The sequence below is a fragment of the Ruditapes philippinarum genome, unplaced genomic scaffold, assembly GCF_026571515.1.
Source record: "Ruditapes philippinarum isolate M1 unplaced genomic scaffold, ASM2657151v2 ctg5650_1_1_1_1, whole genome shotgun sequence".
NCBI lineage: Eukaryota > Metazoa > Mollusca > Bivalvia > Venerida > Veneridae > Ruditapes > Ruditapes philippinarum.
The window spans coordinates 1-55,654 of record NW_026865028.1 but is presented as its reverse complement, the minus strand read 5'-3'; the positions used below and the strand labels follow the sequence as shown (position 1 = coordinate 55,654).

The 55,654-nt window shown below is 32.9% G+C and overlaps 2 protein-coding genes across 2 annotated transcripts; one reads left to right on the top strand and one right to left on the bottom strand.

Annotated features, from left to right (window-relative positions):
• Positions 1-3,149: 3,149 nt before the first annotated feature.
• LOC132727609 (limbic system-associated membrane protein-like) lies at positions 3,150-30,438 on the bottom strand. The gene is made up of 6 exons (XM_060713168.1): positions 30,114-30,438; positions 15,557-15,689; positions 15,120-15,345; positions 6,719-7,006; positions 4,234-4,521; positions 3,150-3,867 (listed from the first exon to the last, which is right to left on the bottom strand). The coding sequence occupies exons 2-6, from the start codon at positions 15,599-15,601 to the stop codon at positions 3,533-3,535; spliced, it is 1,182 nt and encodes a 393-aa protein (XP_060569151.1). The 5' UTR covers positions 15,602-15,689; positions 30,114-30,438; the 3' UTR covers positions 3,150-3,532.
• A 14,152-nt stretch (positions 30,439-44,590) lies between these two features.
• On the top strand, positions 44,591-55,292 carry LOC132727608 (uncharacterized; the record flags this gene model as incomplete). The annotated part of the gene is made up of 4 exons (XM_060713167.1): positions 44,591-44,692; positions 53,894-54,223; positions 54,617-54,747; positions 55,067-55,292. Coding segments are annotated over exons 1-4 (748 nt in total), but the record flags the coding sequence as incomplete, so codon positions are not given.
• Positions 55,293-55,654: the final 362 nt, after the last annotated feature.

The window sequence follows — 55,654 nt, the reverse complement described above, 5'->3', positions numbered from 1 at the left end:
AAGGAAGATTGTAAGATACATTTTGTAATAGGACTTTTTTATATATTGTTTTTACTTCATGTATTTGGAAATAGATCATATGTCATGTATTGCATTAATTTGACACTTCTAAGTGTGAGAATGAGCATGTTTGGTTCCTCTTTCTCTTTTATTTCTGAGTATGACCTTCCTGTTAGAATCCAACCGAGTTAAGAACACATCAGATACAGAGACTAGAACAGCTCTACGTTTTGGTTGTTTGAAAAGGACCTTGAACCATACAAAAGCAGAGTGTGAGTTATGATCAGAGATCTATCCAGCTGTATGATGTTCTTATAGAGGATATCTCGCTCATGCTGATACAAAGGACAGATTAGATGAAAATGACACACTGTTTCTGTTTGACCAAAAAGCGCACGTGTTTGATTTTGAAATATTTTTTCCGAAAAGATCATCATGTTACAAGGAACAACAGCCAAGTCTTAAGCGATTATGCAGAATTTGAAGTTTGCAATGGCCTGTGTTATAATAATTAGGGGGTTTGTGTGGGTAAGAAAGAAGTCGCTTGAATTGTTGTAAAAAATCTGATGATTTAGTATTCTGAGGGAGTGTGTTCCAAGAACTGATACTCGACGGGATAGGAGAGTTTTGATAAAAGGATGTATTTTTGCTCCGCGTCACCGCCGTTTTATTTCTTAAATCTCGCTACGCGCCCCGCTGGTCGATATTTTTTAAATTTTACTTTGCCCCGCGCCCCCGCAAATTAGCATGTTTTCGCTCTATTCCATGCCGTTTTATTTCTTAAATGTCGCTCCGAACCCTACGGTGGCATAGAGGGGACCTCAGAAATATTTTATCTATCACGTGCGCACGCGATGGGGGCATCAGAAATATTTTATCTATCACGTGAGCACGCGATTGGGGACACCAGAAATATTTTATCTATCACGTGCGCACGCGATGGGGGACATCAGAAATATTTTATCTATCATGTGTGCACGCGATGGAGGACATCAGAAATATTTAATCTGTCACGTGCGCACGGGATGGGGGGATATCGGAAAATATTTAAATACCACGTGCGCACGCGACTATTTATTACGTGCGCGCGCGATAGCTTTTAATTTCAAACAAGTCATGAATAAGCACTTATCTGTCCATTTTAGAAATGGAAGGTATTACGTGCGCACGTAGAAGTTATGGCGTGCGCACGTAGTAGCTGTCGCGTGCGCACGTAGTAGCTGTCGCGTGCGCACGTATTAGTAATAGCGTGCGCACGTAGTAGCTATCGCGTGCGCAAGTAGTAGCGATCGCGTGCGCACGTGATAGATAAAATATGTTTGATGTCCCCATCGCGTGCGCACTTGATAGAGAAAAATATTTCTGATGTCCCCCATCGCGTACACACGTGATAGATAAAATATTTCTGATGTCCCCCATCGCGTGCGCACGTGATAGATAAACTATTTCTGATGTCCCCCATCGCGTGCGCACGTGATAGATAAAATATTTCTGATATCCCCACTATGCCACCGCAGCAACCCCCTGGGGCGACGTTTTATGTATTTGCCCTGCGCTTCCGCTAATAAGCTTGTTTTCGCTCCGTTGCCCCGTCTTTTATCTAGTTAATTCTCGACATTTCGCTTTACGGGGTCTCGGAGCGAAAACACGAAATGGCACAAATCAGCTACCATAGCACACACAACAATAATATTGCGCTGAACAAACCTCTAGGAAAAAAATATAACATCATAAAATGTACTTGGCTACTTTTACCGGCTTTGCAAGTCACTAATAATACTGATGCGAGTTCAATGCAAGAAAAATTTATTTCACCAATTGCTGTCATAATAAGACTTATTTCCTTGCTTGTTCATTTTATATACACGAAGTTCAGATTTGGTACTACATTGACTTCCTAATTTTTTAAAAATGCGTGTTATCATTACTTTAAAACCTGTATGCATTTGCTAACATCATTATTATTTAGTGTAAATAATTGTTAGATTTTTTTGTAATCATATTTGAACTTCCCATTATTATCGCTTTCTACATTTGTATAAAATTTACTGATATATGTTCAAACAAATATTGCTTGTCTTTAAGTTGAACGTTTAACATTAAAGAATCACTTATTTCTACTGTCATCCACCTATTTTTGTTGATGGATACATTTCCGGAATGTGTCACGGTACGCTGATTTTGGTATACTGGTAAGGTATTGTTGTAAGATCCAAGTGATAAACATCTTGTTCAAGCGAGAACGTTTTCAATTTTGGAAAAATAAAACAATCTCGAGGGGCAAGGTGTTTTGGATAAGCAGGGTGCGATAAATTTATTAACTTTCTTCTGTGAAAAGGTCTTATAATGACAGACATATGAGCTTATGACTTATGAGGGACGATATCGTGTAAATGTCGTACATGTTTAAACCTACTTTGATAGTATAATTTCAAATTTCTTCTTTAGAGTACTTCCATGTAACAATTTTGTCTTTCTATCACTGGCACCTGAATTGCACCACTTGTACAACGAAAAAAATGCATACAAAACCTTTTTTTGGTACTCATTGAGTTGTTCAGTTACATTTTCTTTTGCTAGCTTTGGTAGCTCATTTTTGATTGTTTGTTTTTCGTACAGCTCAAAGTTCATTACTAGTTACTACATTTCGGAAAATATTTTGAGAATATCTTTCTGCTGCTTTCATACAATTCTACTCACTGTATTTCTGGCATCTCTTTCAACAATTTCTTTATCTTTTTATATATTTTCGGGACCAGATGCTCACCTCAGCCTTCACATTTTTGGTGTGCGTCCAGTACAATCTATCCCAGATTCATTTTTCCCATATACGAACAGTGCCAAAATGATTGTGTAAATACATAATATTTCGGCAAATTTCGGTTTCAAAGAAATATCAGGCTTATAAGTACGTTATATATGGGCCAATATTTCTTCATTCTTGTCAACGTTTTTAGTATGTTTATTCCAGTCTCAAAGAGTGTATGTATTTGTTTGGTCAATTTTCTTTTGTTCAAGCAAGTATATATCCACCTTTTTACTCCGTTGTAAACAACACGTTACAGGTATGCATTGATTTGTTACCATTCTGATGAAGAACGAAACAATTATAATATATGGCTAATAACCTTCAGCGTTTCATGCTGTGATATTCTTAAAGAAATCTTTATTGGATCATATCTTATCAATTGATCAAGTTTTCATTTCTAAATCAAATGCATATTATACTCCATCCGATGCTTTTTTCTTTCTTTTTTTAGTCCATATCAAAATCTTATTGTACTTATTGGTATTCTTATCGTACACAGCTGCAAAACCTATACCACACGCTGCTAGCGCCTCGTCCAATATAGGTTGGCAGCTGTATGCTCGTCCAAAAGTCTTTAGTATTGTACTCAACAATGTACAGTTACATCAAATTATAAGAAGATGATTTTATTTTATAATGACATTAATCTTCAGTTAATGAGTTAATTTATATATGAAAAAATAATGAAATTTAAGTGTGCAAATATAACATATGAATGAATGCTTAGAAAATTAAAAAGAAGCGACTGGTTATACCTTTTTCTGAAAGAAAAAATATCTGGTCATATGAGCCGACTTTGTTTACAGCAGTAACACGATATTTTCCATAATGCTCCCTAGATGCGTTTGAGATTGTTAAATTAGTCTCAAAACCAGACGATGAAATTTGAAAATCTTCGTTACTTAATAAAGAAATCCAATTAAGCCTGTCTTCAATGAACCATTTAAAGCCTTTAGGTCCCGGTTCAGGATATGCTATCACTTTGAAGGTAAGTAATATTGATGAACCAATGTGACTGGTTATGTTGTGAAGGACTTGTCGTATTGGTCTTGGTGAACCTATCAATATATAAACAATTTCATTTTTTTTCTTCAAAAATATGTTTAACCTAAGAGTTACTAATAAAGTAGTTTGTGCTTGTACCTTCATCAAAACATATATGGTGACATTTTGATGAATTTATTTCGCTCCTTTAAATCTTTAATATTTATATTTCAAAAAGTTGAATTAATATCAATTGCTCATACAATAGCACTGCTTTGGTTTAAACATATGTAAAGTCTGACGTAAAGTTTATTCTGGTTATAATAATTAAGAAAATGTAGGATCAAACATATCCCTTTATATCTTTTATTATACAAACAAATATAAATTTAGGAACCTACGATCAGCAAATAATATACAATAATATTTAACTAACTTACACTCCACAAACAATTCAACCGTTCTGCTTGTAAACATCCCGAAAATATCAAAGCCTTTGCAGATATATACGCCACTTTTAGTGCAAGCAATCTTTCCAAAATTGTATTGTAGCTTATTTGTGTTAGACCCTCTTGCAATAATACCCCCCTTGAAACTAACATAAATTTCGGAGGCAGGCATTCCACTAACAACACAAGTAAGTGGAATGTTCACATCGTGTTCTTCAATGGTAGCTACTGTTTGACTTTCATTTTGACCAATGTAGAACGATTTTACTGTTGCCCGTTCTAAAATAAAGGTTCAAGTTCAAAAATAATGAATTATAACAGTGTATACTATTGACGATATAATATGTGTACATTGCTCATTAACTTCACATAATATCAACATGTTTATACATGCAGGAATAGTGAATAAACTACTATATTTAATTTAGACATTTTTCAGACGTCGATATAAATGTAAAGTATTTTTTTCAATATTTGGCCAAATTCAACTTTAATAAATATAACAGTCTCAAAAGTTTCGTTTATTACAGTCTCATTAAATGATGCTAGGGTAGCATTGTTTTTTCTTAACAGAGCATTTTTCAACATTATTTCTTCCAAGATTTCGTCCACATTTCTGCATATCTATATTAATATATCAATCATTTTTATTATATAATGAATCATTTAAAGCGTGCATAACATGACATTGTTAGCATGAATATAAAATTGAAACGTTTCAAAACTCTTTTGAAAGTGAACGTACGAGGGTTGTTCAAAAAGTAATAGGACTAAGAGTCTTGCATCTTCATATTCAATTCAATTTAGAATATGTTTATATGTACAGCGATCGAAAAATGTTTTCTTCAATTTAAACATAAAAATATTGAATTCTTTTGCTTAACGCGTGTTCTCTGTGTAATTGAATAACCATGGAAACACGCACCCGGCGCAGCACATAAAAAGGTTATTGAAGCTTAGTTGAACTTCTATTTTATTCATAATTTATTTTCTTTTTCCCCCCATTTATTCCACCAATACAGTTTATTATATTTAAGTGACCTTATGCCCAAATTTGACGTCATTCAGACATGAAATGGCTAAATCATCAAGTTTTGAACAGCAGTGGTCATAACGTTAACTGTAGAAATTTGACATTCATTAAAAAACTGAAAATGTGTGTGATCGTTAAACTTTGCCAACAAATTGGCGATACTCCTTCAGATACATATGAAAACATAAAATTAACACAGTACAATTAATCGGCTATCAGGATACTCATTCTCAGCTTGCGCAAACAACTCAAAAACTGCACATACGAAATCACAAACAGGAAAGGATGAGAATGATAGCGGGAAATTGACGGGACGTTAGTGACGTCAAATGAAAAAGCGCTACAAAATGATCGACGGTAAACAGTCCACGAACTGTCCGGCATGTTTGATTTCTGCATTGGGTCTATTGATTCAGTTCTGCCTAAATGATTTGTTTCAAACAAAATTCTATTTCATTTAACTAGATATATGTGTTATCAATAAATTAATGTTATAAATGTTATAAAGATTAACGGTAATTATTAATATTTTCCCCGATTTTCTTTTAAAAATGATACGCTGTTCCTAGTAGGAAAATATACTTTTCAGTTGATAACTATTGTTATTTTACTTACATAATCATATTATTTTAAGAACGTACGATGATATGTGTAAAATAATTCTATTAATCGCTTTTTCATTAACATCATAAGTTCATGCCTGTTTAATCTATATTGATTACTATAAGATACAAGAATACGAGAAAAAGCGGAGAGTGGCCGGCTATCGGGCTTTTTTTCTCTCGGAGAGTGGAACAAGAATGTGATCGTTTTCTTTCTCGCTTCATCTCCACATATGAGGTCTGGTCAAAGTTACATGATTTAGACACCTAGAACACTAGGGAGAATTCTTTCAGAAGGGATGACGCTTGATACATTTTGTTTTTATTTTACGACGTCATAAACGTCATCTATTGTGCTGTTAGCGTGCGCCGGGTCGCGTACCCCTTGTCATTTGAAATTTTCACAGACTCGTTATTTTTAAACATATTTTATTGATTTTTTCACTGTATATAGAGGATATGTTCCGATATTATTATCTTGTAAAATTGTGCACGTAAATTAAAAAATGTGAACAGTAGAACTGCAGTCCTATTACTTTTTGAACAACCCTCGTATTAATAAGTTTAATGCGGAGGAGACATTTTATATAATAAAATGTAATCGTCTTTCTAGCACGCTGTTTTAAGGTTAAATTCTTCTTGCATTAGGCCCAGCTGCTTAAGGCAAACACCTTTTACTGATCAAAAGTATAACACACGGGGACAATTCTACGATTAGTTGTTGTATTCATGAGATGTCTTGTTAAATGAGACTTTCTGTACGGATTCTGCACTATTATAGTGTCACGAATTTCTGTTACATTATTATAGCCATAAAAACACTTCAAGGAAATTATATCACCTTGCACAAAGAGTGTTGATTTGTATGAAATGGCAGCTTGACTCTCAGGTTGTGTGTTAAAGGCTTTACAGTAAACCTGTTTATTATGATCGTTGTTTTGTGGGTTGAATGTAAAGGCTGTAGAGTTTGATCTTTGTTTCTCTTGATTTCCTATATACCATACTATTGTAGCTGCCGGTCTGCTTACACTTGTTTCACATGTCAGAGTTTTACTTACACCACTTACAACTTGTAATTGTCCAGAAACTGTATCAGCTCCATTTTTGAGTGTACTTCCTGTTACCTGAACTAATGAATGTACAAATGAAAGGTCAGTTAATTATATGGTGATTGCTTAGATTTATTTCTAGTGGAGCTGATTTTGATATTTTCAAAAATGTAAAACAAAATAAATTAACGTATACGTCAATAACATAAATAATAATAATTATATTATCAGAATAAAAGACAACAAATATCAACCATACAACGGACTTTAATTTAATTGTCAATTACAGCTACTCTCCAACACAAAACGGGTCTAGAACATCAGCCTATCTGGTTAAAGTTATCAAATATGAATAGAAATAAAATTTCAGTTTCCATGAGAGTGATATACTCCATAAAATACAGACAAGTTATTGCCAGACGGAGAATATGTATTTGTAAATGCAGATAAGATACTGAGCAGTCGAGAATAAAAACAAATATAATCAAAAACACCTTAAGCAACAGAAATTGAGAGAGAGAGAGAGAGAGAGAGAGAGAGAGAGAGAGAGAGAGAGAGAGAGAGTGTTTATCTTTTGACGCACAAAATACAACGCGTGGAATAATAGCTTTAAAGACATGCTTAATACTGATATATAATTGAAAACTTCTTAACGCCCACAGTTTTATTTTTAACGAGATTTAAACACAATGCAATTTAGTTTAAGGGAGTAATATTTCGTAATTACGAATTATTATTTCGTAAAAAACGAATTAAGTTCTGGGAAAAAAGAGTGCAAAATGTTACCTTAGGGGCTCCGTTAATAACAGCCTTTGTTTTGTCAATTTAAATTCGAAATGATATCGATCTTAACATTGTTAATCGGCTATAACACCGATTTTGAACTGAATCGAAATTGCAATTCTATCTAAAATATGAACATGTTGATAAAAAAAATAGCTTTCGGACCATTTTGGACAAAACGCTGCGTATACAGCTCCTTATGAGACAGAATTGTTCTCCAAATAAAACCTACAATATATGAACTTTTGTTTCTTTGAGGATCTCTTTTATATCAGTACCGTCAATACGTGCATAGGTGATATTCAATTTTTATAAATCGTCTAAACAATTTTTGTTTATTAAATTAAGTAAAAAGCCGAACCAAATAAAAGTGTAGTTTATTTCATGAGCAATTATCTTTGAACAATATCAGCAAATGACAGTTTTCAAGAAACCAGCCTGTCAAAATTAAAATTGGATATATTTTATTTGACGCAATTACTTTAGTAAAAGCATTGATAGCTCAAATTGACATTTTTAAACAATGAAAATATGATTCCCTTATAGAAAGGCAACTTTCGATTAATTCATCGGCAATTTTTTCAAATAAACAGTGTGGTTTCCCCTTTTGATTTAATCTCCACTTTTTCCAAAATTATATATTCACAACCTAAAACGGAGTAGCAGTGAAAGACTTTTCTTAATAGTATCCTATTTTTCTTGAATGTTTATTCCGTGATTAATTATTGAAAACTAAAAACTCTAAAACTCTTTTCTTGCTGACAAATGTAATGAATGTTTGAAAGATGTTGCACGTTTATATAACTCATATAAGTAGACTCCATGAAGCCGTGTCTTTTCATCCTGAGTTTAAAAAAGACCTTTAGAACTGTTTTTTTCTTCTCAAAATTCCTTATCGAAATTCATTTTCAAAATGCCATTAGTACTTTTTTTCTTGAAAATAAATCATGAAAACAGTATGATTTTTTTGTTTGAAATTAAAAGACTGAAAATCACATCTTCATGTATGTTATATCGAAGTAGATCTCTTTTTTTGCACAAAGTACAAAATAATGTAGCATTATAAAAGCAGCATGCCTCAAAATCCATGCTGATGTTCATGACAATTTTGAAATGTATTCAGAAGTAAGACATTGTGAATTGAACAAAGAAACTAAACACATACTGCAACCAGCACTTACAACTCATATAAAATACAGAGGTCGAAATATGCAAAATAGTACATACTGCGTAAGTCACGCAGTAGAAATATGGCGATAAATACTTTAAAATCGGTCATTTAATTAACATGAAAAATATGATTTGTATCTTGAGTTGTTATACATCTCTTTAAAATCTCGGTTTTTTTTTCTCAGGTTTGATTATTTTAAAATATTTTGACTCATCTATAGACATGCAGCTTTAAAATTTAGTACTTGATAACATAAGTTTAAAGAAAAGCAATTAGGCTTAACTTGCTGAATACATGTATATTAAGATGTTTAAGGCTATCTTTGTGATATAGTCTTAACGAAAATTGCTCAATTTAAAGGCATCACTGATTTCTTGAAAATATCGTATAATACTAAAGGTTAAAACCAGAACACATATTCACGCTGGCCATAGCTTTTGCAGAAGCGTAGGATCCATAGCAGCGGCGGTGGAGTATTCATCGCAGAAGCAGTGGATAAAAAATAGCCGTTTGCTGTTGTCGGTGAGTTTATGTCTGAATTTATGTTTTTATGTTTTACGGAAAATATCTTGTCAGACTGGAGCCCAAATATGTACTTTTCCGATTTATCACACGCACACGATGCAATTCATTGACATTTATGCAATCACTTCTGGACAGATTAACGAGGGGATGCCACTTTTGCCTAATTTTGATTTAAACACACATAAAGGTGTGCAAATCGACTCCTTATTTCACCGGCATCACTTCGTATGAATAATACTAACACAAAACAATCATATTTTGAAATGTTTTGAAATTGATACTGCCTGTTTATAAAATAAATGACAATAATGAGTACAACGCAGACTATGGTGGTCCGATACCATTATATCAATTTAAGTGTTTTATTTGACATATAACGCACTTTTCCATCGAGTGCAACATTTTCCAATTTGACATCACGTTAAGTCTACGTTCATCAACTATTTTGTTTTATTACTAATTTAAAAGTATTTCTGTATGCGATCAGATATCGGTTTTGAGTTGTTTCATGTGGAGAAGTAATGCACCATTCGAGTTAAATGTGCAGTAAAGTAAAAACATATAAAGTGCCCTTTCTCTTTATATTGATATTGCCTTTAGAGATCATACCTTTAAATATAAACCCGGACCGAACAAGAATCAAGGCCCAGCGGAAACTAGGAGTCATGGCATCTGACCCTGATGCACCACCGAAAGGAAATTTACAGATGTGCAGGGAGTTGCATAGACCAATTGATATTTAAGTGTTTTATTGATAAGCATTTGTTTGTGGTCGTTTTCTGTCTGCATATATTTCAGTGTCAAGCATGATTTAAAGTAGACATTTATAAATACTGCCTATGATACAGCATATATCTGTGCCTGTGGTGTAAATTCTTATAATTTTACAAGGGCAGATAACTTATTCATACGTCTTAAAATCCGTCTTTCTTGTTATGTTTTTCATTATAGTTTTGCACATTAAATTCTCAAAAACAACATTAAATTCTCAAAAATATTTTGTTACCTGTTTTCAAATTTCATTAGAGGTAATTTAAATTCTTAAACATAATGCCATTTTTCTTCGATAAATGTCACAATTTAAGAAAATGATGAAAAAGCTATATCACGAGCAGGTATTAAAAAAAGTAATACATAGAAAACTGTTCCTAAAATGACACTCTGTTGTAGAGATAATTTTTATGCAAATTGGTGTTCTGAGGACAGTGACATTGTTCTCGTAGTCAAGAAGCATGTTTTGTTAATCTTTACCGTGTCTTTAACATGTTTGTTTGACAAGAAAATTGTTGAACCTTGTACTTACGGTCCTTTTTAAGTCTCAGATTGAACGAGGTCTATTCTATGATAAAAGCGGCCAAATGAGTTTTCAATTGAAAATAAATGGAAGCTGAACTCAGATATGTATTTATATATATATATTACTTTATTGTTTTAATCACAAGATTAACACGTTTCTCTGATGTCAAAGTAAGAACAAAGGGTTGAATTCAACTGCAAAGTGGGTTATGTCAAGTTATACCCTTAATATAAACACTAATTGTATCGGGGCAACAGCACTGCGTTGCAATCGAATCCGACGAAATCATTTTTGTCAATTCTTTTATAGACGGGCAATAACAATTTCGAAACATTCCAAAATAAGGTTGTTTTGTGTAAGTGTCACTTAAATTAGGCAAAAGTGGCATCCCCTCTTTAAACTGTAAAGTGTTTGCATAAATGGCAATGAATTGCACCGTGTGCGTGTAATAATTTGGTGGTGTACATATGTGGGCTCTAGTCACACTTGGTGTTTCCCGTAGAATATTAAAACATAAAAAAACTTGCAGTCATTAACTTACCGACCACAGCAAAAGACCATTTGCGACAAATACTCCACCGTCGCTGCGATGGATCCACCGCTTCTGCGAAAGCTATGGCCAGTGTGATATTCTACTTAATAAAACTCATTTAAATCGTTTTAAGAGGACAATAGGCTTTTCTTTGTTTTGGTGATCAAATTTTTATCCCTAAGATAAAATATGCAAAGACTGTGCAATAGAATAAATAGCACTTATTTAACGTTTTGAACAAATATTATTATTAAAGGAAAAAAACAATGCTCACTGCCATTTGATGTATGAATTCCTGATGTAAATATTATTAATAGCACGGTATTAAAAGTAATATTAAATAATACTCAATATCACTATAAAATGAAATGTAACGATAACTCTACAATAAACGTATAGAAATGAGGATAGTTCTTTAACAGTTAGGTGAATTTGTAAATGATTACACATTTTTTAAAGTCAAGCGAGAAACAAGTAAAAATGACACCTTAAATAGAAGTTGTTCTTTTTTGAAAACTCAATATTTTTTTAATTTCAATGTTTACAAAATGGATATTTTCTTAATAGCTACACAAAGTAATTATCAAGTTAATGTTATGCAAGCATTGCTAACATTTGGTTAAAAAGCTCCAATTCACGGTGCATATCTATATCGGTACCCTCTTTGCGAAATCTACTCAAACTGTGCCCTCTTTGCAAATGCACAAGCAATTATCTGCTTAAAACAAACCAGCAATGGATAACAATCCAAAAAAAAACTTTCATTGTAACACGGAAATGACGCATGTAATGCGGTAAAGTAGTATACCACGGAACACTAGAATGTTTAATGTATGTGTTGGTTTGTCATGTGCCCATTTTTCAATTACTGTAACTTCACAATAAGCTGCATAAAATGGACATGTCTTGCCTCGCCCGTCGCTTTGACATACTTTTGGGGTTTAAATGGACCAGTGGCTTGATTATATATGCATCATAGATATTACATATGTTCATTTATATATCTTCTTCAGATAAATTGCATTAAATATTCAAAAATAAATGTAATATTCATAAAAAACACCCTACTTTCGGTCTTGCAGCGGCACGGGCTACCTCTTTCCTTTGAATTTTTATATCACAGGTAACCTCTTCTCAATTTTTTTAACGCACGGGTACCCTTTAAGCACCACATTTGTCTTTACTTTTAATTTCGTTAATCGTTTATGATAGGAATGCAATGATTGTTTAAGATTGCTATCTCATTTATTTTTATTATGTGTGACATTGACTCTTTTGCTTTTTTCAGCTCATATATATAGTACATCTCAATTAATCGAATGCCTGCTTTTTAGCTTACCTGAGCAGCGTGTACTCATTGTAAAATTTTTGTCAACCTGTGTTCGTTGATCGCCGTCAAGTTGCGTCACACATTATTGGATTCCATTTAATGTTCTGGTTGCCATAACGACAAACATGAATTACTTTAAAATCCTATTGTCTGCCAAATTGTTAGGTAACGCCCTGTGCCAGGGCTTTTGTTGATTTGATTATAGTTAAAAAATTGGTTAATCATGTTTACCATGGATTATCGTATAATAGACCACTATACAGTTTATTATTGGGTGGCCTAAGGTAACTGGATTTCAATATATAGCGAAAACTTTATAGAAGCATTTTTTTACAAATTACACAGCCCTGGCATTTAGACTAATAACACAACTCAACACGCCACCATTTATTTTGTTTCACATCTATATAGCCAATGAGCTTTCAGCGTTTGCATTATGTGGTGTTTCAATAAAATATTACTGGTTAAATAATAATATTTAAGCCTCGTTTCCATTTACAGATTCCAATAAGTCCATATGAAATCGTATATCTTACCCAAATAGCCACATAAATATGTAAAGTGAATATATATATCAAGTTCGTCAAGTTGTTCGCCATATAGTCTCCTTTTAATAATTATATAAAATGCATATCGTACTCCATCTAGCCTTGTTCTCGTTTTCAGAGGCCAAACATTCATATCAAACCTTAATTATATTTGAAGATAAAAAGTCAAACAATTGTGGTATGATTAAACAATGTTGGGAATAATAATGATTGTATTGGACTCATACACAGCTGCAAAACCTATATTTGGCTTGACTTGCACCTCGTCCAATACATGTTTGACGGCAGTGTACTCGTCCATTTAAATATAATTCTGTACTATTCTCACAAGTGTATAATAACCTCTCTTAGTATGTCGATATTTGGGCATATCTACTTTGACATATTTTGCGGTGTTCAAGACAAGTTGATTGCCATCGTACTGATTTCGTAATTGGTCAGTACAAGTCGGTTTTTGGGATGGTGTAGCCATAATGCTGAACCCGTTTTACGTAGACCTGCAACTGTTGAAAAGCGTCATTTATTTGTTTCACTGTTTAACTACACTGTGTTCTTCAACAGTCATCATAATTGGAATATTGCGACAATTATGACTATACATGTAAATTTGAATAAAATAATACAGAGGAGTAAAGCACTCCAGTATGCAATGTTTGTTTATTTATTTATTTTACTTACATAAATGAAAACCCGAAACATTGCGGTCGAATTCCTTTTACGTGTAATATAAAATCTTTCCTAGATATTTTTCGTACTTGCGTTCTTTGTTTCTCTGTGCTAAGAGGGTTCCCGTGCATTAAAAGCATTGAAATAGAGGGTACCTGTGACATACAAAATCAATAGCAAAGAGGTAGCCCGTGCCTCTGCAAAACCGAAAGTAGGGTGATTTTATTAATTTTACATTTATGTTTGATTAATAACAGCAATTTGTCTGAAGATGGTTCATTTAAACCCCAAAAATATGTCGAGGCGACGGGCGAGGCAAGACATGTCCATTTTATGCAGCTTATTGTGAAGTTACAGTAATTGAAAAATGGGCACATGAAAAACCAACACAAAAACTTAAACATTCTAGTGTTCCGTGGTATACTACTTTACCACATGACATACGTCATGTCCTCGTTACAATGAAATTTCTTTTGATATCTATCCATCGGTGGTTTGTTTTGAGCAGAGAATGGCCCGTGCATGTGCAAAGAGGGTACCGTTTGAGTAGATTTCACAAAGAGGCCACCGATATGGATATGCACCGAGTAATTGTTAGACAGGAAAAAAAAACTTTTCAAATAGAAACATGATGCATAATTACATAACACTTTGTTTTATGTAACTTTGGTTTACCTCTTATAATTTTACTTAATTTTAGTTTTATGTGTAAATTTTTGAGTAATATATACACAGACCATGTTCGAGAGAAATATTTTCTGTTTTTAACTGTACAATGTATATCGTGTCATTTTGTTATCAAACTATTCCCGCATAGAAAAAAATATGTATGCATAACGGATATTATATACAATAGCTTCAGTATGCATACATATATATATGCATAACGGGAAAAATACAATAGCTACATTAGAAATATGTGTAGCAATGGGATTTTTTGGCTTGAATATTGTTTAGGTTTATTAACATTGAAATATTGAAATATATAACGAAAAGCTAGCAAACAGAGCTAGCGGTAACACAATGTTACCGTTTACAAATGTCGCTTAATCACCCGATGTTTTAAAAAAAGTAACACACAAATTGTTAAGATATCAAATATGCATAACATGTAGGTTTGATTTCAATGTATTCCAGAATTGTTTACAATAAAACAAACGTTATAAGGAAAGGTATATTTCAAACATGAAAGATATCGATGCATTGAGTGAACAGTAATGAGAGTTTGGTTATAAACTATACAGGTTGATATATCATCAAATAAATCATATGAATATGAAAGCTATGTTATTGCTTAAACTGTCATTAAGTTAATAAGAAAATGAAAAAAAAAATATTTACCTGCAAATCTGACGTCTACTGATGCTGGAGTAAAAAGTTGATCTCCTGCACCAGTTATTGATATAGCACCACACTGAAACATCACAGTGGTATCTGTATTGTCAGTAAACGCTGAGTTTCTTGACAATGTTAATTTAGATGTATATATTTTCTCAGAGTCAGAACAAACACCAGTTTTCTCGGTTACAGGTGCTGTTGTTGACCATTCCTGACGTGATCCACCAGTCTGCAATGCAACAAATGTATTACATTCATAGCATAATTGACATAATCTTTAAAGAGATGACTACAAAAGAAATGAATATATTTTTTTATTTGAAGATATTTTACTATGTATTTGGTTTTAGATGGTTAACTACTTTACAACTTTTACATATAATTCGTAAGTGATAACATAACCTTATTATACCACACAATTCATAAGTGATCAAAATTACCTTATTATAATACCAAATAAAGTTTGGTGCAGGATATATGCACATCCTGTACTACAGCTAAATGTCACTGATGTTTGAACTAAGTCTTGATTCTGGCTTCGTGGATAATCATACTGTAGTGAAGGAGTAATTGCTGGAATGGAATAAATAAGTGGTATTTTAAAAGACAATAAAAACATTTAATATTTGTATAAATAATTATTTTGTTTATAAACATAGATATACTGAGAAAATGCTTAAGATATCTAGATTATGCTAAATATTCGTGACAGACAATTCTTACACGCTTCACATTATTTCCCTTTTAAAGAGACAGGGCAATCAAGTGCAATAGCACTTGATATCTAATAAGCAAATATGGAAAAGAATTTAAACATACATGTTCGAAAACGTAGTTTATCTTGAATAATTATTTACGCGTTTCGCTCAATAGCTTCATCGATTTCAAATAAATAACGTAACGCCATGATGCTAAAAAATCAAACGTTTCGATCAGTACTGTAATCATTGCTACCAGGATGCCACATGACAGATTGATCATTTGAGACAGTTATGAAACAAATATTTTCCGTACAAAATCAAGAATTGATCTAGTTATCAAGGCCATAATTCTTTATATAGCCAACTAGAAGTAAAAGTAATTGTACCATAGTTTGGGGACCTTTCCGTTGAAAATGTGTCCGAGTTAAATCGTATACATATACATTTTAGTTTCCCGCACTCCAGAGCATGCCAATTGATTTGTTCATTTTTGCTGGGGTTTACTTATTGTGACGGCAGAAAAATGTCGTATTTAGATGATCGTTCATCGGTTACTTTTCTCCGGGATTTTATATTGTGACAACAGGGAACGTCGTAGTTACAAATCAGATAGCCTCGTGTTTCGATGCTCTTTCTATTACCTAGTATTTAATCCATTATAATTCTTGTGTATTTGTGTATTTTACTTATAGATCAGGAATATCAGTTGAAATTTAATATTCTTTCAAGGTCCGTGAATTATCGGACGGCGACAAGATGGTCATATTCTGGTCGTTACGCAATATTAACGCATACCATTTATATCATCAACAAGTCGACCAAAGAGGCCAACTATGTTTGTATATTATATTTAAATTGATACATTCTTGGAATTTGTTATGCCCCGCCGATTAAATCGGTTATAGTATATAATTAATCAATTCACAACAGAATATCAAATGGTTTGAAAAAATCGAATTCTCTTTAGGACTTTATGTAAGAACTCGCTGTCGTGTGACATTTTTGTAAGTTCCCCTTTAAAAGTCACATGTGAAGGTTTTGACTGTAGGCTTAATTTGTACAAGACCTAAGTTTTACATTCTAATTGACAACTTAATTAACTAAGTAATGCACATTTTGAAAAATATGTTCATAAATAAGTGATTTAATATTGGCCCTGTTATTTGCCCGAGGGCAGTTGTATTGGCCCGAGGCCGAAGGCCAATATCAAATCACTTATTTATAGACAATTTTATTAAATAACTACAAGTACTTATAATATTTAATCCTCCGATATTTCTTCTTATTTTAATTCTAACATATTTTAACTAATAACAACTGTCTTTATTTTGCCATATGATATAACAATTGTATAAAAAACTTTATTAAAACGTATTGTGTAGACATGCGTCTACACATAGACCGAGTTAAAATAAAATGGCTGCCATTTCCCGATTTCTAGCAGAAATGCATATCATTTTTGGCCCTACTTTATTAGCCAATCAAATTACTTCAAATGAGGGCTTTATATCTATATAACTTATCAACCCGAGGCCGAAAAAGTGATATAGATATTGGCACTGTTTTAAGGCAGGCGATCGTGTTATTGAACGTGGCAGGTGCTTTTTATAGAACTTATAACGTATAGTTATTTAATAAGTACAAGTATTGAAGTAAGATAAAATGGTAGCTATTCGTCAGTTACACAATTATAAAGGTTGAAGTTATACCATTTTTAAGCTTTAAGTTTGAACACATTGTTATACTTGCATCTTTTAAATTACGCGCATTCATTCAAGAGACTTTTAAGAATTTGTTATGATTAAAACCTTTTCAATTTTCATCAGAAAGATTTTTTTTCAATCCTGATTTTCTTGTATAATTATTGCAAAATTGGCAAGTCCAGTCACAGAATGGTCATTCTTTATGTTGTGTCCACTTAATGCAATAAATGGAACGTCTATAAAATGCAGATCTCTTTTCGTAAAGTCTTTCTTGAATGTATTCATCACATATATCAAGATAATGGTACAATATGTGTATTCTTTAGTTTGCATAACTTTGCATTTTCAAAAAGTTTTTGAAATAATTTTGTCATAACACAATACTTATTGTATTGTTGTGAATTCTATAATTATATTTTAAATTTCTCTTTTGATAGCCTATCTATGATATGCAGGCTTCATAACCTCTGATCCTCTTTCAAAATTCCATTTCATTTAGTTCCGCCTATTGTTTTCTCGTTTAAGGCACACGCATTCATTTACTTGGGGACCATACGCCGCTTTTCACGAAAGGTCACAAAAGTGTCACATTGAAGGTTCCATGATAACCGTCTTATGAAAACAACTGCGGATGTTTCTAAATTCAAAATTTCACCATTACCATGATACAATGTTGATTTCTGCTCAAGCCGGTGCTAGGGGGCGTGGACGGTAACTTGCACTTTCCATGACCGTCCATGAACAGGCTAAATCAAACCAAGCCTGCATCATTTTCAGTTTTGTCTTGTTAGCGTTCTTTAGGGTTTCTTTATTTCTCTAAATTGTTTGCTTGATATCTGTTATGCAAGTACCTTTTTGTTACCATTGATAGAATTATATGAATATTTTAGCTGGACTTGCTGCATGTTACCAGAATATTTTTTTTGAAATTTGTACTCAATTTCTATTCAATTCGGTGGAAAGTGTTTTTCATAAAACTTCAAGGAACAAGACCTCTCTACTACCCTCAGTTCAATAAAAGCAACATCGAAATGGGGAAAACTTCTACAAATGTGCTTAACAGATATACCCGCCTTTATGATAAATACCTTAAAATGTTGAGAAAAAGTTTTAAAAATAACAACAACAAACAAACAAATCAGCGAAAATTGCTTTCTGGATTATCTGCTCCCTAGAAACGCATTTCAATTTCCAAAGTGAAAATGTTTTCCAAGTTGTAAGTGATGTCTTAGATACATTTTGAGAAATGTGACACAACAAAAAAGTTGACAAAAAAGTTGACAAAGACATTTAAAGGGACATTAACCAAGAGAAAGAAAATTAAAAAATAAAGTTAAGTACCTTTTGGAAATGCGTGCCTGTTCAAATGCCACCACATTTTAAATTTTGAAGTGATTTACTTTGACAATTTTTAAGAAAATTACCTTAGAAAGAATACGCAAAAGAGACATAACTTTGCAAAATGAATTGAACATAATATGCCCTTTTAAACAATTTGTCATGTTTAAATAGTGAACATGTATAATAGTTTGAATTTTGAATTTAAAAGGTTCTATAGTTTCTAGAATAGACCTTAACAAAATGGTTAACCTTTTATTTGGCAGTACTATCTATATTACTGAGATGATGTGCAGGGCGCAGTTTTGGACTACCTCTGGTCAAGGTCACACTGACTGATTCAAAATAAATATTACAAAGGGAGATTACAATGTATAGATTTATTAATATGTTTCCTCACACAATATATGTATGTATTTACATCCCTTTATTTTCCAGAGTCTATTTCTTTATGATATTTTTATCAACCTTAATACTTTTTTCTGTTATGGTAATTTGGAAGTTTTTACATGTTTATATGATTATTTTGAAATTAGACAATTATAATAGCTGAAAAACTGAGATATGATAAACTGTTTCTTGAGATATGTAAATTCACAAAACAACAATACATATAACATGTCATTGTTTAAGGTACCTTATCAAAACTTTGGACATGAATACTGTTTTGCTATATTATCGACAGTCTTTACCTAATTGAAAGAGTAATATATGTGTTCATAGGAAGAAATACCAATTAATTAAGTTTAGCCCATTGCATTTTTGAATTGCTGTATTTTAAAAGCTTTCAATCAATGAATGTGATAACAACACATTTTCGTATGCCCAAATATTATATTTATGTAAAGCTTACATATTTTGCATGAAGCATCCCTTGTTGACATCTACACAATTTATATAAATCATGCTCCTGGGGTCAATATTGGTCCTGCCCCAGGGGCCATATTCTTATGTAAAGTTACAAATTACATATTTCAATTTTTGCCATGTAGTATTATATAAAAGAACTACGCAATTGTTCAAAAGATCACTTCACTGATATTGAAAAATGGCTGTGCCCAGTGGGTTTGTGGGCGTGGGTAGGTATTGAACAGATTACATGAAAACAGATGTATATAGTATACATGTTTTCAAAGTCTTCACCTCCAACATACAACATGCAATACATAGATTTTTAACATGTTTCATCTCTTTGTAAAAGTAGAATTAACAGTTTTTTGATGGATGTTTGTGTGAGTATTGATGACGTTTTTTGTTATAAATGTAAAGAGAGGAAATAAAAAAAAAGAAGAACATTATTTGTATGCATAGAATTTTGATTTTTTTATTATTTTTAGCATAATATGTTGTGAAAATCTTTTGAATTTCTGGTATAATATTAATATATGTTTCTTTGATTTTTGTAATTTGAAAACCAACATTGTTGCTTTCAGTCAGTATATATACTTCGTGCCAATTTCATGGAAATAAATAATTACAAGTATTTTCTCTGTTTAAACATTATTTTTGATGACTTTAAATTCTATTTACTTTACAAATTTCCATTGGGTGTATATTGCTATGCCTATGTTGTACTCTTGTTTGCATTAAAACTAAATTAATTTGAGCCTCCTGGTTCTATGGGACTGTACTGTCATGCTTATAGAATGCCATTATTTTCTTAAGTAACTGTCTAAATTATCTTTTTGTTACATACCAGATATCATTTAAACAATCATCAAACATTTTAAATTACAGTGCACTTTTTGTAAATGAAAGTCAAACAAATTTAAATTTTCTTTTACTTGCAGACCATACGCCGCTTTTCATGGAATGACACTACTGTGCCACATTGAAGTTTCCATGATAACCACCGTATGAACACATCTGCGGATGTTTTTCATTCAAAATTTCACCATGTTTGTGTTTAAATGTTGAATTCTGCTTATGCTGGTCCTATGGGGCGACGACGGTAACTTGAACTTTCTAGGACCGTCCATGAACAGGCTCAACCGAACGGAGCCTGCAACAATTTACAATTTTGCCGTGTTGGGCTTTCTTTAGGAATTCTGCTTTTCTCTATTCTATTTGACAGAAATCTATGCCGAATAATGCAGAGAAGAATACTGCGTGGAGATTGCAATGTGTTAACACTTTACTAATCATTGTAAAAATGTATAAAATAAAGAGAAATAAAGGATCCCTACAGACAGCCCAACAAGACAAAATTGATTTATGTTACTGGCTCGGTTTGATTGGGCTTGGTTTTGGACAGCAATGCTAAGTGCAACTTACCGTCCACGCCCCATAGTATCGGCTTAAGCAGAATTCAATATTTTTTCATGGTAATGGTGAAATTTTGAATTTAGAAACATCTACAGATGTGTTAATACGTGGTAATCATGAAACCTTCACTGTGACACTTTTCTGCCATTTCATGAAAAGCGGCGTATGGTCCCCAATTGAAACACGCCTATGGATATCTAAACCCAAAGTTCCCTGCAGTTAAAATCATTACAATGTCAGTAACTTGTCACGTTTACGGATATCTTATACAAATATTCCGTACAAATAAGATATATAAAAGATCCGTAACAAGAAACTACAGTGGCACAAAGGTAACACGTATAGTGGCACAAAGGTGACAATTGTGTGATTTCATATTTCTCGTGCGCACCAGAGACTATGTCGTGGCCACGTGTCACTAAGTCGTGCCCACGAGATAGTAAAGTCCCGGGAACTAGTTACTATGTCGTTGCCACTACTTACATAGTCGTGGCAACGAAATAATTAAGTTGTGGTCATGAAATACAATGCCGTGGCCACGAGATACTATGTCGTGACTACGATTAACTAGGCCGTGGACATGAGATAATTAAGTCATGGGAATGAGATACTATGTCGTGGCTATGATATACTATGTCATGGCTACGATATACTATGTCGTGGGCACGAGTAAATTAGTCTTGGGCACGAGATAGTTGGTTTATACAGAATTTATTTTAGTTCGATTGTGTAGGAAACTATAACCTTATAAACACAGTACACAGTACTGAGCAATGAGTGTAGAGTTTCTTGCTCCAGGAATCAACGACTTGCCCCTGTCAGGGTTTGAACTCATGCGGCTAGCGATCATAAGATTACTAGTCTGAAGCGTTAACCATTCGGCCATGTCGCCACTCTAACACGAGATAGTTAAGTCGTGATAGTATCTCGTTCCCACGACTAAATTATCTCGAATCCACGACATAGTAAATCGTGGCCACGACATAGTATCTCGTGCCCACAACATAGTATCTCGCTTGCACGGCTTATTTATCTCGTGCCCACGACTTAGGTACTCGTGCCTACGACTTGGTTACTCGTGCCCACGACTGAGTAACTCGTGGTCACGACTAAGTATATCGTTCCCCCGATTAAATTATCTTGTGGCCACGACTAAGTTACTCGTGGCAACGACAAAATATCTGTTTGCTCTGCACCCAATTGTATAAACGTTGGTTAACTTTAACCACTGGGTTAAATCCATGGTTAGGTTAACTTTTGGGTTAAACTTTGGTTAACACATTGTATAAAATTTTGGTTAAATTAAACCAGCGTAAATTTCTGGTTAAATTAACCCACGCATAGGGGGTGGGTCAAATTTTAACCAAATATTAACCAGAAATAAAATGGCTGCCTTTTGTACGCTTCGTCTCAACTTTGGTTCATTTTTGCTTCGAAATAGACTATTATTGGTTGTATATGATGCCAACGATATTTCTTTAAGTTGCGTAGTGACGGGAAACGGAAAAAAACTTTTCCAGAGCCGGAAATAAATAGTTTTAAAAATCAGCTGTGAGTGTCGATAATTCGGATAAATCATGATACAAAATATCATTTTAAACCGATTAAATGAAGATCATACTGAGGATAAAGGACAATTTATAAGTTAAATAACGAAATCATGCTGGACCAGTAGGCAGCAGAAGATCCCTGGAAAGACAAACATGATACTTTTTGATTGATCAGTAAATTTTATATCGATCAACACATATGTGTGCGTTTTCGTGTAATTGTCAATAAGAACATGAATTATTAAAGGTTTACAGACTGACAGGATATATCACCTTAGAGAATCCTCTTGCTGAACTTATCATTATGAAGTAGGTATGATAATGCATTTAACTTTTTGTGTCACTGTCAGTTAAACAGTTTGCATGACTTTTTTCTGTTTTGTGTATAAAATCATTAACTGATATAAAAGTTGGCAAAACAAAGAAAGAAGTCATATAAAAGAATATATTTTGTTCATTCCATATTTCATGCACTGCTTCCGCTTTTTTAAACAATTATTATTCCTAAACCAAAAAGTCGAGATTGCTCTGTTGTCAGGGCCTTGAACTCTTGTTGTCATGTCGTTAGTTAAACAAGCCAATTGGCAAATTGTCTCACAGTGTGTGGCCTCATGACACATTGTCGCTTGACTCAAATGGAAGAATTAGCTTATTTGGGCTTAAATCTGCTTTGTTGCTGGCGACAACGACTCGACCCATGCGATAGCACAATACGAAGCCATTCCCTTGATATAAGCCTAGAGACATGGGGACGATGTGCCACAGTCTGGCATGTTTGGTAGCGCCAAGAAAAGAAAGGCAATAAACGACAACGCAACATGCAAAAGTGTAACATATCAGCCACCAAACAAATGACTAAAAAGAGGTCAAAATATGCAAAAGGTCCTTACTGTGTTAGTAATACAGTAGAAATATCGTGATAGATACCTAAAAATCAATCATCAATTGATCACAGCTGTTATAAATTATATTACTTAAAACTTGAATTTTGACTTTTCTTTAAATCCTAGTACAATGTACATTTTTCAAAGCTAATGTCCTTAAAATATTTTGGCTCATCTTGTTTTAAATTAGTCAATTTGTTTTTAAATGTTTATTAAATAGTTTTCATAAAGAATATTGATGATTATTTTAGCTCTATCAAACAGATTTCAAAAGGCAAATACTGTAATACATATAATCATGCTTATTTTTCCCGATCTGAATCTTTATAAAAATTCCTAATCAAACTGAAATTTGGAAAATCCAAAGCAATAAAGTTAGTTACAAATGTATTAATTAAGTTCATTCCGGTATCATTACAGACAGATGTGTTTGTGTGTGCACGTGTGTGTTCTTGTTTTATTTTAATTTTTGGTAGAGTACAAAACATTTTTTCTATAATTTAGGAAGATTTTCCTGTTGAACAACTTTTTCCTAATTTGATCAGCAAAATTTCCAAAATGATGACCTAGGCAATTAATTAGTGTCTTCTCATCAAAGGTTGATAAAGGGCTTGTTCATTCCTAGCAGCAGGGAAGAATAACCAATGTCATCTTCTGATGAAAATTAAACTGTTTTTACTTAGTACTTAAAGAAAGTTACAGGCTTTATGATCATGAATTAACACACAAGTATATATTATAAAGTTTTTTTTATCAATCTTTTAACTTTCAACTTGTAAAATAACCCAAAATAGCTACATTTTTTCCAAATAAAGGTCTTTTCTCAAATTAACTAAATTTAGGCTCATATATTTTATATACACACTGACACATTCTTCAGAATTTAACTGAACAACAGAATATTTGTTCTCACTTATGAATTATTGAAAAGATTGTTTTACTTTTCTAAGGATAGGAAGCTGCTTTAGGTCTGATTTAATGTGACATAATATAGTACTGAATGGGAAAAAGGCAATTCTTAACATTAACCGTTACCTTATATAAGCGTGTTTCGACGGCTTTTCCCCCTCCTTTTTGAGGCCTCAAACAGTGAAAAATGTCCTATTTAGGCCCCTTACACTGTTTTTTGTTTGAGAAATGTTGTTAAAAAAGTGACCACTTTTTCGGCGCAGTCCCCTATCCAAATGTTACATCAGGGGGTTGCCAGAAGGGGGATATGTGTAAGCCCCTGGATAGCTAAGCCGGTAAGAGCTGTGGTACAGACCTATTCTGAGGGTTCTGTGTTCGAGTCCCGGTCAGGCTGCACATTCTTCTGACACTATGACATTTGGAGTCCAACTTGTGACTGAATATAGCTCAGAGTTAAATTTACATTGCTTTGTAACATGTGAAATTTGAGTATGAATTTTCAATATAGTAGCTAGGACAGTATCTCAAGCTTAAGAAATTTACTATTTAGTGGAGAAATCTCATTACGCACTTTTTCTTATAGTGGCGTATGAAATTACCACTTCATTTATAATGGTAAAATAAGTCTTCCTGAGAACGTAATTCATTTATAAATGGCGCGCGGCAATGACGTTATTTAAAGCGCGCGACTTGTCTTACATGGGGGTGTTAGACAGGTTTTTCTAGCATCGGTGTAAACGGTAGATAATCCTGTCTGATATGCAAGAAACGATTTTAATAATACTGCACGTTTGTAACGTCGCTTTTCATTGGATAATTATAATAGTTATATAGCCTTATATACAAGGATGCTGTCAGTTTATGAAGAAATCGTTTTTTTTTCAATAAAAAATATGCTTGGTGTATACATTTGTCATGAAGATTTTTACGGGTTATATGGCCATATATTAACGGTTGCAACAAAACCTTAGCTTAATCGTTCGGCAACAAACGGCCATATAACCTGTCGAATCAAAACACAGAAGGCGCTGAATTTGATTGGGTCAAATCAAATTGATTGATTGATTGATTGATTGCAATCAAATTGATCGCCGTCTGAGTTGCAAACACTTTTTGTCAATTCTTCTTTAAAAAAAGGCAATAACAATTTTCAAAAGTTCAAAAATATGGTTGTTTTGTGCATTTATCATACATACCATGTAATTTTGGCGTATTTAGGGATCGTTTTGCACACATGTTTTTACCAAAATTAGGAAAAAGTGGCGCCCCTTGTCAAACTGTACAGACGTGATTGCACAAATGGCAATGAGTGTGTATTAAGTTGGAAAAGTACATATCTGAGCTCCAGTCCCAGTAAAACATAAAAGCATAAAACAAAATTCAGTCATAAACCTGCCGACAAAAGCAAACGGTCATATTTTATCCACTGCTTCTGCGACGAAATTTCCAACGCGGCTTCGATGGACCCACCGCTTCTGCAAAAGCTATAGCCAGTGTGATTTTACAACTGTATAAATCATTTTACTATTCTTCGTAATAGTCTTATCGTGATTTTTTTTTACAATTTAACAGTCCCGTTCCAAATTGGTTATGCTTTATATATTTATTTTTTCAAATAATGACAATTTTGTTCTAAGTTGAATTATTCTTTTATTTTCTCGTATGTATGATACATTATTATGCATCACAAGTATATTATTATAAAACATGTAATAGTTTATTACATGTGCGATTTTCCAGCAATCAAGTTACAGAAGGAAGGAACGGAAGTTTGCTTTGTTACAAGAGCTCATTTATAATCATACAGTCTATTTTAATTCAGTACAAGAAAAGCATTGATGCAAAGCATCAAAGGGCGTCCAAGGAAGAAATGCAGCAAGTGAAGATGAACTAGTAGACATCTGATGACTAGATATTCTTATAAACTTTTCAATGGTTAATTGGTTTTACCTAGTATTGTATATCATTTATGAATGGGCGGAAAAAATAACAAGAATAAAGATCAACAAGGCATAGACAACGTTCACAGGACGCCGAAAGACATTGTTCATCATGAACTTTGGTAGGCATGCTAGAGATTTGAATATTAAATGTTTTTTCCACAGGAACTTTAATTCTTTCAATGTTAACGATAATATCCAAACTATACAGGTCTATAATATCCAAAATATACCCCCTTTTTGGTATAAGTTTATTTATACTATATAGGGGTTTTGGATATTATCATTAATATTGGCTATTTGATAGAATTTCAAGCATATGTGTTATTTTCTTTTGAACATACAACTTAATAGTCAAAGTGAACAAAGTCTGTTAATTGATTTATTTGGGAGGTCTATCCACTATTTTAATGACCTAGTCTGAACCATTAGTGTGTTTAAATGCCTATCAATAAACCCATAACAACTCATGTTAAAATTGCAGACGAATAATGATAATACTATGAAAAAACAATTCGTATAAATTGCCTACTTAAAGATTGCAATTAATTGTTTTAATATGTTTGCATTTCATTTCCTGCCAAATTGTCCAGTTCGTTTCGACACGAATGACTGTTTCGGTAAACTAAAACTACTTCTATAAATAGATTTTTGGACTTTCACAATGTTCAGGTCTATTTATAGGTAAAGCAATAACACACATAATTTAACCCACTGTGTATTACAAAATGATTAATAAAAATACCGAAGAGCGAAATTAATTGACGGATAAGATAATTTCATTTGAATATGTTTACATTAGTTCACTATTCATTTTACATATCGCAACATTTCATACACTCATACCAATCGGAATGTTCGGCTATTACGGCCGACGAAAAGGCTCGAGAAGTTGCAATTGCCCTTTCACAAAATCTGATTTCATTCCATAAGAGCGTCGCGCTTCGGCGCGGACCTTGTACAGATATGCATATATATATATCTACAGGCAGTGGATCAACCGCAATTAACAACATGTGGAACACGTATTGGCCTACTTCGTAAATGAGTAAAGACGATTTCTATATGCATTTCAATAATTTATATGGAACGCAACCTATGTCGGATTATAACTTAAATGAACAACAAGAACAAATTGTCTAAAATGATTATTTAAATGCGTTATTTGCTATATCTGAACTAAAATATACTGTTTACAGTCAAAATAATTCAAAAAGTCCGGGTGCAGATCACCTTATAGCCGAAGTGTTTCAGCATTGTATTATATGATTTCCCCTTTCTTACTTCAACTACTTAACAAATTATTCACCGAAGGTATCTTTCCAGAAACTTTGCAACAAGGTATAATATTTCCGATTTTCAAAGGCAGATCAGCTGAAGTAAACAATTTTTAAGGAATCACATTGAATAATATTTTATCTAAAATTTATTCTAAGATGCTCATAGCTAGACTTACTAAATGGACAGACGAAAATTCAGTATTAATAGATAACCAATATGGTTTTGTTTTCAATATCAATACATGATTGTGTATTCATTCTTCATGGTATTTTATTGAAAAAAAGTATCAATGAAAAAGGAACTGTTTGTAGCATTCTTAGACTGGGAAAACATGGTTGATCGGATGAATCGGGTAATGCTGTGGCACAAATTAATTACTGCGAATGTTAGCGCTAAACTTATTACAGCTTTAAAATCCATGTACGTACTTAGTTGAAAAATATGTAATCTGATATAATTCTACGAATTCAGATCCTATAACATCTTTTATTTGGGAGGAGACCCAGATTGTAGTATACTCTGTTTTTTCCTAAATTTTATTGTAGAAAATATTAATAATAACTTAAATGGTATTTTAAGTATTGATGACGTAAAATTATTTTTATTATTATTCGCTGAAGACGGTGCATTATTTGCTTATGACCCTCAATCTCTACAATCAATGTTAAATGATGTACAGACTTACTGTGTAATACACTGAGACTTCGATAAAACGTCAGTAAAACAAATAATAATGATATTTGAAAATAGTTGTCATACATAATATGACTTTTATATATTTAACTCGCGTATTGACATCGTTCAGTCATTTAGATATCTTGGTATTCATTTTTTTAAAAACAAGAGCTGAAATCGCACGCAACAGAGAATCGCTCGACATCACAGTTTTCTCTTTTTTTACAACAAATTAGAATTACCTGTATCCCAAAAGATATACCTTTTTGACTCTCTTGTAATATCTACTCTTAATTATTGTGCAGATATTGAGATTGTACATACGAAATTTTGTAGGAGAGTTCTTTGCGTAAAACAAACCTAGTTGCACTATACGGCGAATTAGGGAAAACACCAATGAATGTGTATCGAAAAAAATATTGATAAAATACTGGGTTAAATTAATTACTTTAGATAATCAAACACTACTATTTAAAACTTATAATATGATAATCAGAGATGCTGAATGAGGAAATACATATAATGTTAATAACTGGGCTAGTCAGATAAAAGAAATACTTTATAATCACGGTTAAATGTATTTATAGCAAAACCAATTTAACATTCAAATTAATGTAAATATGATTAAGCAACGGATATTAGACGATGGTGCTCATCAAGAAAAAAGTCTCCTCGTCTCAAAACGTATTGTTTATTTAAACATGAATGTCAAGTAGAAAGTTGTTTCGACTTTATACAGGAAGCAACATTCAGAATATCTTTAACGAAATTTCGTACATCTTCACATGATTCGGAAATAGAACGCGGACGCACATAAATTTTCCTAGAACGGAGAGAATTTGTTTAAATTGTAATTCTAATATGATCGAAAATGAATATCTTTATTTTACTTATATGTCCAAAATGTAGAGCACTGCGTAGAAAAATATTTAAAACGTTATTATAATACCTGGCCTACCTTATAAAAATTCAAAAACTTGTTAAGTAAAACTAACCTGAAAATTATTCAGAATCTATGTAAATTTAAATATTATGCTAATCTACTGAGAAACTTACAAACATTCTTCAATATTTATAAGCTCGTCAGAAAAACCTTTGACAATAACTTATGTATAAACATATGTAAAAAATATGTAAAAAATGTATTTCCATTGTATTTCATGTATTGTTTGCTATAAATATGTTACAATTTTTATGCAATAAATATATTGAATTGAAATAAATAACTAAATAGAACACAATAGCGCCATATCTTTAACATGTACCTGCTAGAAATCTTATTTTCGCAAATATTTCCGCACGCAGAATGTCCATTTTTTCCTTCCCAAAGTTTTTATGACGCAGAAATATCCATTTTTGTAACTTAATTTGTATATTACTATAATATGAACAACGTGTCTTGTTACGCTTTTAGTACATGTATTAAGAGATCTTTAATATTACGAGACCCTTTCCAGGCTGAAATAAGTTTGAAACTATCACAAACTACACGGACAGTTTTTTGGTAATTTCAGTGAATCTAAGTACGTATAAAAACTTATAGGTTCGTATCTGGAAATGATGAATTACATAACACAGATTATACATATTGGACCGAACAATATGTTTTTTGCGGGAAAAGTGTCCAGAAATTTTCTGTTAAAGAGGTACATTGACAATTTTTAAATGATGGATTAATTGCTTATTTAATTTTTTTGACATGGAGGATAATGATCTTTTTTCATAAGTTGGTGTTTTAAAATGATACATACTGTATACAATGAGCTGCATGTATTTTCTCTGAGAGTTGAGGATACATGTCCAATATTTCTGGTCTTCTGATCTATTGAGATTGGTGACTGTAATAGTGACACCACTGCTATCAGTGCTGACTGTATGTCTTGGTACAGTTCCCAAACACTGTGACGGTGTACATGTTGTTAATGTTGGAGTAGTAGTAATGTCTTCAGGAGGAAAGGAATCAGTCTTATAGACCCTGATCAATTCATTACTGGCAAACTGCGACACTTCACATACAACCTGTATATTGCCTCTTTTCACAGGGACCTTGTTGTCTTTGATATAAATTTGCTGTACAGTTCCTAAAAAATTAACGAAAATAAACTATGATTAAAAAACAAATGTTTTTTTCTGCCTACATATTAAACTAGAGCTATCAATGAAGCTGATTAATAACCCCACCAGGAACTTTGACTTTTTGAAAGATAAGTGTTCTGAAGAAAATTTTAAACTCAATCTACAGTAAATATAATATCAACTGTGTACAAAGAATTATGTAAAATAAATGCAATCCAAACGAGGATCTTCAAACCGAACTGATTATAATATGTCATTCATAAATCTATCATTTCCCGCTAATCAGTTTTCTATTTTTAGTAATGGTGACCCTGACCCTAGGGTGTCCAAATGCAATACGAACCGCTGTCTTCAAATAAGCTTACTATACACCAAGTTTGATTACAATATATCATTCCTGACTCTATTTATTGTCCAGAAACCATATTTCTATTTTTAGTAACGGTGACCCTGACCTTGACCCCAGGGGTTTAAAATGCAATAAAACTGGGGTCTTCACATAAGCTTGCTATACACCATGTTTGACTACAATATCTCATTTTAACGTAAGTTATTGTCCGGAAAACATTTTTCTATTTTTAGGAACGGTAACCTCGAATCCATGGTGTCAAAATGCAATACCAACCAGGTTGTTCACATACAGGGTTCAAACAATTTTCTGATTTTACATTTCCAGACTTTCCCCGACCTTTTCAAGGATTTCTTTCTAAATATCAAGATTTGACACTTGAAGAAATGAAAACCTTTTCACGGGTTTTCTCTTACCCTACTTTCCAAATTTTACAGTGAAGTATTGTAAACTTTTCCTTAACATAATAGAAACTATTTCATTTCTTGCCTTGGCCAGTTTGGAATTATAGATAAATTATGTGGTACATACTTTACAAGCAATCCATTAGTCCCCTACAAAACATTTAAAAGGGCCATTGGTCATAGAATTATGTCATTGAATGAATGAATGAATGAATGAATGAATGAATGAATGAATGAATGAATGAATGAATAAACTTAAATCTTTAGAGTTCTTACTTTGTCTGTATCAAAGTAATGTGTTAAGTTTCCCTAATTATGTTCATAGAACAGGTAATCAAAAGATCCAATTTTCTCAGGATGAATATGTATAACTGATGTTTCAACATTTCTGTATTTTTAATGTGTTGGAAAAGAACCAATGTCTTTAAAAGTGATCTCAGGAAACAAATTTTAGAAATGGACAGACAGACCAATTGACAGAGACTCTGAGGGTAATCTTTTAACATCACTGGTTGTTACCAGAATATAACATTTTTAAAAGCAAAATTCGTAAACTAAGCGGGAGTTACTCTTGAAACAAAGATGCTAGACTTATTGACTTTGTCATGCATGATGTGATTGTAACAAAGAACAATTATCTAAAGGTTAGCTAAAATTAAAGAAGATATCATTAAATTATATAGTCACATTGAAGAAAGTTTAAAAAAAAGCAATATTCAAATATACCATTTATAGTAACAAAGAAGAAAATTTTAAAAGAAATCAAGTAAATGTCAAGTTGAATTGAAAATAATCATTGAAACCCATATCTTATAAATCTTATCATATATGAAGTAGGTCTTGATAATGAATGTCTTATTTAAATTTGAAGTAAATCCATGGAGAAATAAAAAAGTTAAAAAAATGATTAAGAAAAATTCAAAGTCTAAGGGGGAGATAATTCTGAAAATATTGACGCTAGATAACCCTTGTCATATTTTATGATGTGGAACCTTCTCCTATGACTTGCGTAATACTAGTAGTAAGAAGTTGATCATCAGAAACATATATTTGAAGTTTGAAGTAAATACCCTGAGAAATAAAGAACCAATAGTAAAAAAGCCTAAAACTAATAAGAAATTCTGACGAGGTTACCGACGCTCGGTGAGTAGAACAGCTCTAAATATACTCCCTGTAGTCAAGATCAAAAATATGTGTTTAGTCTCCAAACTGCCATCAATCCGTATTTTAAGTTTCATAAAAATGTTTTCACTACTTTTTGAGTAATGACAGATATTGTTATTTTTGCTATATTGGAAGCATATTTGTTGCCATAGCAAGCAAATTGTTCAACCTAGAAAGAAAATAAAAAAAACGTGCATGATCTCCAGACTGCCATCTACTCATATGTCAAGTATCATAAAAACATTATCAGTCCTTTTTGCATTATCACTGGGTTAAATTGACCATATCTTCAGTCTATTTGTTGCCATATCAATTAAAGTTTTCAATATACCCGGTAGGAAGAAAGGGAAAAAAACGTGCATAATATCCAGACTGCAATCTATCAATTATCAAGTTTCATAAAAATATTTTCAGTACTTTTTGCATTATCGGGGGATCCAACTTTGTGGACAGACTGACGCTATTGTTCTGTCTATTGTTCTTTTTAGCCAGACAAAAGAAAATAGCCACATGAAAGCATAAAGGAATGACTGATATCAAAGAGAAAGAACAGTTACCTACTATCCCTCTAGCCACGTTATTACTCCGTGAGAGCGGACAGACGGGCGGACGGACAGACAGACGAACGGACGTAGTGTAATTCTAACGTCCCCTCCGATTAAACCGGTAGGGGACTAATAATATGTAAATTGTATTCTGGTAAAAGGCAACACTACTCAATAGTTGGGTGTGATTGTGGTTTCAAGAGGATAGCATATTGTCTGTTCTGAACAGTTTATAACAAATATAGACTTTTGTTAATTTGACCTTCATGTTTCAAAATGACTTAAATTCTGATATAATGTTCCAGTTGCAAGATGAGTCAAAATATTTCAATAAAATCAAACTTGAGAAATATTTCCTAGGAACAGTATAATGATTCAAGTTTCAAGTAACATTTTACATGTTATGGTCCGTTAATGACTTATTTTTCAGTAGTTTTGTTTTTGGTTTTACGTCACATCAACACAGTATAGGTCATATCGCGACGTTCCAGCTTTACTGGTGGAGGAAGACCTCAGGTGCTCTTTCGTGCATTATTTCAGGCACGAACGGGCACCTGAGTAGAACCACCGATGTTCTGCAAGCTAGCTGGATAGCTTCCTCACATGAAAGAATCCAAAGTCCCTGTCGGGATTCGAACCCACAGCGCTTAGGGGCAAGTGATTTGAAGTCAACGACCTTAACCACTCGGCCACGGACGCCCCTTTTTTCAGTATTTACAATTATATTTCTACTGCATTACTTATGTTGATACATAATTCTGTACAATAATATGTCATGTACAAACTTCATAAGGTTATATGCATTGTCCATTTTCTTTATTTACAACCTTCACCGTAGTATTCACATTCTTTATTATATTTTGTCAGCTTTCAGTTATATTATGTGCAATTTTTCTTTCATGGTGACCTTAATGTCTATTGTTATGTCACTCACTTACTTCTACTTTCATGCCAAGTTAAATGATTAGAGTACAGATCTTTTGCACCGTTAAACACCGAATGAAAATTATACAAAAATAATATTAAATGGAGATAAATGGCGAATTAAGTATATCTCTAATTATCAAAATATTCCAATTGAACTGAACTCGCCATAATAAATACAAGTGCGAAATAAAAAGAATTACTTTCGGAATAAAAAAGAATTTCCAGATTTTCTTTCCCGGGGTTGATCTAAACGTACAATTTAACAACACCTTTTTAGAAATTATCATTTGTTCAGAGAGAGGGGGACTATTCCCGCACGTTGAAATCCGCGAAATCAGCATTTTATTCTCAACTATGGGAAAAACTAGAACCAACAATGCATAGAACATGTAGAAGTTTTAAGCAAAACTGTATATACATAAAATTCCGCTACTAAAATAGTAGTATTACTTTCAACGGGACATGTTTTCCATTATCCATTAATTCAAAATTGGCATACAATGTTGTTTGAATTGGCAATGGTTAACATGTATAAGATCAAATAAGTTTTTTTTTATTATTTTAAACAATTTTAAACAAATTTAGCCGTTAAACTAACTCTGACAGTTCATGTATAGCGTTTGGTCTCATGAAGATTTTAATTTTCATTTCACTAACTAATAAGCTAACAACAGCAGCTCAATCAATAAATACAGCATATATGTAATATAAAGTGATGACAATGAAATAAAAACATCAATTATGGTAAAAATGTAATAAGAAAATCAATTTATCAACATGCTTTTTATATGCAATAATGTGATAAATTGTTGTCATATAAACCTAATGCCGATTTTAACAAAATGTTAGTTTAACTTTTTAAACGCTGAGCATGATATCATAATTATAAAACCAAGAACAGAAAATATACAAATTTTTTACAACCAAAGTTTATGTCAAAAGTTATGGCAATATGAAATACTCCAACTGTACTAACTTTTGAAATGATGTTCAGGTTTATGCAGACATTCTACAGATAATTGTTTGTTTTGCCTGTATGTTTCAAAAGTGCCAATTCAATGTTCTAAAATATCTTTGTTCCAAGAAGCTGTAAATCTTTATCAAGCAATCATTCAATGCTAATCGTATAAATTTTAATTCTTAATTAACGTTCATTTTACTGACAGTCGTGAAGTTGGCGAAATAATGGCCCAGCGATATGGCGGCGTATAATTGACGGTCTGGCAAACTAGCGGCCTGGTGGCGTGAAGTTGGTGGCCGGCGGCCTATCGGTTGGCAGTTGGCGGTCTGGAGGCCTAGCGGCGTGGTGTTGGCGGCCTAGCGACCTTAACTTTAAAAATAATACAAGTTTTGTAAAGAAATTAAAACGACTCTTAATTAATATTTAAAAACATATCTTACCATTTAAATTTACATAACAGAAAAATAACACACATTAAGTCAGTCTTTGTCGTATGCAAATGCGCCGCGCTTTGAATATGGGAACCAACATATTACCGAATAGCTTCGTCTATAGCGGACTGGTTCAAATCTTCAAAGCCAAAGCATTTGCGTAATGCAAAGCTGGGGAGCCAGTTTAAATTTGTAGAAAGGTTTTTGTAAATTGAGTATAACTGCAATAATTTTGATGTTTATTTCGCCTGTTGAGTTGTTATATAGATGTTGAAGTTTAAAATTGATCATCATCAGGGAGAATAATATCTTATGTGTCGATGGACAAAAGGATTATGTGAAAATATTAGAAAAAGAATAAAATACGTTGTGATTTTGATGGTAGGTGTGCGGATTTTTTTCCGGCGAACATTTCTATCTTGTGTATCATTACAGACGTTGAAATATGATTTTTCTCACAATCCAAACGATGAGTATAGGCCAAGTAATCATCCTTTACTGACTTTACAAATAACTTTTGCTTACATATTAATTAACAATAACTAATGATTATAGCAAGGGGTTATAGTCATACTCTAATGAATACCTCCTTCTTATTGGATAAAAAATGGATAGATGGTTGGGATTCCGACGTTAGACGTTATTCGGGCCAGGTTGTATTGAATGTTTCCATGTTGTCATTTTATCGCTATAATTGGTTTAAGTTCTATACGTAATCTTAAAAGTTTAATACATTGATTTGTATTAACATCTGCATATGTTGTATTTTGCGAGCAAATGTATATAGTTGTTTATTATCATGAAACACATGTTTGTCAATATATCGTTCTTGCTATTGATGTATTTAAACACTTCATTCCTGTGGTGTTGTATATACATTCACAGAATAAATGCACAATATCTTTGCTTTCTAATTAAAACTATTAACCTAAGGTTTTACTCCGATTTTCGATCTGCATCGCATTATGACATAGTTATACCTAAACACCGCATGAATTATGTTAAAAATACTTTTTGTTACTATGCCGACAATGTTTGGAATAGAATCCAATTTTATATCCGTCCTTCTTATTATCTGACGTCTTTGAAAAATAAAAACATAACTTGGAGATGAAATAAATATCTTAATAACCATATCATTATGCATTAATATGCATGTATAGTAATAATAAATTAAAGTACTTGAATGGCGAATAGTTAACGCATCGGACTCGGTCTTCTATGAATAGCTCGCCATGTGGGCACAAACCCCGTCAGAGGCAAGTTATTTTATTTAGCAAGTGGTCAAGGTGAGGTATAGTGATGGGACTATGTCCGGCGTCCGTCGTCGTGCGTCGTGCGTTGTGCGTCGTTCGTCGTCAACAATTGGGTTGTTAACAGTCTAGCAGTCACAGTTTTGATTAGATCATCATCAAACTTTGTCAGAATGTTTGTCTCAATGAAATGCAGATCAAGTTTTCATCTAAATATTCTGGAAATTTGTCAGAAAGGTTGTTTTGATGATATCTAGGTCAAGTTCGAAGATGGGTCATCTCCGGTCAAAAACTAGGTCACAGGAGCTAAAAATAGAAAAAGCTTGTAAACACTCTAACAATTGGGTTGTTAACAGTCTAGCAGTCACAGTTTTGATTGGATCATCATCAAACTCTGTCAGAATGTTTGTCTCAAAGAAATACAGATCGAGTTCGAAGATGGGTTATCTGGAGGCAAAAACTAGGTCACAGGAGCTAAAAATAGAAAAAGCTTGTTAACACTCTAGAGGCTGCAATTTTTCATCCAATTATTCTGGAAATTTGTCAGGAAGGTTGTTTTAATGATATCTAGGTCAAGTTCGAAGATGGGTCATCTCCGGTCAAAAACTAGGTCACAGGAGCTAAAAATAGAAAAAAGCTTGTTAACACTCTAGTGGCTACAGTTTTCATCCAAATATTCTGGAAATTAGTCAGAAAGGTGGTTTTGATGATATCTAGGTCAAGTTCGAAGATGGGTCATCTCCGGTCAAAAATTAAGTCACAGGAGCTAAAAATAGAAAAAGCTTGTTAACAGTCTAGTGGCTGCAGTTTTCATCCAAATATTCTGGAAATTTGTCAGGAAAGTTGTTTTGATGAATTCTAGGCCAAGTTTGAAGATGGGTCATCTCCGGTCAAAAACTAGGTCACAGGAGCTAACAATAGAAAAAGATTGTTAACACTCTAATGGCTGCAGTTTTCATCATAACATTATTGAAATTTGTCAGGAAAATTGTTTTGATGATTTCTAGGTCAAGTTCGGAGATGGGTCATCTCAGGTCAAAAACTAGGTCACAGGTGCTAAAAATAGAAAAAACTTGTTAACACTCTAGTGGCTGCAGTTTTCATCTAAATATTCTGGAAATTTGTCAAGAAGGTTGTTTTGCTGATTTCTAGGTAAAGTTCGAAGATGGGTTATTTCCGATCAAAAACTAGGTCACAGGAGCTAAAAATAGAAAAAGCTTGTAAACACTCTAGTGGCTGCAGTATTGAGTCAAATATTCTGATGATATTTTGATGATTTCTGGGTCAAGTTCGAAGATTGGTCATGTCCGGTCAAAAACTAGGTCACAGGAGCTAAAAATAGAAACATCTTTTTAACAGTCTAGTGGCTGCAGTTTTGGTCCAAATATTCTGGAAATTGGTCAGGAAGGTTGTTTTGATGATTTATAGGTCAAGTTTGAATATGGGTCGTGTCCGGTCAAAAATTAGGTCACATTGCCAAAATATGGAAAAATCTTTATAACACACTAGAGGTCACATGTTTGACTCAGTTGTCATCAAACTTGGCCATGATGCTTGTTTAAGACATTGCTTGGATGCGGTTGTGTCAGGTGAGCGATCCAGGGCCATCATGGCCCTCTTGTTTAAATACAGATACTAGAATGTCCCTATACTTGTTTGAATTAGGGTCATACCGTTCATTTAGGAAAAAATGTTTCGACACATCCGTTAACTAATTTGTGCTACATCGGAATACCCCGCCCCCTCCCCACCGAGGTTTTCTATAAGTCATTTACAGTTAAATATATAATTCAAGAACAAATAGAAAGTAATATTAATACACTTGTTACTATATATACTCGTAGTAACAAAATTGCCTATGATTTCGATCGACTATGAGTGTCACGTGACTTCACGTGAAAGTAGATTTTAAGCACGAATCGCTTAATTTTATAATGAGACCTTTAGCGTACTTCGTATAAACACAGTTTTTTAAATTATTTAAATGTAAAGAAATAATACGACATCGTATATATTCATTCCGAAAAAATGAAAATGAAACTTGTCTAGAACTAGATTCTAGTGTACTTTAAACAAAAAGTAAACAACTCTTTACAGTACAGTACAGTAAAAATACAGAGATGGAAATTTCAACTAAAGAAATACCAATTTTTTTTAAAGATAAATGCTACTATTAGATCAATCAAGTGTATTAAAGACATTAATACACGTCATGGTTGTGCCAGAAGGAGATAATCGGCCCTGAAATGAATAATGCCCTCGGGCAGAAGCCCTCGGGGCCATTATTCATTTTGCGGGCCGATTATCACCTTCAAACTTCATTTAATCCCGTTTTCTGGTTTTATTTAACATTTCTTTAACGTTAAAATTAAGCCTCTAGGTTGCTGGGCCGCCAGGCCGCTAACTTTCCAAACATGATAAAATAGAAAAATATCTCCAAGTCATTTTTTTTCTTTTTCATATGCCTTTAAATATCGAGAATAGTCTTAAGAACTTCACAATGTCCTGTTTTCTTTCATATTTAGAACTACAACTGTAAAATTTTTTGCTGCCAGGTCGCTAGAGGAAAAAACAGTATAAATGTGTTTTTTTTTCTTTAATGTAACTTTTAAATGGTAAGATATGTCCTTAAAAATCAATTAAGGGTCGTTATAATGTCATTATCAAATTTGTATTATTTTAAAAGTTAAGACCGCTTGGCCGCCAACTTCACGCTGTTAGGTCGCTGGGCCGCCAACTCCACCCCGCCAGGCCGCTTACTTTACGCCGACAGGTTGCCGGACCGCTAGGCCACCAAATTAATGCCGCTAGGCCGCCAACTTCACACATCTTAGTAGTAAATAAATACACTGAACACACAAATACTAATATAAATAGTCCAAACGCGTTACGTAGAAATAAATAAAGTTGATCTTTGCATTTATTAGGTACACATTTCGTGAGAAGTTCTACAGTAACTTCATGTTATCTCAGTAAAAAGAATGAATGTGTAAATTATAAAATATAACTAGCTTACCACATGAATAATATTATATCACACAAGTTAAACTTAGATAAATAAAAACACAATAGAAAACTGGAGAACATAAACTGGTAGGAATGAAACTTTTATTTTCATATGAAACAAACTCTACATTAAAAATGTCGGCGTGGTTAACCAGAATGCTTTGTTACCTCAAATGATATAATTAACGAAATATTTTCAATGATTTGTTTTTATTAGATCTGTTTTGTTTTATTGTTGTTGTTGTTTATTGTTGTTTTTTGGATGGTGGGGTATTGATTTTAGTTCTTTTTTTTTAATTCATTTCAAAATATGGTATTTACCTTGCCACAAAAAAGATATGCATGGAAAGAACTTCATATGATATCATATAATATCATGAAACGTTTGCAAACGAAAATTCAGACAATATTGATGTGACTGAACATTCATGAATATTGTAATGAGATGTAATATAACTATATTACTAATCTCATATTTATTTTCGCTGATTATATAAAAATCACAAACTTAAATGAAAATAAATTTAAATTTGAACAATAATGAGAAATACATGTGTTCAAGGAAAATTATTATATCAAAACTGTTATTTTTCAAGTTAAAATCTCAAAGATTATAATTTCCAGAAATGCATAATATTATATATCACACTACATAAAGATCTTCGACAATGGAATACTTAATGATTTTTCCCCAAAATCATATTGTTGCTGAATCATAAATGATTTTGTTGACTTTAGAATGATAGTTGAAACATTGTAAAATATGGTTTGATGTCTTCCTTCTTATTTGTTCAACATAACATTGTATACATACTGTATGATTTATAGTCATACAGTTCAAATTTAATAAATTACAATAAGATAGATGAAAAGTTATGTTGGCAAGAGTAACAAGCGTATGACTTATTTAACATGACTTATCTAAGAGAGTTTGCAAATAACACACATATGATTATGTTACAGCTAGGTTTAAGCTGAAATCGAGACATAAAAAGGCAATTATTCTTATTTCTAAGATGACATAATCGTTGTATGTAACAATGAGATTATTGTTGTGGTTATCTACCTTTTACTAGTATGCATAAGTAAAGTGAGTGTAAATGAATAGTAATAGTCTAGAATAGAAAGTTAAGTCCGTTCTATAAATGCATAAAACAGATAAATTACCAGGTTATTGTTTTGATACGTGTGCTTTACATAAGTGTTTCGAATTTCTGCATGAATATGCATAATAAGAAATATGATTTGAAAAAGGTCGTCTATACTTAATTGTAATTTTTTAAGCATATTAATAAGAAATTATATTTGTTGCTAGCAAAGTTAATGAACAATCATTTTCTATTTTCTCTTGAAATATTATCGTGTAATCCTTTTTCTATTTCCAGATTGAGTCTAATTTGGTTAAAAAATTCCTATGGATATCTTTATTTATGATCCTTAAATACTTCTCACACTTAAATTCGTTTTGTTTTTAAAAACGCTGTAAGATGGAATACCGTTAGAAAGTTTGAATCCCAATTCTGTAAAAAATCAAAAACAAATCTTAATTTGATCACGTTATTACATTAATTATATAATTAATATTTATATTATCTTATTAAAGTCAGACATATAAGCTATTTGGTTCAGCATATATATCCAATGTTTATAAACATTACACTGTTTTGTATTACCATTAGATATCTCCTTATTTATCCATATATTGCATCTAAATTTGTTGATTTATGGACAAGGAATCGTTAGGAGGTATTTACAGTGTACAATTTCAATATTTTACAGCCATAATATCCAAACAATTCAGCACTACAGTTTGAAATTGATCCTACTTATATATCAAACTTGAATCTTTAAGTCCAGTTGGTTAAATACTGTTAAAAGGTTACTGAATAAAGTTTAAAGATATATAAGCGTACATCATAACAAATTACGGAAACTAACAAATAAAACCGAAAATTAAGTCTCAAGTCGCAAGTCAATATTGTCAAACAATATGTGGTCTTGATGCTGTCTTACTAACATTGGTCAGCAAGTCGTTATCATTAATTATTGAGTATTATTAGGTATTTAGAACCATCAAATCATTAAAACCCTTAGCGTAAATCGTAATGATTTACGGAAACTAACAAAAGTACTAGGTCATTGCAAAACAATAAACGTATAAGCACAATTTGTCAATAGAAATTTGTTTACTAGATATTTGTTAATACAATAAAATCAAATGACTTACCAGTACTAATCATTGTTAAAAGCTTCGATAGGAGAAGAAACGTAAGTCGTGAAAAATCCATATCACAACTGTTCACTGTTTAAAGTTTCAAAATGTCGAAACTTTACTGAACGATTAAGGAAGTATAGAAACAAGTATTTAGGTTAAAGATCTAACTGGCTTGATATAGTTTATTCATATTTCGCATGTTTACAAAATGAAGGGTTGAAAACGAGTCAGACAATTTACAAAAAGAAAATCTGTGTTAACACATAAATATTGCTTAATAAATTCGGCTATAAACAACTTAAAATGAAAATCTGTTAATTATTATGACAAATGACAATGTAGATTGCAAAAAATATATGACAAAAGTCAGACCAAAATGGGTGAATTGATTATACATAACGACAAAATAAATCCGATGTATTTCTACTACGGCACTTTTAAATTAATTAAACATGTTTTCAATTTAGGTAATTATGGAGCGATTTCTACCAGACTTAAATACATCTTAAATTGACACGTGTCTAGTTTTGAATTCATGCACACATCCCGAAACAATTGCATAAAATACTTCATTTTCGCCATTAATATAGCTAATATCGTTATAAACATTTATCATAAAATAGTAGCATTTATAAATGACCCAAGGATCTATGTTCGTGTAAATAACATTAACGGTATAACGCGTGCGCCACCGGTCAACAAATCGGAATACAATAGCATACGGGTAAAGAAAAGTTTACAGTTGACAGACAGATATTTTATACCGAGTTAATTATATGTTGATAACTGATTTTCTTTCACATGAATTTAATGATAAAATATTTGTGGTAGCAAACATTCATAATAAATCGATGTTCTCTGTAGTCATGGTTTTATATTTATTAAGGCACATTATTTCTCTCGTGTTAATGTTATTATATCCATACTGAGATAATCAAAATCAATTTGAAACAAGTCGCAATTAAGCATTTACAACTTTACTTATGTTATTTGCAGCAAACGTCGAAAGTTTATTTCATTTTCCCTGTGACTGGTTTCACATCTTGATTTGTTGTATGCACGAAAGGTTGTTCTCATTATACAATTGAAAATAGGTCAAAGACAGAAAAGGCTCTCATTTGTATATCAAATATTATGAGGCTGAAATGTTACTAACATTTTCTACCATTTACCATTGATGTTGAAACTTTAACTTTTAACTACCGGTAAGTCGGTTAACAGGAAGTGGATGTACAAATGAACTGACATTGTCTCGATCAGTATGGGACCACGTATTTATGTTGTATACCAAATGTCAAGAGGCTGTGATAAGTAAATGCTGAGAAAACTATTTTTTTACCATAAATGGCGAAAATTAAACTAAGTCAGTTATAGAAGTGGATGCGAGACAGACCTGAAATCGGTTCCCACGGTTTTGGACTATGTGTTAATGCTGTTTAACAAATTTAAAGAGGTTGTGATAAGTAGTAACTGAGAAAACTGTTACGAAAATTTCTAACCATTGACCATTTATTTCGAACATTAAACTAAGTCGGTTAACAGGAAGTAGATGAGCGACAGACCTAAAATTTAATTCCACTGTATGGGGCCATGTGTTGGTGCTGTATACCAATGATCAAGAGGCTGTGATAAGTAGTTGCTGAGATAACTGTTCCGAAAATTTCCTACCGTTGACCATTAATGTATATAATTTAACTAAACCGGCAACCAGGAAAGGAATGAGCGACGGACCTGAAATCGGTTCCCACGTTATGTGACCATGTGTTAATGCTGTATACCAAATATCAATAGGCTGTGAAAAGAAGGCTGAGAAAACTGTTACGAAAATTTCCTTTTATTGATCATTAATGTTGAAAATTTAACTAAGCCGGTTAACAGGAAGTGGATGAGCGACAGTCCTGAAATTGAATCCCACGGTATGGGACCATATGTTTATGTTGTATACCAAAGAAAAGAGGCTGTAATAAGTAGATGCTGAGAAAAATGTTACGAAAACGTTTTCCCCGCCCCCGCCCGACATATTCCATACTTAAACCCGAGTTTGCACCGGTGCAGCCCGGTCGAAAAAACAAAATGTCTTTTTTTGCGTTTAAATAAAACTGTTTGTTATTAGGTTTATTTTACATACATTTACACAATAAATTATTTCACATAGTAAATGTGTGTGACGAAAATTTGAAACGATATAACAAGCAGATTCAGGAAGCTTTCAATAACCGTTACCTTAGCTGGTTTGTACTTGAAAATACAGAAAACAATTTCAGCAAAGTCAATCAAAGATTTCGAATTTTTTAAACAGAACAAACTAAGTATCACGACTGACCATAATTAATCAGACCATTTTGATGATATTAAGAATGAATCACAATTTTCACTTTCGAAATGTGGTTCATGAACAAAGCAGTTTATTTTTTGTTATAAATCTATGCTCGCTATATATAGTTTTGTTTATAAATATTAATTGCTTATATTGGTTATAAGAAACCTTTGATATAGCGTACAAACCCTCAAAGTTCCCGACAAGTTCGTTATAACCGAGTACCACTGCATCAACTTGAAGATGTATTTACGCAATCGTAAGCTTTAATAAAATGTTACCAAACGAGAACGAGTTGCGTTTTTATATATTCTTTTGACTTAACCTGTGTTGGATACTTACTTGTAAGCCCTTATATTTAAAAATTGTAAAAGTAGAGCACATCCTAAATTATGAAAATCATACTACACATAGATAAAGCGTCTGAATTACAAGTATGCTTTTAGATCCAAAATAAACGTTACAGTTTTCATTTAATATGACCTAGTACAGCATACTATGGCAGATAACATGATTATCAAACTTCGTTATGTACATATTTGTTTCAAACTTCCTGATCCATGTTAGTCATATCTGATAACTTACTCAGACGTGAATAGTTGAATTGGATGGTTTGTTAAAATGGTGGGACCTAAGATAATATTTTTATTTATAACTGGATGTGTAACCTGTTTGACTGCAGGTAAATTGTCTTCAGAATAAATCATATATCCATGAATTATCTATTTTAGATATTTTCTGTGTATATACAGCTGTCAAGCTGAATGATATGTTTTGATTTCAATGAAAACATTTTAAAATGAAGTTATCATTTTATTTATAACAATACTCATTTATGCGATCGCTTATTGACCTTACAGTTTGAAATAAAATCTATTGGAGAAAACATGTGTATAAGCGTATGTTTTATCCTCTGCTCCGTTCTTAAAAGTAACTTGCATAGCATGAAATCTATCTCAAAATAAATACGGACTAAATTTTTATATGGACAAAGCTTCCATTAAAATGAAGAAGTGTATGAATGAACATAATATGAGGCTTTATTGAAAGTCAAGTTCCGTTGGATCGATTCAAACAGTTGGTACACATTTATATTCTTTCAAACATGCTTTTTTGACATGTTTAAATAGCTGACTAGCTTGATCATCCTCCCCTTATTATCCCCTGCCGAAAAGGCGGCGGGGGATATAGAAATAGTCTTCGTCCGTCCTTCCGTCCGTCCATCCGTCCGTCCTTCCGTCCGACATTTTTGTCCGGAACATATCTCAAAAAGTAAAAGGTGCATAGATCTCATTCACGAGGTGTGCAGTGCATAAGAATGATAACTCTACCTTTCATATTTTTTTAATTATTGCCCTTTGCTATTTTTCATACTTAATTTTTCACCTCAGCCATCAGTTTTCGTTACCAAAAGACCTTAAAATTGAATAATTCTGCTCTACTTCATATACATGCTTCCAATGAGCAAACACTTTCGGCGGGGGATTGCCATGTTGACATGGCTCTTGTTCCTCTATGTGTTATAGCCTTAGATATTTTCTGTTTCCCAGCCTACACGTTCAATACCATTAAAATTTGATTATATTAACACAATGGTCCTGATTGCGTTCGTAATTCAGGTACGAAATTAATTCAATTGCTACTTCAGCTTATATGCCTTTCTGCTTGTTTCCATTACTGAAGCCAGTCTTATTTTTTGGTGCGATACAGGTTATGAGTTTCGTAAAATATGTTCCAAAACCATTGATCTTCTTGCGCTATGTTGTTGAAAATTGAGGTTCGTGATGTCAATGAAAATGATAATGTTTATCAATTGTAGCAGCTTTAAATCACATACTTATACTTAAGACAACCTCGGTGTGATACCTCTTTCTAAAGTACAGTATAAATTCAACAATTATATACTATAATTATAATTATATATCATTCTATACTAATATCGACAAATCATATTTATTACAGTTTTTCTCTATCCATGACGTTACATATACACTGTATCGACAAGCTCGTCACGTGACTATTGAAGATAAACATACACACGGCTGCTGTTGTAAATAGTACAATTTACTATGAAGAATGAAGGGAAGCACAGATCTTGACCACATTAAAATACTGATAAGCTCAAGTATCAGATAACATAACAAGTCTGTTTACAGGTTGCAATTAAACATTAATAATTTTCATTGTGTTAATAAATATTTTAGATACAGTTTAAACTACTGTCATGTCTTTAGATACCCAGTGTTCATAGCAATTCTCTCTATTTTGGTCCTCAAAGAACTCATTTACTGCCTCTATGACACCTTCATTGCTTGGGATGTGAGCGGACGAGTTGTCGTACAGGAGCAGACGCCTTGAGTCAGTCCTTTTACACGCAATTTCTAGACGCAGACGTCTCGATTTGTCTGCATTATACGTACCCTATATGATACGACCTTGCGCAAGATAGTCAATTAACCCCTGACTATCCCCCCCCAAAAAAAATTTAAAAAATAGGCCATCATCTTCCCTGCTAATAGCATCCTCGTGAGAAAGAGTGCTTCCACTGAATGCTCTGTTTTCTTTTACTCTGGATCGAAGTGATGGACCCGTGTTTCATCCTGAGTTACGATTCGGTAGATAATATCAGGTTAATCCTCGTAGCGAGACAAAATATACCTTGAAATGCGAAACCTGGTCCGTTCCTGATCGTCGGTCAACTGTCTGGTAATACATCTACCGGAAACTTTTGACATACCGTAGACATCAGTCAAAATTTCCTGAACTGAACCAAAGCTTATACCAACTTCCCTAGCAATGCTTCGCAGGTATTACCTTCTGTCGCACATGATCGTGCAAAGCTTCGGCAGCTTCATCGTTGATGGCCTCTATTGTCCACCCTGGCCTCTCATCATCTCCAATGCTCTCCCTGGCCCTCTTAACTACGGCAGCCCATTTTTCACAGTGCTTAAGGAAGGGGACTTATACAGAAGTGCATTCATTAACATTAAGGCAATGGTTATCTTTTATTAAAGTGGCCACTGTGATCTTTATCTAGTAAAAATGGAAACACGGAAGGATTGACGCTGATGCAAAGTACACATTCATGTAACTTTAAATGTAGCATAGACACAACATTTGATCAGGTTATTTATAGAAGTTCCGACATAATCATGCTTTATATATAAACAATTTTCTTGAAACAGTTCAATGGGTTTTCAGCAAGATTCCTGTCATAATTAAGCACAATCATCTGTAAAAATTCAAGGTACAATGTTAGCGTTTTGTTTAATAGCTGTCAAAAGCTTTCTGTTATTCGAAGACAACACTGTAACAAATTTCTAGGTTTCGTTACAGTGAAGCCGTTCAACTAAATGATCTATAAAGTTCTTAGATATATTTGTCTTTGCGATTAACACGATGACCAAGGTCATGCCAACCATAGATTCCAGGTAAAAAATACATTATAAATATCAGGTACTCCTAAGGTATTTAAATATTCTTTTGGGTTATGTAGAGCTATGCTTTGATCCAATCCATACATCAATATTTTAGGCATTCAATGTGTACACGATTTGTTATATCCAAACTTTTGTAATTAATAAGATTCTTGAAAAAATTGACCATTTTAAGTGCAACCTTGTCTACGAAGAAAACCCTAAATGAATCCAAACGCTGATTTGCTACACTTTTTCCATACAAAAGACTTTTCAATCCTGATACACTTTCTGTGTCGTTATATCTGAAAAAATAGTTAAAACAATGCTAGAGTTGAATCTTCAGTTCGTCTATCTCAACATAAGAACCTAGGAGCAATTCCTATTTTGTTAAATGTGTCTAGGTAGTATGACGCTATCACTACAGGAGAGTTATCGCTGTTTGATACTTCGAGCTATAAAATGAGTCGTCTATACAGATTGCTCCGTGGATGCAGAATCAACATATTTTAACTTGTCGTTACCATTTATATGTCACACAAAGTTAATCAGTTCTAGTTTTGTTAAATGCACCCCTCTGAGAATGCCTGCTAAATTTGTTATTACAACACCTTTTACTGGAGTTATAACAAACAGTCAAATTTAACAACCTCCATGCCTATTTAGAGACCAACGTCTGAAAAGGGATAAAGACAATTCTGAAATATGATAATTCATCAAGTTATTTCAATACACATAAGAAAACCGACATTTTTAATTATTTTAAAACAGATTTTTTTTTTAAATGTACCACATTTGATGATAAGGGAATTACACACATTAATACAGGCAACATATATCATGTTGAAAATAGCTCGATTGCCCTTTTCCTCCTATTGAAATTGGTTGTTTTTTACCCGGCCCTAAAATATAAGTTATAATCAATTAATCTTTAAACGCATTAGCTTTATCTCTGAAACTATTAAGTTTTAACCAAAACATTAAAGAAATATTATTAAAAGTTAATCTCACTTACATCTCTTTGTCTATCTTGCAGTTAATATGGCGTTTTCACAATTTTACAGAACCTCTAAGTTCTAAGAGCTAACACCTCAGTTCTTAGATCAAAGTTCTAAGATCTATCATCTTAGTTCTAACTTCTTACTCAAAACGGCCTCAATGGGCTTCGTAAGTATAGATGTTATCAGGCTAAGGGGAGATTTTCCGGTCTGTTCAAGTTTCACAAAATACATAATAAACTTAATAAGTGTATTTTTTTTCTTATGCCCCCCTTTCGAAGAAAATGGGGTATATTGTTTTGCTAATGTCTGTAGGTCTGTCTGTCGGTCTGTCTGTCGGTAGATCACATGGTTTCTGCTGATTATCTTTCACAAAATCTTCATATTTCACTTAGTGATTGGTCATAACTAGAAAATGACTCCAATTGATTTTCGGGTCACCAGGTCAAAGGTCAAGGTCACAGGGTCTTTGAATGGTAGTTTTATTTCAGCTCATCTTGATAGATAATTGTCACAAAGTCTTCATATTTCACATTGTGATCATAACCAACAGTTGATTTTTATTGCTTTTGGGGTCACTTGATCAAAGGTCAAGGTCACAGGGGCCTTAAATGTCTTTATTATCTTGAAAACTATCACGAAGTCTTCATATTTCACATACTGATTTGTCATAACTAGAAATTAACAGCAATTAATTTTTGGGTCACTAGGTCATAGGTCACGGTGACATGGTTCTTTAATGTTAGTATGTTAAGTCTTCTTATTTCTAATCTTGATTGGTCATAACTATTAGATGACCCCTATTCTTTTTGGTCACTAGTTTAAAGGTCTAGGTCACAGTGACCTTAAATGTCTCATTATCTTGACAACTATTTAGAACAAAGTCTTCATTATTTTCTTATTTTCCATAACTGAACACTTACATGTACCAATTTATGGCAAGTTTCTATTACAAAATTACCAATAATGTGATTCAAGGTCTGGAAAGAAGGGCATATGTGTCGTTCGATATTTAATGTTTCTTCTTTTTCCGTGCATGGATTTTCAAACTGTTTTATTTTTGTATATATTATGCAAGTTTCATATCGTTTTTTATTTTCTTATTTCACATTTTAGGACTGATTATTAAATCATTTGATAGCATTACCCTTATTACATGATTAAGAATTCTTTAGACATTTGGAATAATTTTCGAAATATTTCGAGTAATATTTGAATTTTTGATTGATACTTTCGCTATTGATAGTGACGTATCAGCGGTATATTTTATATACAGATAAAGTGTAATAGGTACACAATATATCAAACCTATGCTTTCATTTTATTTTTTTTAAAATACAACAGCAAGAAAGAGAGAGAGAAAAAATAAGAAAATTCGTAGTACTCGAACCCGTGACAATGTTTCCTTCGTTGTAATCTCGACGACTCTACCAAGTTCACCATCTAGACAAATACTAGACAATTACTTTTTGATTTCAACTTACCGTTATGTTTATTTCATAATGACCCGCTTTACCATTTCAATGGATGTTTTTAAAATTTCGTGTACACATAGATGTAAAGTTTCTCTTACATTATCATAGACAAACAGTTTTTGTGTTTATTCAAACTTACACTCAGAAAAGTCTGAAAATTAATAACCATTTGTTTAGACAACACCGGACAAACGTACATAACCTGTAGCATTCCTAACATTTGATATTTTGCCTTATTCGAGTGATTTATTCCATTACCTGTTTTATCTCATCATCATCATCTTTAGAACCAGCAGGAAGTTGTCTTTTAAAGAAAATATTATTTTTATGTTATCTGTAACATGTACCGATCGATTATGCGTAACTATATATCCTATTGTTTTGTCGTGTACTTGAAATAAGGTTTATCTCAATCGATCATCTTGAATTAATACTAATAGCTTTCATAATGTATAACACTCATAGTAATTGATACTCATATTTGACCAAGATACACTATTGAATATGAGGGGTGTTCCAATTATAATAGCATTTGCCTTTGCCTTCCTAAACTAAAAGTAGTTTCGTCATTTTAAATTTCTCTGGTCCTCAAAATACTTCCCCCTACCTAAACACGCAGTTTGAGTCGCTAAAACTAACTTTGAAAGCAGAGTTCATACTCTTTAATGTGGACGTTCATTAGGTATTGATAAAAAGCAGACCCAATGGCATTTCTCGACTTGTATCTCTTTCCAGAAACTTGGAATTTGAGTTTTGGAAACAAGAAAAGGTCAGAAGGGGTCAAGTCTAGTGAATATTGAGGATGCGGAAAAACAGTTACTTTTTCTGATGCCCAAAACTCGGCCACAAGCCTAGCTTTATAAGCGGGGGCATTTTCATTCACAAGCCGCATATACTTCATTCCTGTGCTTCGGCGGCGGCGTTTGTAGCCGGACTTTTTCAGAACATCATTTCTGTTGAACTTTGCAGTTATTGTTCTGCCTTGTGGTACCGAAATTTTTATTACTGGTGCCTTATTATCATAGACAAGGGCCATCAGTGATGACATGTGTCGCCTCATGATAGACATGACTTGGCAAAATTCTTTCAACCTAAAAACCTGTGTAATATGCAAAAGAAAATGAGCTATCGATCAATCCTGTAAAATTTCATTGAAATTGGATAATTGGTATAACAGGTGTTGTCCGGACAGATTTCAAAATTAAAATCATGAAAGGGCATAATCTCTGACAAAAATCAATGAACCATAAAATGTTGATGAATTGCACAACTAGGCATGATATTGATCATTCCCCTAATTTTTTTATAAAATTGTACCAACATTTTATGAGGAGTAGTACAGACAAACTTCTGTGTAACTGGCAACACAAAAAGACACCTGTTTCTTTCAAGGACAATAACTCAGCCAAAACCCATTCAAACAAAAAGCAAGCTTGTATATTATGCACAAGTACTTGTCATACAAATTAATCCTGTAAAGATTCATTGAAATTGCATTAATGGTATATGAGGATTAGTCCGGACAAACTTTATTATTTCAAGGGCCATAACTAGGCTAAAATCATTCAAGCGGAAAGCCCGTCTAATTTGCGCAAGTGCTTGACCTGCCAACTAATCATATAAAGTTTTTAAATTATTGAAATTGCATTAGTGGTATATGAGGAGTAGTCTGAACAAATTTTAAAAAATAAGATAATTAAAGGGCCATACCTCTGACAAAATTCATTGAACCATCAAAGTCGATAATATGCACAAGTAGACGTTGCACAAGTAGACGTGGTACTAATCATTTCCGTAAAATTTGGATGTAAATGCACCAGTGGTTTTTGAGAAGTAGTCCGGACAAGCTTTTGTGTATCTGGCAACACACAGAGAAAACACCTTTTTATTAAAGGGTCATAACTCGGCCAAAAATCATTCAATCAAAAAACCCACACTATATGCGCAAGGACTTGAGCTACAAATCAATCCTGGAAATATTCATTGAAATTGCATTAGTAGTATAAGAGGAGTAGTCCGGACAAACTTTAAAAATAAAAATCATTTAAGGGCAAAAACTCGGACACAAATCATTGAAATGGAAAATGCTGATGATATGCACAAGTAGACTTGGTACTGAATAATCCTGTAAAGCGTGGATGAAATTGCACCAGTAGTTTATGAGGAGTAGTCCGGATAAGTTTTGTGACAGAGAGACAGACGGACTGACGGACAGACAGACGACGGAGAAGTGATCCCTATATGTCGCCTCTATACCGTAGAGGCGACACACAAATCACATACAAATCTTTCTTAACAGTGCGTCGCTTGGCAATTTTGGATGTAATGCAATTTTAGTTGCCCAAATTCTATTTGAACATTTCCGCTTTGGCTCAAAATAGTACAATCATGTCTCATCACCTGTAAATAAGTTGTGGAACGCCTTTTTGTTATATTTGGGACGCAATTGGAGAAGCCTTTTTTGGCATTTGAATGACGAGTTCTCTTTTTGTTCGTCTGAAAGTAACGGGAAATACAATGAAATCGTGCTAAAGACAAGTTTTTCAACAATGCTAAATATGTCATTGTTTATCTGGCATCTTTGCTAAGCATGTTCCTGATTTTTTCTATGTTGTTTTTCGTCGTCGTTGTTGTTGCAGGTCGACCTGGGGAAGTAGCATCTTGGACTTGCTGCTAGACTGTTTTAAATTTAGCAACCCACCTACAATTAGATCTTTAAGAAATTAAACCCTTCCCTTACAGGCGTTTTGCCGAGCAATGTCCGAACTTTCATATAAACCCTAATTTCAAGCACATCTATAGCTCTTCTACCAGTCATTTGCATGTATAGTGTAATAAATACGCCATTAATCAATGTACAATGTACCAAGGTCAGTGAAATTTTGAACGATATTTTCATCCCTGTTTTATGAATATTCTATCGGTCCGAAGTGGTTTATAGTACTTAGCACGCGATATTCACGAGATAATGCACAAATGACATTATTTTTTGAAAATTCCTCGTTTCTTATTTGCCACCGATTTCAGTATCTGTCTGTTATAATCAAAACTATCGAAACAATTCAGATGGAAATAATTTTATCATAACTTTAGCCCTATAATCATTATATTATATAATGCTTTAAATGTTTCTTGTATCAAATTCAATCAGTTGAATGACGACTCATCTAAAATAACTATAATACTTTCCATATACTTATTTATTGTCGTCTGCTGTTGCCCATATTTCACGTATCTTGAAAAGTTTCAGGACAGTGCATACTACAGTAATAGTCCCGTTTCAGATTTCTTAACATGTCTGACGCAGACCACCAACTCATGGAACTTCAGTTTAAAAATTTCAATAGTGCCGGAACGGGATATTGAACTTGCACTTCCAAGAAACCCAGTAGGTCGCATTACCACTTACAAAAGGATCTGCGACAGTAACCTAATCTGTGATGATGGATGACAGTATTTATCTCAGCTATGATGAATGCTCATGCTAAACAAAACATATTTCGTTGTCTGATTTAAATTATCTTTCTTTTTTCTAAAATGCTCATTATCCTGTAAATTATAGACAGTACCTACAACATGACTTTGGAAAGCACCGGAAGTGTAAGTCATGGTAACACATATACAATATTTGTTCAGATTGAGTGTATATGCATATTTAATCTATACGTTGTATAGAGAATATTGCATTATTTTGATATAGTTTTCTGCGATTAACCAAAAAATAGCAAATTCATTTAGAACAATTAGTGTTGCCATAGAGGTCCGGAAGGAAAACGAACACACATATGATGAACTCGGTATTTTTAAGATAATATGCAACCTGGTCTGCCATACAAGTGACCTTTGAAAGCCATGATTTAGATTTTTCGATTAATCTAGTGATTTGATATCACTATTTTAAGAAATAGTTTACTTTAAGTTGTAAGCATGTTTTTAAAAAATTGAAACACAGAAATAGTTTTCATCTGTCTTTTTCTTTCTTTTTGGTATGTAGATACTGTCGAACAAATCTTTATCAGAGACAGCAAGGTCCCTGTGAAAGGAAATGATATACAGGTTGTATGTGAGGTGTCACAGTTCACCAGCGGTGGTATTGTCAGTGTCTATAAGACAGACTCCATTCCTCCAGCGGACTTAACTCCAACTCCATCAGTAGTAAAATGTACCCAATCAGTGTGCTTAGGAAGTATACCAAGACATACATTCAGTACTAGCAGCAGTGGTGTCACTATTACAGTCACTAATCTCAATAGATCAGAAGACCAGAAATATTGGACATGTGCAATCAGCAACCAGAGAAAATACATGCAGCTTACTGTATACAGTATGTATATCGTTAAAGAATCGGTTAAACATAATTATGTGATGCAAACATTCACATACATATATTTTCCATTCGCTTATAATTAGACAAAATTATATATACTACAGTAGATTTCGTCACTTTGATTTGACATGAGTCAAGACAATATTCCGCAAAAAAACGCGAGAATGTTTCTCAGTACGATACACAAGCGCAGATTAACATTACTCAGTTTGAAATTTGAGCTGAATAGATATATTAGATCGATTAAGGCTGTAGGTTTAAAGTAATTCAATACCTGTGTCCATTATATATGACTTTCTACATGGTTTTAAATAACTTTTTGATATATTTTACCCGTGTAGCTCTCAAATATATCTCTTTTAAGGAATTGTTGTATAAATTCCATTACAGCAATTACTTCATCGCTTCAGTACGATCATCCACCAAACCATGCTCAAGACTTAGTTCAAAATTCAGTAACCCTTAGATGTAGCACAGGATGTGCCTATCCTTCACCAAATTTTATATGGTATTATATTAAGGTAGGTTGATAACTATCATATATAAACATCATCATTTTAAGACTGACTGGATAGTTATATATATGCGTATTTATTTAAAACTTGTAATGTTCAGCATGTTATCAAAGAATAAAGAAGATGTAATATTAAAATTACAGTGTAATGGTCATGTCAAGAATGACCAACAATGGCACCTGTGCCAAAGAAAAATGGAGCTTGTGCCGATATATCGTTTATCTACGTATTTTTAAAAATACTTCGTAAATCAACTGATGATTGCTATTGATGTTAAAGATAATTGTTTTTTATTTTTGTCTTATTATGTATGTTACAATTATAGACTAATGGATCACGTCAAAAATGGTCAACAACAACACCTGTGACTAATAGAACTGGTGATTGTACGGACTCTGAGAAAATATATACGTCAACGTTAACATTACCAAGAAATACAGTGTTTACTGACGACACAGATACCATTGTGAAGTTTCAGTGTGGTGCCATATCAGAAACTGGTGCAAAATATCAACTATTTACGCAAACATCCGTAGATATTCGATTTGCAGGTACACATTTATCTTTACTCAGTCTCTCATCTTTTGATCTACATATGAAAGTTTTGATCTACATATGAAACACATTAAGAAGTCATGTTAACGTAGAGCTTTTTCAGCACTGAGGATGTTTACCTGTTTCAAGTAGAGTCGAGCAAATCACTCATAATCATGTTTTGTGTTTGTTCCTGTTATATGTACATACAGATTATGTCCCCTTTTACACGGATAAACATTTCACTAAAGTCAGTATTCACACAATCATAATACCAGGTTTAGTAAAGGGTATTGCATTTAGAATTCCTAGAATTGAAGGGTTTGGAAAAACTCCTTTTTCTACAATGGTTGCTCCGTTTGGAATAAACTACCAAAAA

Bases quoted from the DNA above. Each gene is read 5' to 3' on its own strand.
- LOC132727609 (XM_060713168.1), bottom strand. From the start codon at position 15,601: ATGTGCATATATCCTGCACCAAACTTTATTTGGTATTATAATAAG. The intron at 4,522-6,718 runs GTGATATAATTT...CCTTTATTTTAG, and splicing joins ATCAACACTCTTTGTGCAAG to AACGGGCAACAGTAAAATCG. The intron at 3,868-4,233 runs GTAAGTTAGTTA...ATATATTGATAG, and splicing joins GGTTGAATTGTTTGTGGAGT to GTTCACCAAGACCAATACGA.